This window comes from the organism of the source record quoted next, unplaced genomic scaffold (assembly GCF_019419815.1).
Source record: "Pyrus x bretschneideri cultivar Hongxiangsu unplaced genomic scaffold, Pyrus_bretschneideri_v1 Contig31, whole genome shotgun sequence".
Lineage (NCBI taxonomy): Eukaryota > Viridiplantae > Streptophyta > Magnoliopsida > Rosales > Rosaceae > Pyrus > Pyrus x bretschneideri.
The window spans coordinates 5,335,177-5,406,081 of record NW_025999624.1 but is presented as its reverse complement, the minus strand read 5'-3'; the positions used below and the strand labels follow the sequence as shown (position 1 = coordinate 5,406,081).

Genomic DNA, 70,905 nt, shown 5'->3' with positions numbered 1-70,905 from the left:
TAAAGATACTACCAGTTCTTGGATTGAAAGGCAAATTAGGCCCATCATATATTTTTGCGCGAGCCCTTCTTGACCTATTTAGATCTTCTTGGTCGTCATCAAACTCTCCATCAATATACCCATCTCGCTCATCCTCCACTATCATATTGTGTAATATGATGCAAGACATCATGATGGAGTCCAAATTTTCTCGACCCCACCCTCTTGCTGATTCGCTAATGATCTTCCACCATACTTGTAGAATACCGAAGGCTCTCTCAACATCTTTCTGGTATGCCTCTAGTGTAAGGTAAACAACTTTTCTGCGTCATTCCTAGGGTTTGGAATTGCTTGGACAAGTGTCGCCCACTTTGGGTAAATACCATCTGCCAAGTAACACCCCATATTGTATTGACGGTTGTTGATGTAGTAGTCAAGTTGAGGTGCTTTACCTTCCGTCAAGTTATTGAAGAGGGGTGAATGCATAAGAACCACAATGTCATTTTGGGATCCAGGGACTCCAAAGAAAGCATGCCAGTTCCATATGTCATATAAGGTAACCGCCTCTAACACAACATTTGGCTTTCTCGACCTTCCGCTAAAGCCTCATTGCCATCCGGTGGGACAGTTCTTCCAATCCCAATGCATGCAGTCTAATGACCTTATCATGCCCAGAAACCCACGGTCTTCAGCTTTGCGAATGAGCCGATTCAAATCTTCTTGATTTGGCTCGCAGAGGTACTCGTCTTTGTAAACCTGAACAATTGTGTCACATAATTGTTCAAGAGTATCAAGGCATGTAGACTTAGACATACCATGGGTTTCATTCATCAAATCAGCTGAGGAGTCATAGGCCATCATTCGGAGTACAACAGTAACCTTCTGATGAGGTGAGAAACCAGGGCGGCTTGCTCTGTCCTGCTTCTGTCGAAAGTATGGATTGACCTGCTGGACATCATGAAGTAAATGCTCGAAGACATAGCGCTTCATCCGGAAGCGACGTTTGAAATCCTCTTCTGTGTACACCGAGTTGGGGTTGAAGTAGTTGTTCATCAGATTGGCATGCGACATCACTCTGTTTCGTGGTTTGTAAGAGCGATCAACAATAGAGCCACCCCATTGAGGTTGTTCCTCAGTATTTGCCCCCATTTTGCTTCCAATTTGGAATTGGATGAGGATCTCCAGTTGGAATCCAAAGAGGATCCAAAGTTGGAATTCATTACAAACTTGAATTGTAAAAGATTGAATTGAAAGAGATTGAATTGAAATAGATTGAATTCAAAGTTGTGTGAATTATAGCCCAATATCCACCCAATTTATGGCAAAAGAAAAATTCAAATCCAACAGCTAGCTGACATCAGCATGATGTCATCTACCAACGGCTAGCTGACATCATGCTGACGTCATTTAGCCGTTGGATTTGAATTTAAGTTGTAGTTTTTAAATAATAAATTATGTTTGGCCCTATGGCCCTTTGGCCCTCTATTGGAGACGGTTTTTTGTAACAGGTTTTTATGACAAGGCTAAAACAAGCCCTACGACCCTTTGGCCATCAGTTGGAGACGGAGGCAAATATGGCATGGTATTGTTCATTAAAATATTAATTTCTTGGAGGGCCAGAAGGTTAAAACAAGCCCTCTAGCCATCCCTCGGTTGGAGATGGCCTAACGACAAATGTGATTTTATGCTTTGAAGTAATATTTATGTGGCAATGTGGTATGTGCAAATTTAAGAAGAAATTTTTTTTCTGAACAGGTTGAGTCATTTTACCTATTGGGTAAAGTGACCTAACTTGTTAAGGACCCGTTAAGATAACGGATATAACACAACACGGCTTTTTAAGATAACAAGTATTATACGAACATAACACGAAACACAAGGCCTAACGTGTACATGTTGTATGTATATTAAAAAAATTCTATTTTTATAACAGAATTAAGAAATTGTCTCATTTTGAGATATTTTCCTTTTATTTATTTATTTATTTATTATTATTTTTATTTTTTTATGCAGCATAGGGTAGCGATCGGTCGGTAAAACACCAAGGACTCAAACAACACGCGCTCTCCCTCTCCGCCCCAAGCACTGTATATAAAATCCCATCTTTTGGGTTTCTTAATCATGCGACATATAATCCAGTCAATTTTCCGGGAAAATTTGAGTGAGAAGGTATGAAAAGCGTGTTTTATTTTGTTTAATTTTGGTAGTTTCGGTTTAAGAGTGTTGGTGGGGTCGGATTGGTTTTTGCTTTGGAGGGTGTAACAATGGCGGGAATAGCAATAATCCTAGATCTGTTGCGGAAAAAACCAAGTCCCAGTACAGTCCAAGCATTACACTCTGCTGGGTATTTTTCGGCCAAAGCCGCCGCTTCTGCCGCTGCTGCGTCTGTCGCCGCCGGTGCTCCTTATGCTTATAAGGCATTATTCGGGTACTCTCTCTCTCTCTCTCAATTGTGTTTTCTTTTACATATCTGTGTGTGTTTTTGTTATGATGAATTCGGTTTCGATGATATGGAGGAGATTTTGTATTGTATAATGCTATTCGGATTTGAATTCTTTGATATGAATTTTAGATACGATTTGGGTAAGTGTTATAGCTCGTTGGTGCATTTGTATTTGGGAATCGGAAATCAGTGATCTCAATTTTTTTTCTTATTTCGCCATTAGTCTTCATGGTGGTTATTGTATGGTGAGTCTGGGGATTTGATCATACCCTGAAACTTGATTTCGGGTCGCTTTCACATTGATTGATGACAAACTATAGGATGTGAACAAGTTTGAGTGCGGATAAAGGTTCAGTCGGCTAATTTTTCAATCGAACAATTCAGGGAAGTTCTAAACTTTTCGAAGCTGTAGAGTTGCCCTCTGTGATTATGGTTGGTTGTGTTTGATTAATAACCTTCTGGGGTACAGTTCATTATTGGTATTTTATATGGTTGAAGCTGGAGAAATATATTCGGGATTGTTCTTCTGGTGTAGGTAGTACAAAATGTTGATATCAGGACGCTAAAACTTTTGCGCTATTGGTTTTCGTTTTCAGTTGATTCTGTCCTCATATCCTTTCTTGAGCTTGCTGCGTAAATTTAAAATCAACAGCTCATATTATACTTTCCTTTTCTTACTTTCCCATGTCAATGTTATTTCATTAGTACTTTGAGGATTGTTGTCGGCTGAAGTTTGACTGTGTACTAACTCTTTAGTATGCAACAGTAATTTCAGGGTGCCGGTTGCCCATTGTGATGCTGGAACAGCATGGTCTGAAGATTATGTTTCTAATATACGAAGTTCATCTCAACGAATCTTTCAGAGTGACTCTCATAATTACAGTACCAAGGAATACAAAATTGAGTTAAAGCCTCTATTCTCGGCTTTTGAATTGAGGACTCTAACTATGACAACCTTGAGGTCATTTTTAATGTTCTTTTTACCTCTTTTGGAGCCTCGAACAAACTTGGAAGAGGATGATGATAAATTCCTGCCGGACACTGAAGAAAAGCAACCTATAGATTATGTTGTTCCTCTAAAAAAATCAGTAGTGCAGATTATTCGTGAGGTCAGTTGTTTTTTCCTACATTCTTGTTTCTGTTTTGAATTTAGTTTAAGAAGTTCCATCCATACACGTCGTCTTTAAATTATTTCCATTGGTTCCATGGTGTCTCTGAACAGTGGTTTTCGGAATTAGAAACCGTACTGATTATTTTTTATACTTTGTTGGTCATAACACCAGACATAATATGCCTCAGATAGTTTGACTCAACCCTCTGTGAAGGACTCATTGTAAAATGAAGATACCTTATTGGAAATTTTATCCGGTGAAGATAGCATTAATTTTGAGGAACGCCTTGCTGAAATTATGATACTTTTAAATCCGTATGCACTAAAGCATCATAAATATCCATAACAGTTATTAGCAATTGATGGATCTTTGAAGGAGGATTCCACGTTAACAGTTAGTGCTTATTTTCATTCTTTTTTTTTATACTTTTAAATCAGTATGCGCTGCTTGTACATCATAAGTAGCTTGACAGTTATTTGAATTCAATGGATCTTTAAAGGTGGATAAATTTAAACAGAATTAGGTGCTCGGATGTTTTTGTCTTGTTTGTCAACGTGTATAGTTCTGCTGGTTTATAGACCAGATGCAAGTGTGTACCACTAATCATGTTTATTTTGAAAATCAATTTGATCACGAAACAAGTTATTTCTGTAATGTGATGGAAATGTTCATTAGTTGTTGAATCAGCAACCAGTTGATTTACCTCTTTGCATTCACCTTTCAATTTTTTTCTTCTTTATTTACATTTTAGCACAGGAAATTTCTTCTCTCTCTCCCTGCCACCCCCCACAACACACAATACAGCTTTCACCTGAAGCAGTTCTAGGGTTTTCTCTTTCCCAAATATAACCACTTAATTAAACAGCATACAAAATTTTGCACTTCTATTATTGAACTCAACAAAGTTTTGCATCTTCCAATTGAGTTACGTTTTGCATCCATTGCAGACTTCTGTTGTAACCACTAGACGGATTCTGGAACGAATTTGTGTCCATTATGTATCGGAGAGAATGGCATGGAAACTTCTCAAAGGTAATTTCTTTCCACAGTAATCCCAAATCTACTTTTATTTGAGAAGATTAAGCTCAAAAAACAAGCGTGTAAATATGATTAATTAATTAGTTATATGTTTTGCTTCTTCAAATACGCAAACAAAATCTACAGATGTTCCTAAGTCCGCCATGCGGAAAGCTGGAAGAAGATTGCCTACTTTACTTTTCTTCTGTAGTGTTAGCAAAACAACTTTCAGAGGTAATATTCTATTCATGTATTCTGTCACATATGCAAGAAAAAATGTCATGGTCACTGTTGTTGGTTGATTGAGCTTTCATTCTCACTGTGCTGTCCATGTTTACTCAGGGCACTTTCTAGGTGTGGCAGCGTCATGGCTCATCCAAGTTGGCATTGATGTCTACCGATATATTTCTTATACAATAAAGTCTAGAGAAGAGGTTGATGACATCGATACGGCAGAACAAGTTAAGATTCTTGGGAAGAAGGTTACAGTTACTACTATCAGGTGTGGTGCATCACTAGTTTTTGCTTCCATTGGGGCCGGTATTGGTGCCTCCCTTATCCGCCCTTCATCTGGCCAGTGGATTGGTAAGTGAATTACCTAATCGGGGTGTATCCATTAGTAAGTGAATCATCTGTAAGTGCACATGTAATTTTTCTTTCTTTTTTCGCAGGCTGTCTTTTGGGGGATTTGGCAGGGCCTTTTATTGTAACAGCTTGCCTTGGGAGAGTTTACCATGGAGAACTTTGAGTCCTGGGGATGACTTGTCTGACGTATTGTTTGCACATGGGCAAATTTAAGTGGCTTAAACGAGACAATTCTTAACTATACGATGATGGGGTTCTTGACAGCAATACCACCTGCATGAAATCAGTTAAAGCAGGTGTTGAAGGAGAAGTTTCACAACCGTAGGAGTTTCTCCTTTCTGAAATTATGCCTTTCCATTCTGAAACTCTGCTTTTGTGGGAACCTTTTAAAGTACACAGTTTGGTCCCTGAATTTAGTCATGAATCAAGGTGAACAAGATTATCAATATTTAGCATTATTTTTATTTTTACAATTTTACAAGCGATATTGAGGATAGAATCAAATAGACATCGAGTATAGGGTAAATGCAGTTAACTACTTGAACAACAAGCTCCTAACTTGGCACGATTATATCAAGTGTCCCAGATCGTGACAACGTATACTACTACAATTCCAAACAGCACAGCCAGAAACTTGGAATGGGGTGTGTCAACAGAGACTGCCTTGTGAGCTGTGTAACCCCTTGATAGCAGATGGTTTATGGATGCTGTTGGAGCGAAATTTCTTACGAGAAGAAATGCCTCCACAAATTCGTTGACTGAAATCCTCACGCTCACCTTCGCCAAATCCCTTGCAAGAGGCATCCCCGAACTATCTTCCTCCGTAGCTTGTGCGGGCGGGGTACCTGCAAAAGATACTCCGACATTCAAGTCAGTCAATTAATTTTTGTTCTCTGGTTTCTCTCCGAGACTCCTTTCTTTCTTTTTTTCCCGGCTATTTGGCTCCTCTCCATATTTATAGGATTGCATTCTTAGCAAACAAGTGCCACGACCTTTCTCCCTCTCCCACTTCCTTAGTGGTCCTCCGTAATATAACTTCATGCTTCGGGAACAAGTACCATGTCATGTCTTCCTTACCCACTTCCTCAATGGTCTTCCATAGTGGAGGCAGTTATCTAGACACATGCATCTGTATACTCCTTATAGGCCTTCCTCACAGTTTATCTTGCACAACACCATCTTTGGGTGATTGGTATTGGCCCATGAGTTGAAACCGGATTTTATCCTCCACAGATACGTATATGAACATACCACATGACAGACCTATCGAAATGGCGGAGGTCCATTCCGCCTTCTATCTTGAGTTGTGCCCAACTCCGATACCAGTCGGACTAGAAATGAAAGCAGAAAACCATATGCCGGGCATGATATGGAAGGACGGTCCGGAATCATTGAACTTGAGGGTCACTGTCCTGCTTAGTATACACATACAAAACCACAAAAAGTTTTGTTTGAATCACTCTGAAAGTGCATGAGAGCTGTTCCCAGAAATATACCACCAGCAAACTGTGTGCCTAGAACCAGAAACCCCTCATTCCACTTTAAGAAGTAGGGCGACATTCCAGCTGAAAATGTCCCCAAAAAGAAAACTGTGCATGAAATCTTTACGAGTAATAGGGGCTTGGTGCGAAGGCTGCGAATGCCAGTTGTTCTTTTTGGTTTCACTTTGATCATCGTCATGGCTGCTGTAGGCCAATGTGGAGAGGGTGAGGAAGAGAAAGAGAAAGAGAGCTTGAGAAGATTGTAGCAAGCCATGTTATAGTGGTGCATGATAAAAAGTTGAAGGTTTGGATTGTAAGCATATAATAACATAGAATAGGATCATAGTTATTGACATGCATCAAGAAGTGAATGAAGACAATACTTGCAAATAAACCAGAAAAGAAAGCAAAGAAGTCAAGTTCATTGGGCCGAGTCGAAGTCTTCCTCCTCACGCTTTCTACTAGGTTAACAGCCAGTGCCAGTCCTTGGAGTAGCCCGAGTAGGTGGGCACCTAGGGCCCCCACTTCGGGCGCGGGGGGGGGGGGCAATTTTTTTTATATATATAGAGAAGTGTTATTAACACTTTAAAATTTTTGTCCTACACTTTTTACAAATATATATATTTTTTTCCAAATATAAAACGTTTGGAACGTACTCCACTAGAATTTTGGAACACCAATAACAATTATATATTTATATATATATATATATATATATAATTTTGTAGTTTGAGTAAAATATCTCAATATGAAATTATAAAAAAAAAAATTTGGAACTTGCTGTGCAGCTTTAGGCCTCGGGAAGGGCCAGAAGGCCCAAAATATTTCTTAAGTATGTGTGCGTGTGTGCGTGTGTGTGTGTGTGTGTGTATATGGTTTTGTAGTAGTTTATTAATTTGAAGAAGTTAAAAGATGTAGACAATGATAGCTTGAAGAGTTTTTGTATTAATCTTGAAGGATTATTGAAACATGGTGAGCATTTTGATATTTATAGAAATGACTCATTTATAGAGCTAATAATCTTGAGAGCAACTTTGCCAAAGGAAATAAATCGGGCAATGGAAGTGCTGAAATATATAAGACAAATGGATTGTTGTTTCCCGAATGCATGGGTTGCTTATCGTATTTTGTTAACTATACCAGTTACAGTTGCCTCTACTGAAAGAAGTTTCTCAAAATTAAAGTTGATCAAATCGTATCTTCGATCAACTATGTCACAAGAAAGATTAAATGGGTTAGCTATTTTGTCAATTGAAAAAGAATTGGTTGAAAAGTTAGATTATGTAAACTTACTTACTACATTTGCGTCTAAAAACGCGAGACATGTAATATTTAAGTAATATTTGCATATCTTTCTTCTTTGGATATGAATTCTAATGATTTTTTATGTAGAAATGAGCTTTTTCACGTATTTAGCGAAACATTTTCTTATACATATAAATATACAACGAGTCGAGTGTCAAAGAACTTTAGGGCCCCCATTTGAAGGCTTGCCTAGGGCCCCCAATTTCTCAGGGCCTTCCTGTTAACAGCTTCTGCAGCAACACCAAAAGCCGGAAATGCTATATCCCTTTGATCATGGTACTATTACAAAGGTGCAACCTCCACGCCTATTCAGAGGTAGACATGATCTTAGAGATTAGAGCAGTGAATCTTGTCTGAATCAAACAGAAGAAATAAAATACACAAGATGATGGCATTTGGCTGTAGTTCAATGGCATTAGGATACGCTGCTTGACCTGGAAAGCCTGAGGGACTTGTCTAAAGTGGTCAAGGATATTTACTCCTGTACCCGAGGTACTGAGTTCGATCCTCTTCCCCAAATATTGCTTGAATATATAAACCGCAAAGCAATCCTGTTTATATCTGTATCGATACGCATACAATTTTATATATTTGTATGTAAGATGATCATCATCCAGATGATTGCCAAGCCACACAAGCAATAAAAACATTCTTGGAGATCATTACAACACTGCTCTCTATCCTGAACTAATAACATATGATAGCAAAAATCTAAATAAAACCAAAATCACATCTACCAATCGATTGCCTTGCTACTTACAAATCTATACTTCCAAACGCAATCTTCCACAAACAAATCGTGCTCGAACAACGACTTCAAGTGTCCCAAATCATCACAACAGCTATTACCCCAATACCCAACAAAACTGCCAGAAACTTGTACTGGGGTTTGTCGACTGAAACTGCTTTGTTGGGTGCATAACCCTTTGCCAATAAATGGTTTATTGCTATGTAGATGAAAACTCCACATGCTAGAGCCATTGAAATTGCGAATATCCAATCAGCCACAGCTCCTTGGGTTGTTGCGTCTATTAGGATTCCAATTGCCACACCAATAGGACTTGAAATAGCAAATGCAAAAGCACAGGCAGCGCATGACAAGAAGGGACGGTTAGGCATCATTCGAAGGAGAGCAATGCCCATGGCAATGGCAGCAAATACCTTGTGAAGAGAAATTGTCCATAAGGCTTTCCAAGCATCGGCTTTAGTCTCAGCGATTCCAATTGCAATGCCCTCAAACACGGAGTGGAAACACAAGGCTACTATCAACAAGATGCTGTCCCCAAGTGAAGTAGCGCTTGCAACCACCACGTTTTGGTTATGGCCCTGTCAGGTCAATCAAAAATAAGTTTTGAGTCAGTGTCAGAACCACCACCGAGTAATCCCCCAATACGTATGGAAATCCTGATACGATTACAACCAGAAGATTATGAATTTAGCAAGTATATATCTTACCTGAGTGCCATATTGACCACCCTTTCCCTGCTCAGTATTACCTGCAGTGAAAAATAAACTATCACTTGATTGTCCTAGTTTTACAGTCAACCTCAAGCCTAGTTTTGCTTAATAAATTATGGTCGCAATCACAATTCTCAGCAAAAACCCACACACAGTTCGTTTAGTGGCACCCCCGTCTCCACTTTGTTAAGTTTGAAAAGGTCGGAGTTCAAATTTCATAAATGACAATTGTTACTAAAGAAACAAAAATCCAACACCAAACAGTTGTTTATTCAAGGACAGTGATTTTCAACACACTTTTAGTCCCCTTATATTTTTATATTTCTGGTCATCGAACCGAATAAATCAAATGGAAACAAGAAGGAATATGATTTTCACACACCCTTTTAGCTACTCACACAAACCTGTAAATTTCTTTATTTTTAGCTATCGAATTGTGTAAATCATATAAAGGCCTACTGACACTCCAGTTAGAAGATGCGATTACATGACAGAGTTTCAGAGCCAAAGGGGTAGAGAGGAAGACCTAGAAAGACTTTGGAAGAGACTCTAAGAAAAGACTTAGAGTACTTGGATCCAATGGAAAACGTGACACAGAACCGCGCGCAATGGTGTTCTAGGATTTATATAGCTGACCTCACTTAGTGAGAAAAAGGTTTTGTTGTTGTTGTTGGATTGAGTAAATCAAACAGAATGAATGAAAATGATTAAAAAGAAGTGTGTGAGGCTAAAAAGCGTGTGTCTTTGTCATTTCCCGTTCAAGGAATTTCATTGACTCAGCAAACAAAGAGAACAAAGTCTAGAAGACCAAAAGCACTTACCCTGAACCTGAAGATCAGCAGCAGACACAACACTCTTGTTCTTGAGGAACACGTAGGAAATAACACAATCAGCAAGCATTGTAAGCAAGAAGCCACCACAAGCCAACATAAACGCGAAAGGGTATTCTTCTTGGGTCAAGTCCTTGAAAGTCTCATTGGAATCGCTCAGAAAGTGCATCATAGCCGTACCTAAAAACACACCCCCAGCAAACTGGATACCCAAAACCAAAAACCCTTCATTCCACTTGAGAAATAAGGCGAAACTCCGGGTAAGAACGTCCCAAAAAATATTATGATGAGGCACCAAATCTTGACTAGTATTAGAGGCCTCGAACGGAGGTTATGCGGGGTTTCACTGTCGTTGGAGTCGGGTTCGTTTCGTCGTCTTCATGGTGGCCGCTGTGGGCTAAGGCGGGGATGGTGAGGCAGAGAAGGAGGAGAGAAGAGAGGAGGAGTAAGCGAGGGAGAGGTGGAGCCATCGTTGTTGACTTGTAGGTTTGGAGAGGAGGGAGAGAGGGGCATGGGTTTTAACGGGTTTGGTTGTAGTACGTACTTTTTGGGGGGAAGAAAAACAGAGAGTTTAATATGGGAATAGGATTGGTACTACAATTTACAATACAGTTGTATGATATTGACAGGATTTAATATGGTTATCTGAATTGTCGGATACTTCCAACTTTTTAAACGCTAAGTTTTCAGTTAGAATGTAAAAAAATAAAGATTTAACGACTATATTTCGGAGGACTATTAGAATATTTGATGACATAGAAGAAGAGAAAATGGGTGGTGGATTTTGGTTTTCAAACATCCGTCGACGACTTGACTTGGAGTAAATGTACGCAATCGCTTTCTGTATTTTGTGTGGGGTTGTATATTTGCCATGAATTATTTATTTTTAATTTTTTGGTTTTCTTGAAGAATATTCCACAAACCCCATTTCTTACTATTTTTATAAGAATATATCACCAGGTAGAATCTGACACGCCCAACTCTAATATTCATCCAAATATCAGGGTAAGCATGTGCTGGCAAACACCCAAAGGTGACGAAGTCATATTAGAAAGAATGAGAACAATGAATATGAATAAAATAATATAAATTTAATTATAATGACTATGCATTTAAGGAACGCGTTCAGAAGAAAGTGTTCTGAAGGAAGAGTTTTATATGCCTTCGGGCGATACCGATACCACTAGTTAGCACATTATATACGAGATATGTTTTATGAAAGGTTTTATGGCATGCTAGGGTTTTTGGAAAACTCATTCAATTTTATATTATTTCTTTTTAGTGTTCTAAATTAGTTGTATACTTTGAACACATTACTCATTTGCATATTAATTACAATTAAATTTATAAGTCTTATTTATATTCGTTGTTGTCATGCATCCTAATATGGCTTCGTCACCTTCGGATATCGGTCAGCACGTGCCTACAGGATGAATTCATTTAACTACTTGAACGACAAGCTCCTTGCTTGGCCGATTATATCAGGTGTCCCAGATCGGGACAACCGAAATTACTACTACAATCCCAAACAATACAACCAGAAACTTGTAATGGGGTGTGTCAACGGAGACTGCCATGTGAGCTGTATAGCCTTTTGAAAGCAGATGGTTTATGGATACGTATATGAACACGCCGCATGCCAGACCTATCGAAACGGCGGAGATCCAATCCGACTTCTACCTTGAGTTGTGCCCAACTCCGATACCAGTTGGACTGGAAATGAAGGCAGAAAACCATATTCCGGGCATGATAAGAAGGGACGGTCCGGAATCATTGAACTTGAGGGTCACTGTCCTGCTTAGTATACACACACGAAACCACAGACAGTGTTGTTTGAATCAATCTGAAAAGTGCATGAGAGCTGTTCCCAGAAAAATACCACCAGCAAACTGTGAGCCTAGAACCAGAAACCCCTCGTTCCACTTTAAGAAGTAGGGCTACATTCGGGCTGCAAATGTCTCCAAAAAGAAAACCGTGCATGAAATCATTAAGAGAATTAGAGGCTTGGTGCGAAGGCTGCGAATGCCATTGTTCTTGTTGGTTTCACTTTGATCATCATCGTGGCTGCTCTATGCCAATGTGGAGAGGGTGAGGAAGAGGAAGAGGAAGAGAGAGAGAGCTTGAGAAGATTGTAGCAAGCCATGTTCTAGTGGTGCATGAGAAAAAGTTGAAGGTTTGGATTATAAGCATATAATAACATAGTATAGGATCACAGTTATTGACATGCATCAAGAAGCGAATGAACACAATACTTAACTTGCAAATAAACCAGAAAAGAACGCAAAGAAGTCAAGTTCATTGCACAGCAACACCAAAAGCCGGAAATGCTATATCCCTTTGATCATGGTACTATTACAAAGGTGCAACCTCCGAGCCCATTCAGAGGTAGACATGATGTTAGAGATTAGAGAAGGCAGTCTTCTCCACACACAACTAATATATTCTTACTAGTGAATAGGGTTTTAGCACACAAAGAGACTGAATGTCGTGAGTGCAGGGACAACCTTCATATAGTGCTAGGTTCCCTACGAATCCGCCTATTACAGAGACCCAAGTTGAAATCTTCTTGTCGCAATATATTTTCAGTGGCCTTTCAATAGAATCAACAATCCTTAGACATTTGGTGAAATTATTGATCCAAAAGGCTTGCTTAGTGGAAAGTCTTGTTTGAATCGTTCAGAAAGTGCATGAGAACTGTTCCGAAAAATACACCCCCGGGGCAAGCTACGTGCCAAGAACCAAGAACTCCTCGTTATTTAAAGAAGTAGGGCGACATTCTCGCTACAAATGTCCAAACAAACACCAAAATCAAGCACCAAATCTTTAACAGTATCAGAATCTTAGAGGAAAGGGTGTGAACGTTGTCGTTCTTGTTGCTTTCATCGTCGTCTTGGGCACTGTTGGCTCAGGATGAGGCAGAGGAGGAGAGAGAGATTGAGCAGATTGTAGCAAGCCTTTCTGCAGTGGTGCATGAAAAAATTGAAGGGTTCAGGGTGTTATCATATACAGCTTGTTTTTTGGACAGAATCCTAGGAATGAATCTAAAGATTCTAACAAATGAATCTGCATAAAGATTCTGAGAAGTGAATCTTGTGCGAATCAAACAGAAGAAATAAAATACACAAGACGATGGCATTTGGCTGTGGTTCAATGGCATTAGGATACGCTGCTTGACCTGGAAAGCCCGAGGGACTTGTCTTAAGTGGTTAAGGATGCTAACTCCTGCATCCGAGGTACTGAGTTCGATCCTCTTCCCCAAATATTGCTTGTATATATAAACCGCAAAGCGATCTGTTTATAACTGTATCAATACACATACAATTTTATATATTTTTATGTAAAATGATCATCATCCAGATGATTGCCAAGCCACATAAGCTATAAAAACATTCTTGGAGATCATTACAACACTGCTCTCTATCCTGAACTAATAACATATGGTAGCAAAAATCTAAACAAAACCAAAATCACATCTATCAATCCATTGCCTTGCTACTTACAAATCTATACTTCCGATTGCTTAAAAATCTAAATAATAACATTCTCTGGACGTGTTTAATTTGTGATTAAACAATCAATCACTTGGACACATATCCAGCTGTGATTGATTAGCAGCAGAAGCTGCTGCTGATTTTTCAGCGGCCAAGTCCCGTTCAGAGTTTAATATGGGAATAGGATTGGTACTACAATTTACTATATAGTTGTATGATATTGACAGGATTTATTATGGTTCTCTGAATTGTCGGATAGTCCTAACTTTTTAAAAGTTTTTAGTTAGAACGTAAAAAAATTAAAATTTAACGGTTAATTTATACCTATATTTCGGAGGACTATAGAATACTTGCGGACATAGAAGAAGAGAAAATCGGTGGTGGATTTTGGTTTTCAAACTTCCATCGACGACTTGACTCCGAGTAAACGTACGCAATCGCTTTCTGTATTTTGTGTGGGGTTGTAGATTTGCCATGAATTATTTATTTTTAATATTTTGGTTTTCTTGAAGAATATTCCACAAACCCCATTTATTGTTAAGCATCAGTCATTAATCAAGAAATGATGAAATTTAGAGAGAGAAAGAGAGAGCTCGGAGAGAGAAATGAAAGGTTTCTGTAAATTGTATTAGTATTACTTAACTAAGAAGTTATTGCATCACAACTGTTATTTGTAGTAAAGCCATACATCATAATCACTTTACCAACAATCGTAACTAACTACTCATACATTGAGTTGACAAGTGGCACTATATCTACAATTGATCTACCATTATTATACTCTAACATCCTCCCGCAATCTCATGTTTGGATAAGCCAAGCATGAGATTGTTACAATGAGTTTGAAATAAAGGTGCACTGAGACCCTTAATGAAGATATCTGCAAATTGTTCTCGAGAAGACACAAACTAAACTCCAAGCTGCTTCTTTGCAATCCTCTCCCTAACAAAGTGAACACCCACCTCGATATGTTTTGTCTTTTGATGCTAGACATGATTAAAAGATAATGCTATAGCAGGCAAGTTGTCACAAAAGAGAACATGATGATAAGGTATTTTAACCTACAGAAATGCAAGAAGTTGTAATATTCCATCAATCTCAGCAGATGTAGTCGACATAGCCCTATACTCAACCTCTGTGGAAGAACGAGAGAAAGTTTTCTGTTTCTTGGAAGACCAAGAGATAGGATTTGAATCGAGAAACACCACCAATACAGTGGTTGACCTTCGATCATTTGGATCGCCTGCCCAATTAGCATCACTAAAAGCACTTATGGTCAGATCATTCTTGGGATAAGTAAGTCCAAGCTGCATTGTGCCTTTCAAATACCTTAATATTCTTTTCACTACAATAAAATGAGACACCATAGGATTCTACATAAATTTGCAAACTTGGTGCATAGAAAATGAGATATCTGGACGAGTGAATGTAAGGTATTATAAGGCACTCACAATATTTCAATAGGCAGTAAGATTGTTGAATGGAATGCCATCATCCTTCAAAAGTCTATTATAAGGTAAGCAAGGAGAGTCACAAGGCTTGGATTCAAGCATTTCTGTTTTCTGCAACAAGTCCTGAATATACTTGGACTGTGAGAGAAACAATCTAGAAGCTGTTCTAGTGATTTGTATGCCAAGGAAATAATGCAAATCCCCAAGATCCTTAGGTCAAACTCAGAAGTAAGAGAACATATAACATGTTGAATCACAGCCATTGAACTTCCAGTAATGATAATATCATCAACATATAATAATAGAATCACAACATCATTGCCAATTGTAGGTATGAATAGAGTAGAGTCAGAATATGTTGATTTGAACCCAAGTTTTAGAAGAAATGCAGTGAACTATTCATTCCATGCTCAAGGGACCTGTTTCAAGCCATAGAGAAACTTATGAAGTTTACAAAGAACAAGTGGATGATTAGAGTCTTCAAACCCCAAAGGCTGTGACATATAAACCTCTTCTTGCAAAAAAAAAAAAAACCATGTAAAATGGCATTCTCCATATCTAATTGCCTAAGAGGCAAGCCAAAATGAGCAATAAGGGACAAAACTAATCGCATTGTTCTTGGCTTGACCACAGGGCTAAAGGTCTCACCAAAGTCTAAACCAGGTTCTTGACTAAAACCTTTTGCAACCAAACGAGCCTTATGTCTTGCAATTGAGCCATCAGAGTTCCTCTTGAGTTTAAAAACACACTTGCAACCTAAAGGTTCTTCTGAGATGGTAATGATACTAAAGACTAAGTCCCTTGAGAATGAAGAGCATCTATTTCCTCCTGCATAGCCTTGTACAAATTGGAACCTTAAGAGCATTTTTATAAGATGTAGGTTCAATAACTGGTGAATCTTCTTCACTAGGTTCAGCCAAAGTAGTAAGTAATGCTTTCTTTTGATAATACCACTTTTGCTCCTAGTTTGCATAGGATGCAAATTAATGGGAGCAAAAGGAAGAACCACTTGCAGATTCTCAGGACTAAATGATGAGCTCACATAATCCTTAGGACTATGTATGGAATCCATAGGGAGTGTAGAAGGAAGAACTGTTACCAGCAGTAATGGACTGTGGTTGTGACTGTAGCTGAGAAACAAAGGGACTTTGAAGAGAATGTGAAGAGGGAACTACAGGAGAAATGGGGACAAGTGGCAAGGACTGTTGAGTTATAGAGACATGATTTGTATGGTGTGAAATGGAGCCTCCAGATGATGACGAAACCAAAATATTATCAAATGTGGGAATTAATGTGGGGAAATTGTTGTTGTTAGAGGGCACATGTATAGAAGAATGACGACCCTGAGAAACCAAATCTTTATATGGAAAATCCAAGTCATTGAATACCACATGCCTAGATATGTGATATTTGTTTTTAGGGACATCAAAACAAATATAACCCTTGTACTGAAAGGCATATCCAAGAAAGACACATTTGGTGGCCTTTGGTTGTAATTTAGATGCATTGTAAGGTTTGTGAAAAGGAAAGCATGAATAGCCAAATATCTTAAGATGTGAAATGACAGGGCGCTTTCCATACAAAGCTTCAAAAAGGGATATATTTTGTAAAATGGGAGTAGGCATTCTGTTTATGAGATAAACAGCAATTTGACAACCAAAAGACCAAAAATTGGATGGTAGAGAAGCATGTTCAAGTAATGTGATTGTGGTTTCAATAATATGCCTATGTTTGTGCTCAGCCAAACCATTTTGTTGAGGTGTATATGAGCAGGATTTGTGGTGTATAATTCATTGTTGTTGTCAAAAAGATTGCAATTTGTGACAGACATACTCACCACCACCATCAATTTGTAGTATTTTGACAATAGTAGAAAATTGAGTATGTAAATATGAACAGAAACTCACAAAAGTGGCAAAGAAATTTGATTTATTTATGAGAGGGAATATCCAACAAAATTAAGTACACTCATCAATAAGGGTGACATAGTTTTTGAAATCATCTCTGGAAGTACAAGGCGCAGGACCCCAAAGGTCATTGTGTACAATTTCAAATGGAGTAGAAGATTGATGAGTTCTTGATGGAAAAGGTAACCTAGTAAATTTTCCCTTTAAACAGCTTTGACACATAGTAGGAACAACATCTTTATCACAAGCAAGGTCTAAAATATCGATATTATCGGCGATATAATATCGTTTTTTTTAGAAGGTGATATTTTCACTTATCCACTTAATTATCGTCAATATATCGATATTTTTGTTGACATTATCGCGATAATATCAGAGACAATATTTTCAACATTTTAATGCATATATTTGGGCAATATATGGCTATATTATTGACAATATCACGAGATGAAAACCAAATATACTTGAAAAATGCTAACAAATCTCAATCTTGAGCATAGAGGGATTCAAACCCCTCCCTTTGTCAACCATGCACTTGGGCCTTATCCAACTTGCTACAGATGTGTTTGTTATTACATATCAGCCTGTAATATTTATATGGTCGTTAAGATGTCTGCAAGGCTTGCAAGCTAATATTTATTATCTAGGATAAATTTCTATATTTAAAAAAACACCAAGGGGATTCGAACCTCTCCCATTTTACTCCTTCAACACCTTGACCACCATATCACTTATGCTTTTGTGAAAATATGCTAAAATATTTATAGATATGGTTTTGTTTTAAATTCTTTTTGCAAGAAACAAATTTGGACATGACAATGAATCTTTGACAATTTCTTTTCAAGTATCTACTTTTGACACATAGAGATGATGAAGATAGTGAAAATTTTGAACCTCATAAGAACTCTATGTGGTACTAAGTCACTCATGTATCTTACCATGCAATGTATAAAGTGTAAAATATTGTACTAATTCATTATATATAAATGATTATGGTGTGTTTAAATTTCTTTCATTAATTACTACATATTTTCTACACTCACAATGTTTGCCAGCTCGCTATATAATCAACTTAAATCAATTAAATCCATCATGCAATGCATTTCCTTCCAATTTTTTGTGATAAACTAATAGATAATTGACTAAATAAACATCCTGCAAAGTTTCAATAAAAATTTCCAAGTTTTTCTTACAATTTCCGTGGTTTTTATTCAATTTTTATCGATATTGATAATATCCCGATATTTCCATCGAAATTTCCGTGTTTTTGGACTACCGATATTTCCAATATCATTGATATTTTAGACCTTGATCACAAGTAATACTAGCATTGTTCAGCATCAATGCGGTGGTAGTATTAGAAAGATGACCTAAACGTTTGTGCCAAACACTGGAGTTGACAAGTTGTCCAAGACAAGCAATAAGCTGATGAATGTGAGACTGAGATTAAGCAAGAGTTGGTATGCAATAGAGTCCATTACTGCAAAGGCCTTTGTATAGTATCCTCCATGTGGCTTTGTCTTGGATCCAAAAACAATAGGCATAAAAAATGAGCCAAAAATTGTTATCAAGACATATTTTGTGAACTGATAACAGATTATGAGTCGACTTAGGCACATATAAGATGGAATTCAACACAATGGGATAAGCAGAAGGCTTTATAATACTGATGCCAATATGGGACACAATCAAACCTTCACCATTAGCAGTTTGAACAAGCTCAGTGGTTAGATATGGAGAAGCCAAAGACAGGATTTTGAAGATCAGCTATCATATGGTTTGAGGCCCCTGAATTCGCAAGCCAAAACTGAGGAGAATTCTATAGAGAAGAACTTTGTTGTTGATGAGAGACCATAGTATTCATAGCATGCATTTGAGATTGATTTGGAGATTGAGAATGAGGCATTGGTACTTAAGAGTGATATCAAGAAGGTCCATAAGAAGTAGTGGATTGAGGAAACTGAGAAGCACCAATGTAATTCGGCCCTTTGTCATTATGAAAGCAAAACCAAGTAGAATGGTTAGTCTTCCCACAAATATGACAGCCCTGTTTTGATGGAGGCCTTGATCCACAAAAAGAAGCAAAATGACCATATGTGTTGCACAACTGACAAATGACTGGAAGAAAGCCACCATTATATGCAATTGGAGGGGATCCAAGAACTCCTGAGGTGGAATTAGGATACACATTGTAAGACTATTTGTTAAACTTTGCTCCTTGATTAAACTTGCCCCTGCCCTTTTGCTTGTTGTAATTAAATTGTATGTTCCCTCTTGAGAAAAAACTGGATTGACTAGAAGATTGACCATAATTGGTATGTAACTGAGAGTTTGAATCTTTGGTAGCTGAGAAATTATATGCAACCATAGCAAACAAAAGTGGAGTGTGAACATTGTTTTCAACAATAAGTTCCTCAGCAAGAAGTTGGGATCTGAACTCCTTAAGAGAGATAACATTCTCACGGCCCTTAATCACACATCGACATGTATTATACTCGGGAGGTAATCCATTTAATGCAAGAATCATAATATCCTCATTTGCAAAATGTACCCCAGCAACAGAAAGATAATCTCGAGCTTCTTAATCTTTGTAAGTATTGAGACACATTATTAGACCCTTTCTTGATTGTTTGCAAATTAGACTTCATTTGAAGGATACTAGTCCGAGAAACAGTGGAAAATTGTTCCTTTAGTCTGGTCCACAAATCTTGAGAGCTAACATTGCCAATAACACAGGAAATAGTTACTGGAGATAGAATTGCAGTAAGTAGCTGCATTAAAGCACGATCATGCATTTTCCAAACAATATTCCTCATTTTCAACAGCAGATGAACAATCCACATTGCTATTATCAACACTAGAGGTTGCAGAATGTTGAACAAAATGAGCAAGGCAAGGGGTAGATAGCATGAAAACTTCCCAGCGGTTCACCCATCCTAGGATTGCTCTCGCCTAAACTCACTTAACTTCGGAGTTCCGATGGAACCTGAAGCCAGTGAGCTCCCAAAAGGCCTTGTGCTATATGAAGGTGGGCATGTAAATATAAGGTATAGAGGATCCTCTCCCTTGAGCGATGTGGGATCTAAAACAATTTCACATGAACAAAGGTAGAAACAGTGGAAATAAGAGAGGTTATGGGAGATTGAACAATCTGGACTTGGGAAAGAGTCACCATAATTGTGTATAGCAATTGAGAGAATGACATAAGCAAGCAACAATATCACAAACACCTTGCATGCAGAAAATACCAATCTTTGAGAGAATCGAAGATTACCGTCCCATAAACCCTAGAAATCGAATTAGAAAATATCAATCTTTGAAGAAGCACAGCACCAATAGCAGGAATCACTGTGAGAAGAAGACGAAGTACTCTGCGAGCGAAGAGTAGCGGAAGCAATTATAGGATCGAAGATGCACGAGCAACACTGGCGATGGATACCATGTTAAGCATCAACCATTAATCAAGAAATGATGAAATTTAGAGAGAGAAAGAGAGAGCTCGGAGAGAGAAATGAAAGGTTTCTGTAAATTGTATTACTATTGCTTAACTAAGAAGTTATTACATCACAACTGTTATTTATAGTAAAGCCATACATCATAACCGCTTTACCAACTATCGTAACTAACTACTCCTACATTGAGATCACAAGTGGCACTATATCTACCATTGATCTACCATTGATTATACTCTAACCTTTCTTACTATTTTTATAAGAATATATCACAAGGTAGAATCTCTCATTCGGAACGTCATTCTTTTGAATGACTAAACGAGACAGTTTGTACAATACGATGATAGAGTTCTTAACAGCAATGCCACCTGCTTGAAATCAGTTAAAACAGGTGTTGAAGGAGAAGTTTCGCAACCGTTGGGATTTTCTCCTTTCTAAAATTATGTATTTCCATTTGTTTACGGTGAAGCTTTTCAAATAAACTGTTTCACTTTGGTGTTAATAATCATGATTTGTGTGATTGGTTGAAGAACAGACTGCATTGATTGTCTGTACTGCATATATATCCCAATTTTTCCATTCTGAATCTGTGTTTTTGTGGGAACCTTTTAAATTACACGGTTTGGTCCCTGAATCTAGTCATGAATCAAGGTGAACAGGATTATCAATATTTAGCATTATTTTTATTCATTTTACAAGCGATATCGAGGATAGAATCAAATAGACATCGAGTACAGGGTTAATGCAGTTAACTACTTAAACGACAAGCTCCTTGCTTGGCACGACTATATCAAGTGTCCCAGATTGTGACAACCGATACTACTACTACAATCCCAAACAACACAACCAAAAACTTGTAATAGGGTGTGTCAACGGAGACTGCCATGTAAGCTGTATAGCCCTTTGAAAGCAGATGGTTTATGGATACGTATATGAACATGCCGCATGCCAGACCTATCGAAACGGCGGAGATCCAATCCGCTTCTACCTTGAGTTGTGCCCAACTCCGATACCAGTTGGACTGGAAATGGAGGCAGAAAACCATATTTCGGGCATGATAAGAAGGGACGATCTGGAATCATTAAACTTGAGGGTCACTGTCCTGCTTAGTATACACATACGAAACCACAAAAAGTGTTGTTTGAATCAATCTGAAAAGTGCATTAGAGCTGTTCCCAGAAATATACCACCAGCAAACTGTGAGCCTAGAACCAGAAACCCCTCGTTCCACTTTAAGAAGTAGGATGACATTCTGGCTGCAAATGTCCCAAAAACAAAAACCATGCACTAATCTTTACGAGTATTAGAGGCTTGGTATGAAAGCTGCGAATGTCGTTGTTCTTATTGGTTTCACTTTCAACATCACCATGGCTGCTATAGGCGAATGTGGAGAGGGTGAGGAAGAGGAAGAGGAAGAGGAAGAGGAAGAGGAAGAGAGAGAAAGAGAGCTTGAGGAAATTGTAGCAAGCCATGTTCTACTGGTGCATGAGAAAAAGTTGAAGGTTTGGATTGTAAGCATAATAACATAGCATAGAATCACAGTTATTGACATGCATCAAGAAGTGAATGAACACAATACACCCCCGGCAAACTGCGTGCCAAGAACCAGGAACCCTTGGTTCCATTTAAAGAAGTAGAGCGACATTCTGGCTCCGAATGTTCTAACAAACTGCAAAACCAAGCACCAAATCTTCACCAGTATTAGAGGCTTGTAGGGAAGGGTGTGAACGCTGTTGCTCTTGTTGCATCATCATCTTGCCCACTGTTGGCCCAGGATGAGGCAGAGGAGGAGAGAGAGCTTAAGAAGATTGTAGCAAGCCATTCTGCAGTGGTGCATGAAAAAAAATGAACGGTTCAGTGTGTTATTATACAGCTTGTGTTTTGGACAGAACCTTAGGAATGAATCAATACCATCTAAAGATTCTAATCAAAGGATTTTGAGAAGTGAATCTCTTGCGAATCAAACAGAAGAAATGAATACACAAGACGATGGCATTAGGCTGTAGTTCAATGGCATTAGGATACGCTGCTTTACCTATAAAGGCCAAGGGACTTGTCATAAATGGTTAAGGATGTTTACTCATGCACCTGAGGTACTGAGCTCGAATCCTCTTCCCCAAATATTGCTTATAGATATAAACCCAGAAAGCATCTGTTTATAATGTATTGATATGCATACAAATTAAAAACATTTGGAGATCATTACAACACTGCTCTCTATCCTGAACTAATAACTTATGATAGCAAAAATCTAAATAAAATCAAAATCACATCTATCAACCCTTTGCCTTGCTACTAACAAATCTATACTTCCGAACACAATCTTCCACAAACAAATTGTGCACGAACAATGACTTCAAGTGTCCCAAATCATCACAACAACTATTACCCCAATACCCAACAAAACTGCCAGAAACTTGTACTGGGGTTTGTCGACTGAAACAGCTATTAAGAGGACGATGCATGGTGGAAATCTCTTCACCAGTCAAGAAGTAAAACTTGATTCATGCAGCTTTGAGTACTTTTGGACATTGACAGAAGGATCAGAATAGCGACTAAGGGCTCTAAGTTTTTGATGACTCTAACAATTAAAGGGGTTTGAACTCGTTAAAATGTTTAGCTTTAGAAAGGGGGTTTTATAGCGAATGGGCGAGTGACAGTTGGAATTCGTGGGTTAGTGCAAGGGTCTCAGTTGCTTTTGAAACGGTGCAAGTCCCGAGAAGAGGGCGTGCAATGGTGGTTAATAGAAGACGGTTGTTCAATCATTATTAGCGCCTTGGTTGGCAGGCTTAACAACCATTGAAGGGGGCATTGTTTGGGCTAATATTTAACTTTGGGCTTAGAGGAGAGAAAGCCCAAAAAAGTTCAATGAGAAGAGGTTTTGCCCAGAGCCCAACACCAAGCCCAGACCGTCCATATCAAGACCAATTGGCGATCCCCCATTAATGCAAAGGCTAGGAGCTTAAGAGAGAAGTGACAACTGATGGAAATCAACCTACTCTCAGCCCAAAAGTACTTTTCAGTGGCAATACAAGTAAAATACTGATGAGTCAATACCCTTCAATTGCTTTCGGGCAAGAACAAAGCTACAAGCAGTCGGGCTAATTCATCTATAAAAGGAGGAAGAGGGCCGAAAGACAAAAACACTCAACCAATCAAACAAACAAATATACAACTTGTCTCTCATTCAAGCAAATACCCAGAAAGCCGTGTTTTGTCTAGACTCTACACCCTTTTAACTTTAGATTTCCTTAGAAAAACATCTTTTGCCTATGTAAAAGCTCTACTACCTTTTCCTAAATGTTGTGGTATCGATCTCCTATGCATAAACTCTTTTCTAGTCATCCCTTTTAACATACAATCCTTTCATAATTTGCCAAGAGAAAAGATCGCAAGACGTTTAACCTTGCCCGACAAGGTGAAATCTTGCCTGACTCTCTTCGTTTTGTCTTTCACTTAATAGATCTAGTGTTATAATGCATTTCCCAGTTTATATTCAAGTTGTTTCTGTTGGAAATGTGCCCTAAAACCAATCATATGATGATACTTTACGGACATTTCAAACTAATGTAGTTTAAATGCAAAGGGCAAAGATTATTGTTTGAGCCATCTCATATAAATGTTATATGCTTAAACGATAAGTCCAAGGAATATGTGATTGGAAGAATGCGATCTAAAGAAGTTAGATTCATGAGACCATTCTTTCGTTGACACATCCTAAACGTTCCTGATCATAGGATTATCAATTGGGCATTGACAGTCCGTTAAGATTAGTACGTGTTATGTCTTCTCTCAGGGAGAGTGACTAGTCTCGAGTCATTGGTGTGTGTGACATCAAGACAAGTACGTAGGTGCTCAATAGAGAATGAGTTCCCTGAACACGATCAACGAAGAGTTCTCATATTCATGTCACATGAGAACTCATGGTTGGGATAATGCAAATTAGTCTTTTGACCTGAGGCATCACAGTTGTCTTGTGGTTAGGTCCTTAATCTTTGATTATGTCAAAGTCACTCCATCAGGAGGGTGTCCACGGCATCGTTGGGGTTAAGCCACTTAGCCATGGAGGCAAGTGAATGCGCAACAAAGGATCTCTAACCTTCAAACTGTTTCAGGGAGAATACTTTATGATATGATTAAGAATCTTTGGCCAAAGTATGAATGAGATTTAGGAATGTGTTCCAAATCACATTCAAGGTAATCATATAAGCACAAGACTCACATTGGATAGTAGACATGAATAAACTATCAAACCAAACAATGTGGTCAAGAGTATTGTATTAGAGAAAGACCGTATTGCATTTGTAATCCTAAAACTGAATAAGTTCTCCACCTCTTCTGATTAGCTTGGGTAACCATGACATGCTGCTAGGCGTCAACCATGGTTTGTGGAAGCCCTAAAAGTGTATTATCACTAACGGGAGAATTGAAAGTAAGTTTCAATTCACAATCGATTTGAAAGAGTTTGAATCGCCCACTGCCTCGCTAAAAGGAACCTAATGGATCGTACACCGTGTAAAGTAGAGATTGAAGATTCAACGGAGATGAGTAAGAATAATTAAATGGTTTAATTGTTTATGGCAAGGATTAATTAATATGATTATTAATCAAACGAATAAGTTCGTTAAAAGACCTCGGGATAGTTTTGGACCTTAAGGCCCAATGGGCTTCGAACGTCAAGTCCATTGACTTAAGTTGTATGACAACTTAATGAATAATGATTCACAAAGGCCCAAATAGCCCAATAAATCCCATATGGCCGGCCATTTAGAGGAGGGTAGTGAACTTGGCTTAATTGCAAGTTTGCCACTCCATTGTGAGGTGGTATAAAGACATCTTTATAGCCATTTCATCCTTAGGGTTTTCTTAGGAGTAAAGATGAGAACACAAACCTCCCTTTGCTCTAAAAGAGGCCGGCCACCCTTGAGGAAAACATCTAGCAATCTTACTTCCTCATGGTCACTCATTTCTTCTACAATATGCCTTGGTGTGGAGACTTAGAGGTTCTCAATTTTGGGAACTTGGAGAAACCTTTTCATCCATCCAAATCCATGGATCTAAGATGCAAGGAATGAAGGCCCTCTCTTTGGGTGATTAGCCTTTGCTTATGCAAAGAGGAATCTACAAAGGTATTGATTTCTCAACTCACTTTGTTTTGAGTTGAGTCTTGGTTCACCAATCTACTAGGCTTTGAAGTTCATGGGTTAAGTTTTGTTTTTGAGTGCATATAAACATGATTCCGCCTTTTAATTGTTAATTGCATGTTGTTGATGTTGCTCAAATAAACTTGTTTTTCACAAATCTTCCTTCAAGTGTTTCCAGTCTTTTGATGATCCAAAGTTCCATTAACTCTCAGATCTGGTTCACTTAGTACTTTTATTATCATAAAAGTAAATTAAACTGATGACTTAATCAAATCTGGACCTTCACGCTTTAAGCATACAAGATAACGAATTAAAAGTCCTTGGTCTCAAGGCATAGAAAAGAACTTAATGTGGACTTAACCCATCCACGACAATCCTTTGATAACAAAAAGTCAGAATAACTTGGGACACAAGTAATCGGTTTAAATACACTTGTTCTACATCTGTCATATGGAGATGGCAGTGGCATGCCTTCGCACTCAGTTAGTTTTGATTATGAGCCTCAAGGTCTACACCTAAGGCCCCACAAATGCAACCTTTCATAACTAATTGTGTCCTCCTCTTGCAGCATTCCGACAAGCAGGAAGCCAACAAACAACCAAAGTGCCAACTCCTCGGGGAGCTGTGTGCTCGAGCCAGGGACCCTTCCCAGCAAAATTCATGCCCAAACACCTGCAGTGAAAAATAAACTATCACTTGATTGTCCAAGTTTTACAACCAACCTCAAGCCTAATTTTGCTTCATAAATTATGGTCGCAATCACAATTCTCAGCAAAAACACACATACAGTTCGTTTAGTGGCACCCTCTTCTCCACTTTGTTAAGTGTGAAAAGGTCAGAGTTCAAATCTCATAGACGACAATTGTTACTGAAGAAACAAAAATCCAACACCAAATAGTTGTTTATTCAAGGATAGTGATTTTCAACACACTTTTAGTCCCTTTATATTTTTATATTTATGGTCATCAAACCGAATAAATCAAACGGAAACCGGTGGGAATGTGATTTTCACACACCTTTTTAGCTACTCACACAAACCTGTAAATTTCTTTATTTTTAGCTATCAGATTGAGTAAATCAAACAAAGGCATACTGACGCTCCAGTTAGAAGATGCGATTATGGGACAGAGTTTTAGGGCCAAAGGGGTAAAGGAAGACCCAAGAAGACTTTGAAAGAGACTCTAAGAAAATACTTAGAGTAGTTGGATCTAACGAAAGACATGACACAGAACCGAGCCCAATGGCTTTCTAGGATTCATATAGCCAACCCCACTTAGTGAGAAAAGGCTTTGTTGTTATTGTTGTTGTTAGTGGATTGAGTAAATCAAACAGAATGAACAGAAATGATTAAAAAGAAGTGTGTGAGAGGCTAAAAAGCGTGTGTGTTTATCATTTCCCGTTCAAGGAATTTCACTCACTTAGCAAGCAAAGAGAACAAAATCTAGAAGACCAAAAGCACTTACCCTGAACCTGAAGATTAGCAGCAGACACAACACTCTTGTTCTTTAGGAACACATGGGAAATGACACAATCAGCAAGCATTGTAAGCAAGAAGCCCCCACAAGCCAACATAAACACAAAAGGGTATTCTTCTTGGGTCAAGTCCTTGAAAGTCTCATTGGAATCACTCAAAAAGTGCATCATAGCATTACCCAAAAACACACCCCCAGCAAACTGGATACCCAAAACCAAGAACCCTTCATTCCACTTAAAGAAATAAGGCGAAACCCCAGTACGAACGTCCCAAAAAATATTATGATGAGGCACCAATTCTTGACTAGTATTAGAGGCCTAAACGGAGGTCATGTGGGGTTTCGTTGTTGTTGGTGTCGGGTTCAGTTTCATCGTCGTCATGGTGGCCGTTGTGGGCTAAGGCGGGATGGTGAGGTAGAAGAGGAGGAGAGAAGAGAGGAGGAGTAAGCAAGGGAGAGTTGAATGTTAGGAATGTCGGTACTACAAGATAGAGAATGCACAAAGTAAAGTGAAAAATGGACACCAAGAATTTAAGTGGTTCGGCAATTTATGCCTACGTCCACGGAACAACGATCAATCTTCACTATATGAAAATGATGAGTACAACAAGAGTAGTCTTACCAAGCCAAAGACAAGGCTTGATGAATACAAGAAAGTATAACACACACTTTCTATCACTCTAAACTTCACTCACACAATGTGTAGTGGAACACTCTCACTCTCACTCTTGGAGTGGAACTCTAGCTTTGGACTTGATCCTTTGCTACTCACACTTGGTTACTTGATTACAACACTACACCCATATTTATATGTGAGGGCTTGACATTCTACTAGTTTCTAATTCCTTCTACAAACTAGAACTAGTTTCTAGTTTCTAGAATATTCTACCAACCTCTAATTTAGATAATTCTAGACTAGCCACAAAATTGTAGCTTCTAGATCTTTCCATTTGCAACCAAGGAAGCTAGTACTCTCTAGCTTCTTCCATCAACTTAATAACATGCTAGAATTGTCTAGCATGCTCTAGCCACCTCACTTGCTTACTAGAATAATCTAGAACATTCATCATGGGCTGGACCATATACCAACAGTGGAGCCATCGTTGTTGACTTGTAGGTTTGGAGAGGAGGGAGAGAGGGGCATTGGTTTTAACGGGTTTGGTTGTAGTGCGTACTTTATGGGGGGGGAAGAAAAACAGAGAGTTGTACTATGAAGATGAAATTGAATACACTCCCAATACAGTTGTATGATATTGACAGGATTTAATATGGTTATCTGAATTGTCGGATACTTCTAACTTTTTAAACTCGAAGTTTTTAGTTAGAACATAAAAAAATAAAGATTTAACAACTATATTTCGGAGGACTATTAGAATATTTGATGACATAGAAGAAAAGAAAATGGGTGGTGGATTTTGGTTTTCAAACATCCATCGACGACTTGACCTATAGTAAATGTACGCAATCGCTTTCTGTATTTTGTGTGGGGTTGTAGATTTGTCATGAATTATTTATTTGTAATTTTTTGGTTTTCTTGAAGAATATTCCACGAACCCCAAACCCCATTTCTTACTATTTTTATAAGAATATATCAAGAATAGAATCAAATAGACCAGCGATATCGAGGATAGAATCAAATAGTTAGCATTATTTTTATTCATTTTACCAGCGATATCGGGGATAGAATCAAATAGACATCGAGCTTGGCACGATTATATCAAGTGTCCCAGATTGTGACAACCGATACTACTACTACAATCCCAAACAACACAACCAGAAACTTGTAATGGGGTGTGTCAACGGAGACTGCCATGTGAGCTGTATAGCCCTTTGAAAGCAGATGGTTTATGGATACGTATATGAACACGCCGCATGTGACACCTATCGAAATGGCGGAGATCCAATCTGCCTTCTACCTTGAGTTGTGCCCAACTCCGATACCAGTTAGACTGGAAATGGAGGCAGAAAACCATATGCCGGGCATGATAAGAAGGGATGGTCCGGAAACATTAAACTTGAGGGTCACTGTCCTGCTTAGTATACACATACGAAACCACAGAAAGTGTTGTTTGAATCAATCTGAAAAGTGCACGAGAGCTGTTCCCAGAAAAATACCACAAATAAACTGTGAGGCTAGAACCAGAAGCCCCTCGTTCCACTTTAAGAAGTAGGGCGACATTCCGGCTGCAAATGTCCCAAAAAAAAAAAAACAAAAAACCTGTGCACGAATCTTTACGAGTATTAGAGGCTTGGTGCGAAGGCTGCGAATGTCGTTCTTGTTGGTTTCACTTTCAACATCATCGTGGCTGATATAGGCCAATGTGGAGAGGGTGAGGAAGAGGAAGAGAGAGTGAGAGAGAGAGAGAGAGCTTGAGGAAATTGTAGCACGCCATGTTCTACTGGTGCAGGAGAAAAGGTTGAAGGTTTGGTGTAAGCATAAAATAACATAGCATAGGATCACAGTTATTGGCATGCATCAAGAAGTGAATGAACACAATACAGGCCCGGCAAATTGCGTGCGAAGAACCAAGATCCCCTCGTTCCATTTAAAGAAGTAGAGTGATGTTCGGGCTCCAAATGTCCCAACAAACACCAAAACCAAGCACCAAATCTTCACCAGTATTAGAGGCTTGGAGGGAAGGGTGTGAACATTGTCGCTCTTGTTGCTTTCATCGTCATCTTGGCCACTGTTGGCCCAGGATGAGGCAGAGGAGGAGAGAGAGCTTGAGAAAATTGTAGCAAGCCATTCTGCAGTGGTGCATGAAAAAAATGAACGGTTCAGTGTGTCATTATACAGCTTGTTTTGGACTTGAGAAGTGAATCTTGTGCGAATCAAACAGAAGAAATGAATACACAAGACGATGGCAATAGGCTGTAGTTCAATGGCATTAGGATACGCTGCTTGACCTGGAAAGGCCAAGGGACTGGTCATAAGTGGTTAAGGATGTTTACTCCTGCACCTGAGGTACTGAGCTCGAATCCTCTGCCCCAAATATTGCTTATATATATAAACCCGGAAAGCATCTGTTTATAACTGTATCAATATGCATACGAATTAAAAACATTTGGCGATCATTACAACACTGCTCTCCATCCTGAACTAATAACTTATGATTGCAAAAATCAAAATAAAACCAAAATCACATATATCAACCCTTTGCCTTGCTACTAACGAATCTATACTTCCGAACGCAATCTTCCACAAACAAATCATGCACGAACAATGACTTCAAGTGTCCCAAATCATCACAACAGCTATTACCCCAATGCCCAACAAAACTGCCAGAAACTTGTACTGGGGCTTGTCAACTGAAACTGCTCTGTCGGGTGTATAGCCCTTTGCCAATAAATGGTTTATTGCTACGTATATGAACACTCCACATGCTAGAGCCATTGAAATCGCAAATATCCAATCAGCCACAGCTCCTTGGGTTGTCGCATCTATTAGGATTCCGATTGCCACACCAATAGGACTTGAAATAGCAAATGCAAAAGCGTAGGCAGCGCATGATAAGAAGGGACGGTTAGGCATCATTCGAAGGAGAGCAATGCCCATGGCAATGGCCGCAAATACCTTGTGAAGAGAAATTGTCCATAAGGCTTTCCAAGCATCGGATTTAGTCTCAGCAACTCCAATTGCAATGCCCTCAAACACAGAGTGGAAACACAAGGCTACTATCAACAAGATGCTGTCCCCAAGTGAAGTAGCGCTTGCAACCACTGCATTTGCAAAGTGGTTATGGCTCTGCCGGGTCAATCAAAAACAAATTTCGAGTTAGTCTCAGAACGGCCACCAAGTAATCCCCCAATACGTATGGAAATCCTGATACGATTACCACCAGAAGATATATGAAATTAGCAAGTATATATCTTACCTGAGTGCCATATTGACCACCCTTTCCCTGCTCAATATTACCTGTAGTGAAAAATAAACTATCACGACTGTCTTAGTTTTATAGTCAACCTCAAGCCTAGTTTTGCTTCATAAATTATTGTCGCAATCACAATTCTCAGCAAAAACACACATACGGTTCGTTTAGTGGCACCCCCGTCTCCACTTTGTTAAGTTTGAGGAGGTCGGAGTTCAAATCTCATAGACTACAGTTGTTACCAAAAAACAAAAATCCAACATCAAACAGTTGTTTATTCAAGGACTGATTTTCAACACACTTTTAGTCCCTTTATAATTTTATATTTCTGGTCATCGAACTGAATAATTCAAAGGAAAACAGGCGGAAAGTATATTTCTATGCTTCTAGCCATCTGATTTGAAAGAATCAAACAAAATCGACGGAAATGATTAAAGAGGGCGTGTGAAAGGCTGAAAAGTGTGCGTCTTAATCATTTCCCGTTCAAGAAATTTCACTCACTAAGCAAGCAAAGAGAACAAAATCTAAAACACCAAAAGCACTTACCCTGAACCTGAAGATCAGCAGCAGACACACCGCTCTTATTCTTGAGGAACACATAGGAAATGACACAATCAGCAAGCATTGTAAGCAAGAATCCCCCACAAGCCAACATAAATGCAAAAGGGTATTCTTTTTTGGTCAAGTCCTTGAAAGTCTCATTGGAATCACTCAGAAAGTGCATCATCGCCGTACCAAAAAACACACCTCCAGCAAACTGCGTACCCAAAACCAAGAACCCTTCATTCCACTTGAAGAAATAAGGCGAAACTCCGGGTACGAACGTCCCAAAAAATATTATGATGAGGCACCAAATCTTGACTAGTATTAGAGGCCTCGAACGGAGGTCATGCGGGGTTTCGCTGTCGTTGGTGGCGGGTTCAGTTTCGTCGTCGTCGTCGTGGCCGCTGTGGGCTAAAGCGGGGATGGTGAGGCAAAGGAGGAGGAGAGAACAGAAGAGGAGTAAGCGAGGGAGAGGTGGAGCCATCGTTGTTGACTTTTGGGTTTGGAGAGGAGGGAGAGAGGGGCATTGGGTTAAACGGATTTAGTTGTGGGTGTGGTTATAAATGGTGGGGGTTGAAGTTTGAAGGTTTGGTTGTAGTACATACTTATTGGGTGAAAAAAAAAGAGAGTTGTACGAAGAAGATGAAAGTGGAAAATATGGGAAGAGGGGTTTGTACTACAATCTATGCAATACAGTTGTTGTATGATAACGACTCAACAGTTGTTATATTCCGGAGAATTTTTTGTGTCATAGGATTTGAGAAGGGAAATGTTATTAGCACTTCAAAAATCTCATTCTACACTTCTCATCAATATATTTTTTTTTCCAAATATAGAAAGTTTGGAATGTAAAATGAGATTTTTAGAATGCTAATAACAATTCCCTTTAAGAAATGGGTGGTGGATTTTGGTTTTCAAATATCTATCCACAACTTGACTTGGAGTAAACGGACGCAATCGCTTTCTGTTTCTTGTGTGGGGTTGGAGATTTTCATGAATTACTTATTTTATTTTATTTTTTTGTTTTGTTGGGGAAGATTCCACGAACCCTATTTTGTAAAACAAAAATGCTATTTTAACCATCAAATTATATAATTATTTGTACCATCTCTAATAGAAAGGAGACTCATATGCGTTGATGAGCTCTATCTCGATGAGAGAGAGAGTACAATTGAAAGTATAACCAGATAGTTAGTATAGCATTACTCTTTATAAAATGACAAATATCTCGTCACACACACAGAAATTCACAAGAGCATCAAACAAAAAAAAAATCACAAGAACCAGCCTTGTTTTCTATAATTCGATGGAACATTTCTTACCACTTCTATAAGAATATTATCATAAGGTAACATCTTTATGGAAAGCGTCATTTTTTTCAAGTTCTTTAGAAAGTGATGTAAGTTTTGTCTTTATGGGCGTTATTTTTTGGTTGCTTGGATGTTATGTAGTTAGGTTTGTATTGTTTTTATGTTGCATTTGTTATAATGGACTTGTATTCTTTATCGATGATGTTCACTGTTTTTTTTAATTAATCAAATGTTTTTTACCTTTGAGAAAACTAGTTGACAAACCCAATCTCCTTTATTTATTTATTTTTACGTACAACGATATATATTATTTATTCAATGAAGTGGAGTATAAATTGCAATCTATTATATTAAAACATAATATCTACCACATTTACAAATTACGTTGAATATCACAGCTACACCTATAAACTATGGGATGAACCGCAAGAAATATCACAGGGTTTGAACCTATTGCCTGGCTCAAACCACACCGACAATGTTTATAATATTTTCTTTTTTCAATTTAATAATGGTTTATTTTTCTAAGAATGTAGACACACACCCGACTTTTTCTTGGGGTCGGGACACAACACACAATTTCTATAATTTTTTGGTCATTTTTGTCCGAACATGTGCCCCTTATCTATGATTTTCGTATGTTTAATCATTGTCGAATACACACTTGGTTGTTTGACGTTTAATATATATATCACTAATAACGTTAAGATGGCAATTGAAAAGTATGTATCATGTCAATGTCCAAAAAACTGATGGAGTACCAATTGGACGTTGGCTCAACGGCACAACTGTGCAAATGCATTGCTTGACGGCAAAGCTAATTCCCTGTGTGGAATTCTTCAATAAACAAATCGACAAGAACAAACTCTACCATTAAATATGGTTCCATGTATTTGTTTTTAAGAATAAACGCGTTTTTAGTTTTGGTTTCTGTATAAATAGTCTGAACTAATGGATGCAAAAAACTGACCTTGTGTTTCTATGCTTAGTTTCATGCCCTGAATTCAATTCTGTTGTCCGTTTGGCATGATTCTGTTGTTTGATCATAGTTTCGTAAATGGCCGCCACTTGACCTTTGTAGTAGACGAGGATCCGACTGTTGGATCATTATGAAATTATAGTATGTTGTTATATGTATTATGTGAGGACCTTAGAAATTTACGGATCATAAATCCGATGTACATATCTTCCGGATTGAATAATCTTAGATTATTAACCTTTGTAGTAGACGAGGATCTGACAGTTGGGTCATTATGAAATTATAGTATGTTGCTATACGCATTATATGAGGTCCTTAGAAATTTACATAACGGAAATTTGACATACGAATTTTCCGGATTGGATTACTAGGGTTGTTGACCATACCATTGACCCCGTTGACTGAGGGTTGACTTCTAGTCAAAATGTTCTGAATCATTCTTAAGTACTGAAATTAACCTTACTAGATATCTCATAGAGCCTAGTGGGTCTACCTTGGCCAGCGAGCCATCCTGAGGGATGTATGCTTCCGTTTGCATGCGATTGGCACCTTACTGAAATTTATGTGATTATTGAACTTCTAGATGATATAACGATATGTGTGATTGCTAGTATGAAAGACGAGCATGAAACCATATTAGAAGTATTATGTAGAACTTATATGTTTGTATGACAATATATTTTGTTAGTCACGTGGGATTGATAGTGTATTTACTCACGTGTAAATCATAGGTGTTGAGTTAAAGTAAGAGGTGTGATGTGTGATGATGTGACTGCACCATGTAGCAGTGTAGTACATGGATGGTCTTTCTTGGTATATTCGCAACGAGGGACTATACGTTCTTTAAGGATCATCATGATTGGTATATCTGCAATAAGCGATCACTACCTACGCTATTAGACTATGCCTATGGTTCTGCTTCCACTGGCAAAGCTACAGAGGAGCAAGGAGGATGGCCACCCCTCTTCTCGTCCGGAAATCAAGCCTAGGAGTGGTGGTTTCTGCCCCTCTGGTCCTGTTAGAAGTGATAGCTGCTCAGCCCGCTCTCTGGTTTTCTGCTGCTGCAACAGAGTGCGTTAATTTTTTATTTTTTTAAATCATTAAGCAAAACGACGCCGTTTCGTTTTGTGATCTAAAAAAAGTTAAGTGGTACGACGTGTGAGCCTTTAGCCCGTTACCTTTTCACCTCGTTCCCCTATTTCCAGAACAAATCAAAGCACATAACGCTCAGAGGTTCGTTCTTTTCGGGCCCCACCCCCCCCCCCCCCCCCCACCGCATTAATCAGGCTTTGAAGGTCACACAAGAAGGCTATTTGACCGACAAAACGTAGGAATTAGTGCGTGCCCCCAACCCCAAAAGCTCAATGGTTCATTCTTTTCTAATTCAATTAGTTTTTGCACAAATGGGTTTCTAGGTATTTGAATTTTGTGTTTCATAAGAAATTTCGAGTTGAAAGATTTTTTTTTTTTTTTTTCATTTGGGGATTGCCAATTGCTTAATTGATCAGTTAATATTGAAACTTTAGGCGTCTGATGCTTCGTCGTCGAACAACAGAATTAGGAGTGGGTCGCCGACAGAGTTTGATAGTCTTCATCCACCTATCTCCAGGTGTTTGATAGACTTCCTCCATCTATCTCTCGTACTACTTTTTGGTAGTCTTTATACACACTTCATGTGTTTGATTTAATGCCTCAAAGAATTATCTAACGAATCAGTTTCCGGGCAATGTGAATCAAAATGGGAATGAAAATGGTGGTAATTCTGAGTATACTGTTGTTAATGTTGAGGTAGTGAACGAGGAAAGTGACGGTAATAGAGATGAAAAGAAGGTAGCAAAATGTTCAATACAAAGGTATTAAACTTGGTCTAGGGGATTTCGTTTTCTACAGTGTTATCTTGCCATTATTTCGGGACTCAAGTGCACTCTTATTTTGTGGTCAATGTAACATCAAGCTTTGCCAGCTCTACCCATATCTATAATCTTGGGTGTCGTTTTTTACTTCTCGACTCAGTTATTAAGGGAGCCTTAGCTACAACTTGTTGATATTTTGATAGTCCATTTGTTTTTGGTAAGAGAGAGATTATATTTGAGCGGAAGTTGATATCCTAGCTAATTTTTGTTGCTACTGAATTCTCAATTAAATGGGTTTTGAAATTATAAGTTCATCAATAATGTCTGTTGGTTTGTAATGGTGGATCAGAGTATACAAAAATGATTCGATTGTCTAAATTTGTGTTGAACGAAATTAATATTGTCCATTATCTAAAAGGATTTAGTTGTTTAAATTTTTTTTGTAACGAACCGTCCCCAAAGATTACGGTTTTTATAATTTTAATATGTAAATTTACGAAAATGCCCTCCGAGGTAAAACGTTGACTTTTGTTGACCGCCTTGTTGTGCCATGTAAGATCTATTTTCTTGGCGTATCCTCATAGTACTCATCACTACGAACGCGAGAGCGTAAACGAAACAGAATTTGGAGTTATAACGAAGGAGTTATTAACGAACGAAGTCGAGGGCAAAATGGTCATTTGACCATAAATCTGGAAGGCTCCAGATTTTGTTGGAGCCATGAGATGATGCCACATTTGTGGCTAGGATGGAAAGGAAAGAAGAGAAAGAAGAGAGATGGACGGATGAGAGAGAAGAGAAATGAGAAAAAAAGATGAGGGTGCTGCCTAATCAGGAAAGAGGAAAAGAGAGGGTGACCAATGAGGAAAGAAAGAAAGAAGGGAAGGGAGAGAGAATGAGAAGCACCGGATCCCCCCACCGGCTCCATGTCACGACTTGGTTCCTGATGACGGTTTCCGTCAATTTTTCCGTCGTTTTTCCGATGATCCAAGGTTTGCCACCACCTGCACTCGACTCCACGACCTTCATTTTTCAAGTTCCACCACAAACCCGACAATTTTTTGTCTTGGTTTCGTGGGGATAGCGCTGGCGGCACCGTGGGGAAATCGGTGAAAATTCGCCATTTCTGCAAGTACCACCACCAACCACCACCCATAAGTTTTAGGGCGTCAGAGTTTGATTTGAAGACGAATTGGAAAGCACCCACTTCTAGGGTTCCGGCAGATCGAGGGTGATTTGAGGTGTTTCCTGACCGAATTGGACTTTGGCCCAGGTATGAAAATTGTGCCTCTCATTAAGATCTACTTGCCTGTAAAATTTGGTAATTTTTAGAGTTAGTCAAAAAATAGGGTTTCCGTTCTCTGGAAACCGTCACATGCGGAGACGCGTGGCCTTCCGGCCACCTCCCCTGGTGGCGTATGGGGGGAACTCAAGGACCCTTCTTAGGTTTCTCGACGTGTCGAGTTCTAATCCGCCATCCGTTTTCCCAAATTCGACCGTTTTAGTAGAGTTTTACTAAATGGTCTTTATGCGCGTTTAGGTGCATCAGTGGAAGGGATCCCATTCATGCTAGTTCGAGCGACTATCGGGCAATAAAATATCTGTGAGTGGTAGCCTAGCATGCATTGCATATTTCATGAATGGAGCATGATTTATAATATGTTTTACGGATTTTCATACTTATAATTTGTTTAGATTGCTTTTACGGAATAATTATGATTTATTGGATTTATATATTACTAAAGGTTATGAATCATTGGATTGTTAGTTATGAAATTCTATGGATTCAAAAATGTCTATTATGGATTTATGATTATGGTTTATCATGGATTTATGAGACCAAGTTTGAGCTTTTGAGCTCTGATGTTTGATACGAGATTTTGAGATATGTTTTTGGTACTTACCTAGTGGGTTATCATACGGCACACCCGCACACCACGGGTATAAATGTCTATGGCCATAGGACACAATTGATGAGGAGGAGAGAGATATGATATATGATATATGATATACCCCCAGCTTCATTACCGAAAGCAGTGTCGGACAGTTTCACTAGCCACAGCTAGTGTCGGTGTGGATGTATGTTATTTTATACAGCTTCACATTCAGGTGATGGACATGTTATTCAGCTTCACCTTGGGTGATGGATAGGTACTGCCTTCGAGTGACTATGATACCCCTAGTTGAGTACATCATCGATGAGATTTACGAATTTGCATTCGGGCAACGTTTTCAGCATTATTAAGCATGATTTTACACGAACATGTTTTACAAATGTTTTGTATGGCATGCTAGGATTTTTCATGAATCTATATGTAGTATTATATATGTGTTTTCAAAACAGGAGGTTACTATGTTCAAAAATAGAAATGGTTTTCCTATTATTAGTATTATTATAAACTTTGGTCCACTCACCTTTTCTGTTTTTGCGCCCCCTCAGGAGTTAGGATCAAGATATATGATCCCGGCGTCAGGACTCTAATAGGTATCCTCGAGTGTCCTCAGTATCGGTATCATTCCTTTGTTCATATCTTTTCCTAGTAATTCTTCCATATTATTTTAGTAGGTGTATACTCTGAACACGTTCCCGCTTTTGCATGATCGTTCTAATTACTTATTCTTTACTTGCATGCATGTTAAAATGGCTTCATCACCCTCGAGTGTCGATTAGCATGTGCTTACCTTGGTATGTAGGGATATCGGGGTTGGGGCATGTCATTTTTGGAATCTTTTACCCTTTTAAATTCCGCCCCTTCTCACGATAATTTATGGCTTCACCACTATCTGCTTGGTATATCCATGATGAGGAACCACACGCATTCTAGGGTGGTCATGCTTAGTATATCCACGATGAGCGATCACGACCTAGTATTATAGATTATGGGCATGCTTGGTATATCCGAGATGGGGGACCACATATATTTTATGGGTGATCATGCTTGATATATCCGCGATGAGGGACTATACGCATTCTAGGGTTGATCATGCTTGGTATATCCGTGATGAGGGACTATATGCATTCTAGGGGTGATCATGCTTAGTATATTTGCGATGGGTGATCACTACCTAGTATTATAAATTATCGTTCTGCTTGGTATATCCACGATGGCGGACCATATGTATTTTAGGGGTGCTCATGCTTGGCATATCTGCAATAGGTAGTCACTACCTACACTATTAAACTATGTATATGGTTCTGCTTGGTCTATCTACGATAAGGGACCATACACATCCTATGCGTGATCATGCTTGGTATATCAGCGATGGGTGATCACTACCTAGTACTATAGGATATGATCTTGCTTGGTTCATCTGCATCAGGGGACCATACACATTCTAGGGGTGACTCTACTTGTTTAATCCGCATTGGGGGCCACTACCTACTTGGTTACATGGTGCTCATGGGTGGTCCTGCTTGGTTCATCGACATTAGGGGCCACACCATTTGATGCATGCCTATGGTTTTGCTTGGTAAATCTGCAATGGACGACAACTTCCTAGTGAGATTTCGTTGAGTGGTCCAAAATCCCAGCTTTTGGTCAATTATGTTGAGTTAGTCTAAAACCCTAGATTAGTGTGAACATAAATTGCTCAGGATAAATATTTGTGTTGGTAAATTAGGGATTACAACATTGCTTGGGATCCAAGTGAAGAAATACAATGATTGGCTTTACTAAATTTTGTGAATTAATACTTGATTTGGTTGGTGGATTAGCATAGCTATATTATTCATCTTTGGGTCATTAAATCGATTAATTGATGTGAGTATGGAATGATGTTGAAAAACATTGTAATGGATGTGGATAGCAAAATGAAAATCCTGGTTGTCATATGGTTTTGTTATGTAGTCTGAAATCTAGTGATTTATGCTCGACGAGTTACATTGAGTGATTCTGGAACTCTATGTTTTCTGCTATAAAGTACCATGACAAATGTCAAAGTTACGAATGGTTTGATCCTGCCTTAGGGTACGTAGGTAGTCTAACACAGAGGTTATATGCAACCATAACATAAAAAGAAAATATTAATGTGTTGTCGAACCACTGATTTGTGTTTGGGTCATGTCTCGAAGGCGGGGCATGAAAGATGAACATGTGTGTGGTGGCGTCACGTGTCAATCCTGAACATATTTTAGGATTAGGGCGTGACAGAAGTTGCTCAAATTTCCACTTGTGGTTGTAACTTAGGGTTACAATGCTGGATATCTGGATTTCAAGTAGAGAAATATGGCAAACATTATGGAGGTTAGCTTTATTAAAACTAGTGAAGTGATATTTAATCTGGTTGGTTGATCAATGTAGTTGTATGTTAATTGTGGACCTTTGAATCAATTATTTATTGTGATTGTAGGATTGTGTTGGAAATCATTATAAGATATGTGGAAGATGAAATAGCCATCCTGGTTGTTAAATGGCTGTTAAATAATCTGGAATCTAATGAGTCATGTTCGATGAGTTTCATTGAGCAATTCTAGAACTCTATGTTTTTTTGCTAGATAATGCCACAAGAAAGTTTGGATGGGTGAATTACGATGGCATGATCCTGTCCGGGGCATGTAGACAATCTAACACAAATGTTAGATGCAACCATAAAATAAGAGGAAACTGTTGAACTGTCAGTTTGTTTTTGGTCATGTCCCAAAGGCGAGACATGATAGCTGGATAAGTACATAGGTAAGTGACGTCACGTGTTGATTCTGAACATATCTTCGGATCCGAGTGTGACAAAGGGTGTTGAAATTTATAAGTTTATTTAAGAATTTAATTAAGGATTTGATTGGATTTTATATCAGGGTATATTTGGAATTTTGCACAGTAGGGTTTCTTAAATTCAAGTCTCTATATATAATGCTTGTAATATAGTTTGAGAAATAACTTAGTTTATAGTTGTCTTTACTCTTGTCCATTTGATTTCAATTGAATGAATAATATCATAATTTTGTATTCGTTATTCGCCAGGCACTCTGATATTACCCAATACCTCAGCTGCTACTGTTGGCTTTACATAAATCATGATTAAGGATCTAAGAACTATGAAAGAAAACTAAAAATGAGTTGAGAGTTTTGATTTACCTAATTATGAAATGAGTTTGGCTAGTTACAGAAATACTGGTCTCTACTGTAGTCATCGTTTAGTAACGTAGGTGAAAAATCAAAAAGATTGCAAAAAGAAAACAAAATGGTGAGGAAGGTGTACCTATTTCTGCCATTAAGCAAATGGAAGACATTTGATGAATAAAATTAAAAATTAAAAATAAAAATACAAAAAAACTGAAAAAGGGAGGAGCAGCAGAAGAATAAAATATGTTTCCAGTTAATCAGTCCATAGACATGTTTATCAACACAGATGCTGGAAACGACGAAAATAAACGAGTTACAAATCCTTTGTTCCCAGGGCATTACAAAATATCAATTGCTGTGAGCCAAAATTCTGCTGTTCATAGAAATTTTCCGCCAAAATATCACACTTTGTAATGTCAAATCCATGCCGCAAAAGAATTATGATCGATTCAAAATTTCATTTCTCCGGAACTTTCTCGATAGCTACTTTGACACTGACTCGAAAATCCGTCAGCCAGTTGTACTTGAAAACATCACCTAGTCTTTACAAATCTCTTGACTCGGCCTCCTGATCTCAACGTCGCCAAAATCGACCCTGCTGCTTCGATTCTTGTATTCGCCTGCAATGTCATAGATTGAGACAGATTCTCACATCACACAATACTAAAATCAGTAGTATAAGAATTAGGGTGAATTGCCAATTTACTCTCTAAATTATCATCTCAACGAAAATTAGGTCCCTAAACTATTTTTTAAGAAAAATTAGTCATTAAATTACAAAAATCTGCCAATTACATCCATAATATTATATTCGAAGCTACTATATTCAATTTTCCGTCAATTTAAGTCACGTTACTTGCATGTGATACACATCAGAGGGTAGATTGGTAGTTTTCCATAAAGAAATAGTGTATGGAGTTAATTTTGGAGGGTAAATTGGTAGTTTTACATAAGAAGTAGTGTAAGTTAACTTCGGATGATAAATTAGATGTTAGATTCGCAACCTATATGAAATGTGAAGGGCTTATAGGCGAGAAAATGATGGTATTACACTCTAAAGTGTGTCAAGTGACTTAGTTGAAGAAAAATTGGATAAAATAGCTTTGAATATAATAGTAGGGATGAAATTAGCAATTTTTAATGAATTTAGGGACTTATTTTACCAAAAAATAAATTCAGGAACCTAATTTTCATTAAGGTAATAGTTCAGGAACTAAATCGGCACTTCACCCTAAGAATTATACAATGAATCTCAAACATGTCGTATTGAGGATGCTAGGATTTCTATGTACAAATAGGAGAGGATTAACAACAGCTATTGTGTTAGTGACTTGTTAATGTGGCATTAAGTGAATAAACATGAAAATGACACAGTTGACCTTTTTAATCACAAAATTAAAGACAAACACTAAGACTTACTTTTGATGCTCTTTAGATCGCCTAATGAACTCTGCAGGAATATCACGCCCTTCATACGATGCTAGTACTTGCCTAATATCTGCTGGAGGATTGCGGGCAACAACTGCACATAAACCAAGCACAATGAGGCGGTAACGCATTTCTCACAAGCTTCAGGAGTTGATTTAACATAGAAATCATGTGAAGTCCACTGGTGCTACAAGAAATGAAAATCACAGATGACTTACATTCAAGAAATGGTATGAAATCCACAAGAGCTGTGTCATCCAACTCATTCTTATATGGCTTTATTACAGCACCATTTTCAGGCTGAAGACTATTTTCTCGTGCGTGTGCACTCAGATAGATGATCTTTTTTGGATCTCTGTTAAGTTTTGAAAGGTCCTGCCAAGAGGAACTACATCTCATATCTTTACTAATCACATATGTCACAATCAGAATAGAATATGAATTAACCAATAAAGAGATGAAACTGGTTTCGAATGAATGCACATTGGAGTTCATCAATTATTTCATGGTTTGACATGGCATACAAGTAAGCTTATTGGTTGCAGGAGAGAGTAAATAGCAATTTGCTTAGAGATACTGCGTTGGCAAAGGCTAGAGCCACAATACATACAAAATAAATACCATGTTCAAAGCTGTAAATCAACAAAAAGGTACAGAAAAGAGGAAATTGAACATCATGTAATGAAACAAATGCCCAACAAACTTACCCTATAATGTTTTCCATTCTGATACCTAGTGGCAGCCTTTCCCAGCCTATATCGTACACAATGCTTGGTGTCCAGTCTCTCCATTACAGGATCTACATACTACATTTACCAAAAACCAGTACAACTCTGTCAGTAATTTCCAAGAGAACAAAAAGTAACGACAACGTATAAGTGAAATACTGAATACCATATTTGAATAGTCTGAATACACGATGATTTCATAAAACTGAGCAAGATGTTCCAAAAAAGCATCAACTCCAGGTCTTTTGATAGTCTGCCAGCCCTTTTCTCGCTTTATATGCCAAAAAGAAACATGAGTGTCATTTAGCACACCAAAACGAAAAGAAAAAAACACCCTTCAAGGCTCTGAACTGTAATGCAGAACACTTTAAGAAGACATGAACAAATGTGGAAAAAAATCGTTCTTAGAAATCACAAGATCGCATAAACATGAACATAAGACTACCAAACTGCACTGCAGAACACTTTACGAAGACATGAACAAATGTGGAAAAAATTCATTGCTTAGAAATCATGAGATTGCATAAAAATGTACATAAGACTACCAAATAAATCTTCTAAGAACATGCCAAATCTTGCCAGCATAAGAGTGCAATGTCTTATGTTGGGGATAAAAATGCCTCAACCAGCCTTACCGTCCAATAAGAGTATAGTAATGTCTCCTGGAGATCCAGAACAAGGGTAAAAACATGTTTCTCCATGGGATGCAAATCTGGAAGAAGCTTCTCCGCATATGGTTCAGTATAGCCCTATATGAGAGTAAGAAACATTTGAGTCAAACAACCGTAAGCTCTTTAGACAAGAGTTACAATCAAAATCACAACGCGGAAGCAGAGAAAAAAGGTTAAAAAAAAATTAAAACTTACTCGAATTTGTTCTTCAATCGTCCTCCTTGCATCAATGTAAGCTTCAACTGCTTTAGCAGGAACTGAAATATAAAACAAAAAACAATCATCATACTCTGAACAACAATATGAGAATTAATTCGTCCGCTTCTAAACGTCAGGCTCATCCTGTGAGAAGTTAAACCAAATGAGCTCTGTCAAATTTTATAGCGTGGAGTAGGCACTAAAGAATGTGTACAATCAATATACTTTTTTGAAAATATATCATCAAAATATATAAACATATTATATTATGCTTCGGTAAACAATTCACTACTCTGTGATAAAGAGTTGGATCAAAAGATTAATGACTAGTTCTGTCATTCATTTTCTAATGTTGGTCATAATGAAATAGGTAACTATATGCTCAGGAGATAACATATCTATACTAGAATACAAAAGTAAAAGAAAAAGAGGTTGCGGTTAACTCAATGCATCATCTACATAACAGGACCCAGAATAACGAAAATTAACAAAAGTCAATCATTGATAAAAAAGACTGGAAAAGGTTCTCAGACTGCATGGTTAAGGACCCCACCTGTAACTGCAGAAGAGTATACCCGACTTTTAAATTTCTGCAGAAGAAATATATCGCTAAATGTTAGTCTATTGAAGACTCATCAAATTGTGGAGGTAATAATGATAATATAATGTATAATAAAAAGCAAGGCCCAACAACCTATACAACGCAAACTAAATGCAACCTACTACTTATCTGTCTTCTGTAGCAGACAGATTAGAACACATAAACTAAATGCAACCCAGTTCATGCAAACTACAGCATAGAATAGGTGTACATAGAGTTACCAAAACTGGATAGGCAGATTTGAATCCTTGAAAAACAGTCCTAAATAAAGGCTTGGACCATTTTTTAACAAAATACTTTCCTTCATGGATCAAGCCCTCCCACTGGACTGACCAAAGTTAGCTCAGATGACCGGGCCAAAGGCAGTTGACCAAACACTAATACCAGTTGAAAGACATCCTCTGTACAGGTCAAGAATTTTCAAGTCCTATGTGTCTGACAATCACATGATGCACATTAAACCCACTGGAATGGATTCAATATTAAGAAAATGACGGGATATTGTTTCCAAACCATGTCAATCAAATGCTTTAGACTATTTTCACTCTTCTCAGAAACTCATCTCAAACATGTTTTAAATTTATCTAAGTTTGCAGGCAATTTTCCATTTTCATATCAAACATGTTTTGAAGTATTAATAATTGTAAAAACTACAACCAAAGTAATCATCTAAAAACTTGTTCCGCATCACGATACAAATGAATCCTTACTTTCTTTCTCATCCTCATCTCTTTTTCAGGTTAAGTTACTTGAATAAAATTGTTATTTTGCACTATTAAGTCATGCGGACAGCTAAGTAATTGCGTTCCTAAAACAAAGTTCTATGTCATACTTACTTCAAGAGCAGACGCATCATCTGCCACCTTGATAGTTGAAGGTGCTGCTCGGAGAGCCTTGGTCTTTTGGTCGATTTCATCCAAAGAGTATGCTGCAAAATGAATGCAAATCCAAGATTCACTCTATCTTTCACCAAGAAACATAAGACCCACCACATTAACCCAATATTACAAACACAGAGAATACCTGTTTATCAGAAACCAACATCAAATTTCTCTTCCACAAACCAAAAGGTAAAAGAATAAAAATGAGAAACCCAAATATCACGACCAAATCAAATCCCAAATCTTGCAATTCAACATTGTTCAATCAATTCGCCGATATATACAAATTCCTTATCACGAATTAATCTAAAACACCAAAAACCGAGCCTTTCTTAATCTTTGCAGCCAAAACCCACATCAAGTTTCACTTCAAAACCCTTAAAAAACACCAAGCAGACAAAAATGAACCAAAATTTCCAGACCAGCATAGCTCATACCATACGAGACATAACCAACAGCAGCAGTGGCTCCAGTGATCGCGCCAATGAGGGAGTACTTGAGGAAGTTCCAAGATTTGCTACTTGAAGCGTTCGCAGCCGGAGCGCTTGGTGGCGGCGGTGGAGGCGGAGGTGGAGATGTGGGATTGGAGATTAGGGATTGGGTTTCGACGAGTGGTTCTTTGGGAGGCGTTGAAGACACATCGGAGCTCAATAGGCGTCCATTGGCCTTTAATAGCCGAGAGAGTGAACGGGAACGAAGCATTATCGAGGACATTGCTAGGGTTTTAGAGAGGTTTTGGTTGTGATCGCTGTGTGGGGGTTTGGGATTGGAGTAGGGTTTTGAGGGGAGAGAGAGAGACTGAAAGTGAAAGAGAGAGAAAGAAGGGGCTGTTTGGGTATTGGAATGGAATTTGCTATGAACATTTCCAGGGGTATTTGTACGTCGGTTATCCTCCAGTTGTTTCTAGTTTCGTCAAGAGACTCTCTGTTTGGTTCCCGACTTGTAGAGTTTTTCAATGTGTTCAAAATACGGTCCAGTATGCTAAATATAATAATATAAATAGTTGAATATTTAAAAAAATTTCCAATTCTACAAAAATGTTAGGACTGAGAGGAAGTAATTCATCTTTAAGAAATGCTAGCAGGACTCGTCTAAAAAACGAGTCTACTAGTAGAGGTGGGCCTAAAAACCGTGGAAGTGCTAAACCAAATCAAATTGAGACAAAATAATCTTGGGGCTTTTAGATACAGGTCCAAAAATGTAGAGTGTTTTTAGGAGTGAGTCCAGTTATCTAATTATTTGTTTTTTATTTCTTTTATACTCATTTTATATTTTCTAAAAATATTAAAAATCAATTAAAATCTTCTAATATTATGCATTTTCCAACTCCAAAAGAATATATTTAATATCTTATAACCAAAAAACTAATATACTAACATGAATTTATCTACAAAACATTCTACCCTAACTCAAGTAACAAATATATGAATGTATATAATACCTATACGTGAGATATGAAACCTAATTAAAATGTAGAAAAAACATAACATACCTACAAGTAAGACACATTAATATGTGACAGGTTGATTATAAAAAAAGAATCTGTCATATAGGTAGATAAATATAATTAACCTGTGATATAGGTTGATTATAAAAATTAAAAATAAAATCTATAAATGGGGTTTAAAGTAGGAGGAAGAACGAGAAATAACAAAAAGATAAATAAAAAGAAATAAGCAAAGAGATAATTGGGAAGAAATTTGATTTTTATAATAAATCTTATCATTGAACAGATAACTATTGATAATTAAATAATTAAATATAACAAATTGGACTTATTTTAATAAACTGGACTATTCCTACAATTGGCTCAAAAAATTGGACTTATATCAAGTTTCCCCAATAATCTTTAAAATCCCTTGTTGACAAAAGAAAGTCAACTTAGGTTCAAGAACCAAATCAAACCGTTCATATCGGTTTTGATTTTCATATTGGCAGAACCACTTAGAACCGGACCAAACAGTAAATATAAATAATTAATTAAATTAAATAGTTGAATTGGGTGTTTATCGTTTCATGTAGTTTATGTTAGCTCAAATTTGTTGAATTTTGGTTTACTTTGTGTGTTTAGGAAGGTTTGGGTTCTCTCTTATTGTCGCAAAGACTCATTGATCTTAGGATTTGGGCCTTTTGGGTTTGCTTGATCTTTGAATGGTTAATGTATTTTTACTTAAAAGCTCGGTACCTAAAAAGATAAACAAGGGGAAGGAACAAATAGAGTAGGCATCACACCAAGGGACTACATATTTTTAAGATATTTGCTACAAAACAATAGCATGTTTCAATTTATTAAACTGTAAACCGTATTTTATAAATCGTATTTGAATGCAAGCATGCAAAACAAGAAGAAAAAAACAAGTAAACTTTGAATACCAATTTGATTTGGTAGTCAAATGATTTAGTATTCGGAACCTTAAACTGACAAGAACCGAACCGGAATTGGTGTAAACCAAATCGTACGATTCTAGTAATAAATTTAAGCAGAACCACACCAAACGAAACCGTTGATATTTCTCGGTTCCAGTTCCAGTTTGAGAATGAAACCACATCAAACTGCACCGTACCCATCTCTGCTAGGACCTGCTACCCACATTGACTTCGAGCTTAAATAATGCACAAGAGACTCTGGCATTATTGTAATTAAATTAAAATTTGTTTGCATCGATAACCATTTCTTAAGACACTACTAATTGTCCTTATGAAACAATTGATTACGAAGAAATAGATGGGCCCAAACTTAAACTTATTTACGATACTGTCTAAACTTCAACTCATTTACGATACTACCACATCCTCCAAACTTTAACTTATTCACAATATTGCAACCAAACTTCAACTTATTTATAATAGTTCTACTTTTAACTTATTTACAATATTGTCATGGCCTCTTGTTTTTGTTCTTATTATTAACAAAAAAAATTATCAAGTGTTTTTTATTAAAAATATGTTGTGGAAAACCATTTTCATGAGAAGTTCCAATTAATATATAGATAATTCCAAGCCCAAATACATTGAACTCAACATTTTAAATTGCCAAATAATAAAAATCATACTACAAAATTATCAGTCAAAACATCCAACTAGAAAAGAATAAAAGGAATTTTAACGAAAAGCTCCCGGTACTGTTCACTTTAACGAAAAATCATATTTTTACATTAAAAAGTTAATCTTGATACTATTTATTTTACCCTTTATTTTGTCTTTATCGTTAAAACTCAAGATTTTCAAGTCATTTTCATTAGTTTTCCAAAATAATAAATTGTTCTGCAATAATCTTCCCCAACAAAGCATGTGCAACATGTAACTTTAATTGGGACTTATAAGTTATAACTAAGTTTTTTTTTTAGGAAAACTAATGAAAATTGCTTGAAAATTTTGGGAGCGTTTGTTGTAGCGGACTGTCTCGGACTGGACTAGCTGCAGGGACTAAGCTGGATTGGCTTAGACTAGACTAATCTGGACTAGCTTAGTGAAGCGTTTGGTGCAGTGTCGAACTAAAAAGAAGAAGGATAATAACAAACTATAATATTATATTTTTTAATTCATATCTAATAATATTATATTAATTAATTCTACCTTTTTTATTCTAATAATACTCTCCCTCTCTCTGAAAGCCTCCATCTTTTTCTCCCTCTTTATCTCCTTTGCTCTCTTCGTCCCACGCTTTCCACCACGTACGAAACCTCTCAATCTAGATCCCATCGGATGATCTCAGGTTTGGGAGGGAGCGAAAATCGGCGAAGCTGTGCAGATCAGAGACAGAGGCATCGAGATAGAGAGAGAGAGAGAGAGAGACGGGGGGACAAAGATCGAAAGGGAAGAGGTTGAGAATCGACAGATCCAAAAGGTGTGAGAAATTGGAGATAGAGGCGTCGGGAGAGAGAGAGATTAAGAGGGAAGAGACTGAGGAGAAGAGAGTCTTCGAGAAGGTGTGAGACACTGTGGTGGAGGTCGCGATGGGGTGTGGGTGTGGATGTGGTGTGTTTGCTCCGGGAAAGAGATTTGCAGAGATGGGGGAGAAGAAACAAGGAGAGGAATGATGGAGAAGGTTCGAGAGATTGGGGAAGGGGGAAACACGAGGAAGTGGTGGAGAGCGCTTTCCAAGGTTTTCTCTCTGTCCCACGCTCTCCTTCTCTCCGTCCCAAGGTTTTCTCTTCGTCCCATGCTCTCCTTCCCTCCCCTATTTTTCAGGTTTTTGTTCGGTGCAAGATTCGAACTGGAGAGATCTTTCCAAGTCTGTGGATTCAATCGGAGCCACAAGTCTGTGGAGTGGCGAAACTGGCCTGCAACAATGCCTGGCGAGCTGACCGGCAACGAGTCGGGGTTTGTGGAGTCAGGGAAGTGAGAGACGGTGATGGCTTGGACTTCTTGGATCCGTTTCTGTCAAACCCAATATTGCAGACTTGGAGATCCTCTGAGATTGAGAAAAGGAGAAGAGGGAAGAGGAGAGAAGCGAAGCAAGAAACACGAGGTGAAGCCTGAGGCGAAGAACAGAAAGGGAGGTAAAGCGAAGAACAGAAATACGAGGTGAAGCAAAGAATAGAAACGGGACTACGAATCCCCTCGTTTTTGGTGGCTCTCGCTAAGCCCACCTAGCGCAGGATTTAGTCGGCACGAGTCCGGCTTAATCCCATTAAACACAATCCTAATTCACACCAAACACTGGACTACTAATCCTAGCTAAGTAGTCCAATCCAGTGAAACTTAATCCGGCCAAACAAACGCTCCCTTTGAGTTTTAAGCAAAATGACAAAAAGATGTTGTAAGTGAATAGTATCAAGAGTGACTTTTTAGAGTAAAAATGTAATTAACGTTAAAAGTGAACAGTATCAGAAATGTTTCGTTAAGATTCCTTTTTTTTTTTTTTTTTCTAGATTTATTGATGTGAAATTAGCATTATTGCAATTGCCGAAGTAAAATTGTACACAAAGATTAAACGCCCTTATAGATCCCTCATACCACCCTTATAAACTCATCATTTTTCTCTTATGGACCCTTTTTATTTAAATAGTTAGTTTAGCACTTAGACCATCTCCAAATGAGATGTCAAATTTTAAACCTAAAATTTAAATTTGAAGGCTTACGTGGCACTTTGGCATCTTTTAAACTTTTGATCTCCAACCGATATATCAAATTTTAAACATAATAATAATTCATATGTATTTTATTTGCATTGGTAATGAAAAGAAGTACAAAAGGATAATGGTTTAAACCAATAAAAAATTAATAAAAAGCATTTAATAATTAATTAAAAAAATCTGAAGGTGCTATCAAATTTGGCAACAATGGGGAGAGATGTCAATCCATGTCATGTCACATCAGATTTGGCTTATCGATTGAAAAGCACTAATGCTGTCTTTTGTTACCGTTATTGCTGATTTGAACATTTTAACATCTCATTTTGGAAATGCTCTTAAATGCTGTAGAATTATTAAGACAACTAATTCTCCAAAATTATAATATGCCAAACACGTACGCGACTCAAACGTGGGCATGGTCAAACTTAAAAAGGAGTAGTGATTTAAGGTAAATCCTAATTTAAAAATGAAAAGATTTGGTTGGGTGTATATTAATGAAGCTTGGAAGCTAAAAAGAGCTTATCTGGAAGATAATAATAGAGAGACTAAATTTATGGATAAAATTTGCAAACTAAATGATGTATCATCAATAAGAAATGAACACGTTTATCAACGCTTAAGCAATAATTCAATCGTTAACTTTCATATTATTTAATTTACAAAATTTTAACTACAAATTATATCTCTTAGCATTTCTGAATGTAAATTGCATGATATTTGCTTAGAGTTGAAGGATTGAACACGATACAAATTCAAAACCAACCACAACTATAACCTGTTAATTCCAACAACCGCAAAAACCAATATTTTTCACCAACTATCACCTTTTGCTCTGGGTCACAGGAATAATGTTATTTGCACCAGTACAAATTGTATGTTGTCAATTATATATTCAAGATAGTAGCTCTTAGCTTAATTGTATTTTTCTTTCCAGTGTTAGAAGAGATTTCGAATCTTTGATTGGAAGAAAGAAAAAATATATATTTCTAATTGAAATGATATCTAAACACATTTTTTCTTCTTGTTAACACTTCTTTATAATCTTGTTCTTATTTTTTCATATTTGCTTTATTTAATATGATGTCAAATATGACAAAATATATATAAGAGGAAAAATTTGTGTGTAATTATCATTTTTTTTACCTTTGAAAATTATATATTTGTAATACATTTGATATTATTTACAATAAGAGTAGGGGAGTGGTTATAAAACTTTACAATGGACTAGTCATAATAATTTAGTTCGAATTTATCTTTCACTAGAATCGAACTTAAGACCTCTAACTTACAAGTGAAGAAGAATATCACTGTATTACTATGTGACGTGACAATGATGTTAATTAGATTATCTTCTGTCAATCTCGTATTAATTAAGCGATGGTGCTATCATGGGTTTGTTATAGAACACTTGATCAATATTTAATTTCTTTCGTGGTCCCAACTCTCTGGTCGTTGCCATCTATCTCAATCAAGTTTTATAAAGCAGTCACACCTCAAATGGTGAACGTGAAGATTACTCTTACCTGATGCCTCAATGGGCTGACAGCTAGAAAGTTCCACATAGTCGAGTAAAAAACATGTCAACATCCCTCCTCCCTCCAAATAGAAGAAAACTTAGTATGCACCCATTGTATAAGATGAAATTGTTTCACAATTGCTACATCATCATGTGAGTACACGAATATGAATGTGAAACAACCGCTTTATCCAACGGTTGCATGCAAGTTTTTATCTTTCAGAGAGAATTCTTGTGCAATGGTTGAGCATTTAAAGAGAATGATTTATATGAAACGAATTTACCGCGACGTTTTGTCTCTAAACTTATACATAACAATGAATTATTGTATCATAACACTACGGTAGTGATGAACTTGTTCCATGTAAGTTATCTCATTTATGACTACTCAATATGTGAATTCACCGCTACATATACACGCTGGCTAGGAAAATCTTGAAAGCAAACAAGAACATAGCTAAGTTGATTAGAATAATGTATTATCTTCACCATACCGAAATTTAAATTTCTCCTCCTAATAATTTATATTACATTAATTAAAATATCGCTTGAATCAACAACATCACGTGTTGAAAAACCGCCCACACAACCTAAAATTTCTTTAAGCCTAGACTACTATATATAACTCTCCATATTCCATAACTTCCACATATAGCATATGTTCACCTTTGGAAAGACGACTCCAACAATTGAAAGTTCGAACTCATCTCCACCACCCCATTATCTTTCTCAATTTTCCAAAGACCTCTTTAGCAATTAAAACTAGCTAAAGAGAAAAATGGATGATCAAAACCAACAAACCTTGACAAACTACTACTACAACTCCATAGATAATCAGCTTCTGAAAAAAGTTGCCAAGTTTTTGCTTTCAGCTTCTGTGTTTTCATTCTGCTTTTCCCGCTCATCCATGCTCTCATTCCTCCATTCCTTCAACTTCTACTTCTCAACATTCCCTTACCAACTTTTCACCCACACCATTGACAAGAACTTCATATTCCTCATATGCAACCTGCTCTTCGTTTTCCTTGCAAAACACTCTGGCTTAACCCGATCTCCGGCGCAGTCATCTTATCCTAGCAATGAAGAAACAAGCTTGAAGAATAGAGAAGGTGGTTTGGAATTCGGTTCGCCAATGTTAGAGACAGAAGAGCCAGTTTCGCCAAAGGAAGATGCGAAAGCGGGAAGTATGGACTCGCTAGAAAATGTTGCTGCAGGAGAAGAACATGAAAGTGAGCCTTTGATCAACCAAGTAGAAAGACATGCAGAGAAGGTTATTGAAGATTATGAAGAACAAAAAGAACAAGAACCAGAAAGTATTTTGTTAGTTTCAGAAGAAGAAGAAGAGGAAGAAGAAGATGGAAAACTTGCCGAGGAAGATGAAGAAGGAACAGGAAGGTTTGGTAATAGTACTGAAGAATTGAACAAGAAAGTTGAAGACTTCATTAGAAGAATGAAGGCAGAATTAAGGATTGAAGCACAAAGACAAATAATCATGGTTTAAGTAGTAGTAATTATAGTTTCCAGGGCAGCATATGATGTTTTACATTATGTTTTCTGAAAATTATTCCAGCTTGCTACATAATTAGTTGTGTAAGTTTGGGTGTTAATTAGCAGAGCCTTGATTTTTTTTTTTTTCCTTAATCTTCTACTTAATGTGTCTGGGAGTTGGCTTCGTTTGTAATGAATCTGAATTATTTACATGCTTAGTTGTGTAACATTATGAATTTTGGATGCAATGAATCTGTTCTTTTATTTAAAATAAAAACTAATACGGAGAGAACGAGGAAACAAAGAGAAATTCTTGTGTGGAGTGGTGAATGTTCTTAAACGATGTAATGAAATTGGTGGTGGTCTTCTATATTAAGAATGAACTTCACATTGGAGAATCAAAGGATCTCGCATAAGCTTACAAACAGTAGAATCGCTCCCCTTATTTTCAATTAATTTTTAAGTAGAATCTTAATTTCTTTCACTGTATCAAATGAGGTTACCTCCATATACTGAACCCAATGATCTAGGTGCTCCATGTCTTTAAATATGAGTTGTCCACGCACTCGACTTAAAGCGACTCCTGCGGCTTTTAGAAACATTATATATTATATATATAATGACAATTAACTAATTGTCTTGTACTGTAGTGTTTTAGGTTTCGGTATCGGACTATTCATGTATTGTTGGCCCCAATGACCTAAAATCTTTTCTATTTGGTGCAAATTGACAAAGAAAATAGTTTTCGTACACAAAGGAGTTTAAGTATATGATTATATTAAAAGATTTTACCAAAAAAAAAAATGATTATATTAAAAAAGAACCAACAGAAGCAAACACAACAACTGCAATAAAGGCCAAGTTAAAAACAAAAAATACAGGAAGGTTGAAAACAACAGCAACCAACAATCCAACCTCTAACAACCAGCACCAAGGGGAGAACAACTATATAGGGGTTCTTCGTTCTTGAAAAATAGGCCTATTAATTTGAAGTAGAGTGCGGACTTTACAAAGAACATAACCGAAAGCATATAGAGTTCTTATTGTGGGTTAGTTGGTCGTTATTGAGAAGTGCGAGACTCTGTAGAGACTTCGTGCCATCCCTGAAAGACATTCGCTAGGTTTCAAATGATTTTACTTCAGTTTTCATGGAGTCACGTATTGTAAAACTAATTTTCTAGCTGACACAGTTACTAGGCTAAGCCACAAAGTTCAAGGTAATTCTATACATGTTGAGATAATTGGATTTACCACTTAATCACCTTAAATGAAAAATTAGTGAAAAGGTAAATATAGCACATAAAGGCAGTACTGAAGTGGCCCAAAAGAAAAAGAAAGAATATAGCATATAGAATTTAGGAATGTTGGGTAACCCATGCCGTTAAGAAGTTGTGTTGCAATCTAATATACTCAGAGACATTGAAGTTTCCATCGACAGAATAATTCTTTACACGTGCTATTAACTCATGCAGCCAAACAAAATAAATCATCAAAATACAAGATTCGCTTCTCAAACTTGAATTGTCTGCCATTCTCATTTCATACTCTTCTTATCTTCTTTTATTTTTATGATCACGGTTAAGCTACATCAATATTTTATATTTTCATTACTTTTTGTCTTATTATTTCTATAAAAAATTCATATAAAATATTGACGTAACTTAACTGTGACTACACTATTATAAGAGAGGATAGAAAGAATATGAGATAGGGAGAGTAGACAATCTTAGGTCCAAATTGAATGATTCATTTGAGAACTGTAATCATCTTGCAGGAACTACATGTGGACAAAATGAAGACTAACACATGTCATGCCTATGGACATGGAATCTCTCTCTTGTTTTTTATTTTTTCTTCTTCTTTAAGAAACCTCGGTAATAGCAGAAAATTTTTATTAATATAAAAAAAATTAACCTATTTAGAGGGATATGAAATATTTCATTAAAGTCATTTATATGATGAGAAAGAGAAATAGAAATACAATAAAGGATATGTGAGTATTTACTCGCTAAAAAATGACTAACTTACGTTCCTCGTCAAGCAATGAAAGCAATAACGTAAAAGAGATTATATCACACAACTAAATTACTTTCCCACACTTTTTTTATTTTTTATTTTTATTTTTTGATACTTTACACACCACTAACACTTGATAGAAAATATTAAAAAATTAAAAGAATGTTGGGGAAGTAATTTGAAGTGTGTAAATATAATCTCTCTAACATAATTTTCCATATCCGATCACCGGTTTCTCATAATTTCCCATATTTTTTGATATTTTAAACTTTGTGGGTTTAGATTTAGGTGCCTCAAACGTTTATTTTTTAGATACATTTATGTGTTTTAGAATTTTAATTAAAATGCTTTCTATTATTGTGGTGCCAACCTATAATCTAAGAAATTAATTCATGTCAGGAAAAAATCTTAATTGATGACGCTTAGCTATTTAAGACTGTTCTCTTGCACCTGAGATCTTGTTTTCAAATTCCTTTCTCCGTATTTTAGATAAACTGCTGGGACCTAATCTATACCCGGCCTCAAACCTAGGACCTAATCTACCCCACCCCTTACCCACACCTTAAACACACTAACGTTATAGAAAACTAAACGTACCATATAACCAAATAACTATACAAGCAAACGTACCTCCAAGTGCGTTCATAAAATTACAAACCTATAAATATAAGCCGAAGAAATTATAGGTACAAAAGGATTTTTTTTTTTTTTTTTGTGAATTAATTATTGAAAACTTACCCATATAATTTAGATTGAACGGAATTCCTTAAATATTGAATAGCATTCCTTAAATAAATTAATTAATAATCATGAGGTGTATGTTAGATGTACAATCTAACCAAATCATGAGGTGTATTCTATTCAAATCTAAAATATTGAATAGCACTTAAAATCGAAAATATAATGCTTAATAAGAAATAGAAAACCTACAAATATTTGGTCTAAAAATTAAGAGAACAGAACGGCTAACTATAATTTTTCCTTAAAGTTTCTCAAGTGTCAAAAGACACAAATTTTGTTTTGATTTTTAAAAGGGATTGAATTTGTCTCACACTGTTGAATGGTATTGGTACATAGGTGGATGATGAATACTTGAAGTCTTTACATTTGTGTGGTTGGAAACCTAGAGCTTTCATTTTCACCCCTTATCTGGGAATATTTACATCAGAGCATGCAGTTTGTCCATATATGATGATTGGTCCTCCCCTCCTTCCTTCAAAGTGAAGTTAATTTCCAATGGATTTGACTACTTGGATTGTCAAGTTCCATTTGCCATTCAATGAAGATACCCCTGGTGGGGTGGGGATAACGATAGAATATACAGGAATAAGTGAATTCCAATTCAATTTCCATCTGAGATTGCTTCATATGTTTCTAAAAGCAGTTCGACCCATTTTAGGAGGGCTAGGACAAGGGCATGTAAATTGTTTTTAGGGAATTTTAACGAAAAGTTCTAGTACTGTTCACTTTAACGAAAACCACATTTTTACACTAAAAAGTCAATCTTGGTACTATTCATTTTACCCTTTATTTTGTCATTTTCGTGAAAATTCAAAGTTTTCAAGCCTTTTTCATTAGTTTTCATTTGTTTTGATTGTTTATTTTAAATAATACTTGTTTTTGTCATGCCCTGATTCCAAGATACGTCTAGGATCGACACATACCATATCGAAATGACCACATAAAATTAAGCTAGATTCAATACTTCAGTAAACTACACACATAAAGCACCTATAAACAAATAGTCCCACAAAGTGAAGTACCGAAAACAATCATTAATTCAACAATATAGTAGCTTTTCATCTTATTTTATGGTTGAACCTAGCTTTAGGGTTACACTGCCTACGTATCCTGGGAAGGAATCAAGCCAATCGTAGTTTACAATTTCGTTAAGCTAAAAAACCTTGTATTTGCAATGACTTCCACAATTTCTCATGGAATTATCTAGTAGGAAAACATAGAGTTCCAGAACCACTTAATGGAACTCGACAAGCACGACTCACTAGATTCCAGACTACTTAACTAACCATCTAACAACTAGGATTCCAGGCTAACTCAATGGAATCCCAAGAATATGGGGTTCCATACCACTCAACGGAACCATGCACGAAGTATGATTCCAGACCAACTAAATGGATTCCCTCGAATATAGGGTTCTGAACCAACTCAACGGAACCATAGAGGAAGTTGGATTCTAGACCAACTTAAAGAAATCCATCGGATATAGGATTCCAGACCAACTCAACGAAATCACCATGATAATGTGTATAATCCGCCAATGTGGATTAACCAAGTATGACCAATTCATATAACATTTGGTAGTGATCACCCATCACGGATATATCAAGTACAATTTGACACACCCCGACCCCGATATTCCCTGAACACTAGGGTAGGTACGTGCTAGCCAACATCCGAAGGTGACGCAAGCCATTTAGAATGCATGAGAATAAGAATAAATAAGACTTATCAATTTCCATATAATTAATATACGAATGAGGAACGTGTTCAGCGCATACAACTAACTAGAAATACTAAAAGAAATAACATAAAATTGAATGAATAAAATAATGGGTCCTACACTGAGAGAACTCAAAGATGTCAATGCGGAAGTGCCTTAATGCTAGGATTATACGCCTTAATTCTAAGTCCTGAGGGGGCGCAAAACAACATGAGTGGACTAAGTTGATATATATATATATAATAAAAACAGTTATCAACGTACTAACCCCCAAAGTTTTATGGAAATTCAATAGTATAATATGTAATAGGTTTTCTGAAAACCCTAACATGCAATAAAACCTTTCATAAAACGAATCTCGTATATAGTGTGCTAACTAGTGGTATCATAATCGACCCATAGGCCCCTACATCACCCGACCTGAAGGCCTAATATATGAGTCTTCAATCGACCCGAAGGCCCCCTTACATTACCCGACCCGAATGCCAATATAATATCTCCCAACCCGAAGGCCAATATAATAATCTTCAATCAACCCGAAGGCCCCTACATCACCCTGACTGGAAGGCAATATAAGTATCTCGCTCAAAGGCAGAACAGTGACCAATAGATACGCACAAAAACATTGAATATAGTCTTTCCAAACATAGGTACATATATCTCGAAATCATCTTTATAGAATAAAATTATCCATCATCTATACTATAAATAAGTGTGTGAAAACATGTTCTAAATAGTATATTGTCATCCATCAGATGTCCTACAAAGAACATGGGTTCGATAGAAAATATGGTATTCCAAAATATTCTAAGTAAGCATAATATCTCATACAACATTTCATAAAATGTAATCATTAAATCATGCTTTTCATGTATGCGTTTCTACTATTAAAACATGCATTTTAGAAGGGGTCCACATACTTCGTCGTCTTAGAGCCGCGCAAACTAGCGAAGACGAAAACGCCACAATAAATGCACCTAAGCACATAAAGGGTCCAATTAATAAAACTATATTCAAACGCTTGAATTTGGGAAAATGGACGTCAAAAACGGATTTAGGACGTCAAATTACCCCAAGAAGGGTCCCCGGTAAATATAAAAAATTGAACAAAAGGTCAACAGAAAGAATATTCCTGAGAATATTCCCTGACTGATAAAATAGTTCCTGACGGAATATTCCATCTGGGTCAAAGGGTTGGATCCGTTTAGGGCTTAGGAAAGGTGTTGGGTTAGATTTAGGTGACGTCTGTAATAGCCAGCCAGACCTAGAAAACTTCTCACTTCAGTAACGTTTCTTGATTACTCCCAAATAGACACTGCTGAAATCTTCTGAGGATCCACACTAATTCCCTCAGCAGAGACTACACGTCCAAGAAAACTGACTAGTCCAACCAAAACTGACAGTTACTGAACTTAGCATACAACTGATTACTTCTCAACCTTTCCAACATCAACCTCAAATGCTTCATGTGCTCAGCAACACTCTTGGAATAGATCAAGATGTCATTAATGAACACAATTACAAACCGATCCAGGTACAGTCTGAAGACTCTATTCATTAAACCCATGAATGTTGCAGGTGCATTTGTTAATCCAAAAGGCATGACACGGAATTCATAGTGCCCATACCTAGTGCGAAAGGCAATCTTCGGCACATCTTCTTCATGAATCAGTAACTGATGATAACCCAATCAAAGATCAATCTTAGAAAATACCTGAGCACCCTTCAGTTGGTCAAGCAGGTCATCAATCCGAGGTAGAGGATAACAGTTCTTCACTGTCACCCGATTCAACTGTCTATAGTCGATGCAAAATCTCATCGACCTATCCTTCTTTTTAACAAACAAGATAGGAGCACCCCAAGGAGACATGTTGGGCTGGATGTAACCCTTATCCACTAACTCCTAGAGTTATATCTTCAATTCTCTCAACTCTGCTGGTGTCATTCGATACTGGTGCTAAGGAAATAGAGTTTGTTCCTAGAAGCAAGTCAATGGTGAATTCGATCTCCCTCACTGGTGGCAACCCTGGCAAATCCTCAGGAAATACATCGGTGAAGTTTTTCACCACTTGGCACATCTTCAGGACGCAAAAAAGATTCATCCCTCATCACTACGTGGGCTAAGAATCCCACATATCCCTTATGCAACAACTTAGTCGCCTAGATAGCAAAAATAATACTATTAGGAAGGATTCGTCACTCACCTTGAAATGTGACTGACGATCGTCCAGGCCGATTGAACATCACAAACTTCTCCCTACAACCGACATAAGCATAGTGCCTGGATAACCAATCCATTCCCAATATAACATCAAACTCTGCTGATTTGAAGGGAATTAAATTAGCCTCTATAAGTTCCCCTTCAACTACCACTAGGCAATCCCTATACTCCCACTACGCATAGAAAAGATCTCCATATGCCTCTTTGTAACATCCCACATCGCTCAGGCAAGTGGATCATGTAAGCCATATATGTATATTCTCATCTCTACCTAGCACGATGCCTTTTGGGAGCTCACTGGCTTTAGGTTCCGTAAGAACTCTGAAGTTAAGCGAGTTTGGGCTGGAGCAATCCTAGGATGGGTGACCCACTGGGAAGTTGCTCGTGAGTTCCCAGAAACAAAACATGAGGGCGTGGTCAGGGCCCAAAGCGGACAATATCGTGCTACGGTGGAGTCGAGTCCTTAGATGTGGTAGGAGCCCCAGCCTGGATGTGACAGTTTGGGAGTGGATCATGTAAGCCTTATATGTATATTCCATCTCTACCTAGCACGAGGCCTTTTGGGCGCTCACTGGCTTCGGATTCCATAGGAACTTCGAAGTTAAGCGAGATCGCGCGAGAGCAATCCTAGGATGGGTGACTCACTGGGAAGTTCTCATGTGAGTTCCTAGAAACAAAACCGTGAGGGCATGGTCGGGGCTCAAAGCGAACAATATTGTGCTACGGCAAAGTCAGCCCGGGATGTGGTGGAGGCCTGGGCCAAAATATGACACACTTGTACTAGCATATCAAAACCAAGCGGTGTAGGTTGCAAATTTATAATTCGTGCAAATGATGGAGATACAAGTGAAAATGTAGCACCCGACTTAATCAGAACTCTAGCTGGATTACCACAAATAAGTAACGTACCAGTAATGACTCGGGGATCCTGAGGACAATGTAACCAAGTAGGTAGTGAACCCTAATACGGATTAACCAAGCAAAGTCACCCCTAAAATATGTATGGTCCCCAGTGTGGATTAACCAAGCATGATCATCTATGTACAACATTGCTACATGGTTTAGTCTTATTCTCACACATCCTACATCATACATTATACCATAGCGATGTTTTGTGAGTGGACTACCTATGCATTCTTTTGTTTGCTTTGAGACTCATATTTGTCACTTGTGCTAACTAAACGAGGTGACTTGATCAGCTGGTTCTACATTTGCCGAAAGATCTGATGGACCATCTACTTGAGTATTTACACACGCAAGGGAGAGTGTTGTGATATACATTCTCATACATAGGTGATTGTGTAAATCCTAAGTAGAAATAAGTTAGGAATTCTTCGGGATCAAAAAGATCTTTCCTATTAAACTTTGTATGACTTGGAGAACAAGTTTTCCCTCCTCATTATGACTATAAATAAAGGCACAAGGTATGGAGAATAACACACACATTTCTTCAAGCCTATTTTGCATCTCTCTTTCTCTACATGTCGTGCCTCTTCTATTTCTCTCAGTAAATATAGGCCACAACACACATGCAATTTCTTAAACATTTAGACCAAAATTCTTTCGACATGAAATGTCAAGGGAAGAGAAAAAAATGAGTTCCGACTTTACATGATATAATTATCAGGGAAATCCTTGTATGATGAATGAACAATAAGCCGTCTAGCAATCCTAGACCTATTTCAGCACCTTACATGATACAACACTTAGATTTCTTATCCGATTTGGCCGCTGGTTTCGTTATTGTCTGTGCAGCATTGGCTGCCGGTGGCGGTGGTGGTAGCACCTGATTTGGTGGTGCGGGTGTTTTTGGTGGTTGTGGTGGCACTGATTGTGGTTGTAATTGTAGTGGCAGTGGTGGTTGAGACTGTTGTGGTACCGATGGTGATGACGAAGCTAACGGCACTGGTGGTGGGGGTAGCGCTAGCAATGGCATCATTTTGAGACGACCGGGATCATTCCAGTGATAGTCATACCCTCCATACAGCGGATAGGGATAAAATGGCAGTGGAGCCACTTCATAAGGGTTATAACCATAACCATATCCAGCCTCTCCAAAATAATCGTATCCCCCACCCCAATCGTTCTTGACCTCACCGTCGAACGTAACACTTTTTACTTCTGCATGTTTCCCTGACCCTTCCAACACCATTAGAAGTGTACTTGGATTTACTTTCCCTGAAACTTTTACCGTTCCTCCCTCTGCATCTATGTTAATTTTATACACACCTAAGTTTCACAAAAGCAAAATAAAATAAAATAAATTCATATTAGTGAAAAATAAAAGGGCAAATCAAGGAGGGGGAAAATGAAAAATATATACCATAAATATTCTGCAAGACTTCGTAGATCTTTTTCCTGCATGCTTCACAATTGATGCTTACTTTCAGAACACAACTCTGCAAAAGAACGAATTCATATCAAATTAAGCTAAGATAAAATAAACTAAAAAAATTTACAATTAAAAACAAACGAAGATAACATATACGAGTTAGGTTAGTTGCCCAACAACACTGCCCACTACCAGCACCCAGTTCAAACCTTCGTTTCATAAATTAGAGTAATTCAAAATATCGCCTCGATAACAAAAAATACAAAGACAGAAGTATTAAAGGTGTTATAATCTTACCATTTGTGCAACAGAAGAATCCATCAGAGCTTCTGATAGAATTTCTTGGTAGCTCTTCCGAATGGTGTTTTCTTGCATCAGCTTACTGTTGTCTGAACCGCTTCATACGCACAGTGTGACCTATTTTTATGTCGTTTATATATTATTTTTTAAAAGATAATTACTCATGAATTTCCATGTTTTATAGTTGTATTTTGGCTGTTACATTCTGGATCAATTCCTAAAATCTCTGGTCTCGGATATTTCCATATAAGTTTGATTCGAGCAGGAATATTAGTGTTTCAAGAATTTCACTCTGTAAAACCTTGCAGAAGAGGTAATAAAACCACGTGATATTATTGGATGAATTGCCTAATACAAGTCACGTAATTTTTAATATTCGAATTTACTTCTTAATTCGGATTGAGAGATATAAGTGTGAATGTGGACATTCAGTCGTCATAGTACATTCAAAAAGAAAAAAAATAGATCAAAGTCAAATTGATTAAGAAGAAATTAATATCGACAAGATACCAACAGTTAATTTGATATCTTCTTAGTTGGTTAAAAGAATTTTTTCCAAGGCTCATTAGCTGATATGGAGTTCCTACCAACCGATAACATGACACCTATACATTTTTAACATTATGATTTGGAGAAAAGCTTTTAGGTTCCGGGCTCATTAGCTGACTTGGAGTTCCATCAACCATGACTTGACACGTGTACAATTTTAACACAAACCCACCATTTAAGGAAGGGAGCATTTTTGCTCATCACCATAAACTATAGTATATGTCTATCGTACACCTAATCATCTATCACGTGTTCTTTCACTTAACTTTGATCTTGGTGGTGGCCACTGTTCTAAAATCTTCGCCTAGGCCCAGCCTAGGCAATAGCCACAGGCCCGATTAATCTCTAGACATTTGAAAACTAAGAAAGGACACCTAAACCTGCTTAGGGCGCCACCTAGCCCGTCCAGACTCATCTAGACACTAGCCTAGATCACGACTCTCACTTAGATAGACATTTATTCATTCGATATATAATTTAAAAATATATAATCAGATTCTTATGTATCCCAATGAAATTATTAAGTATAATTAGACAATTATTTATACGCTATATAATATACTTACTTAAATCCGCCTAGGCCTCCACCTAGCCACCAAGGCGCTAGGTCCCAGCCTGCCACTTACTAGCACCTAATGTCTTTTAGAACCTTGGTAGTGACAGTGTCAAACGTTTGGATGAAGGTGGTGGTGACATTTTGATCGAAGATTGCTTCATTGTCAGTGTGGATAGAGACGGTGAAGGGAGAGTGAAGGCAGAAGGCTGGTGTTATATTAATAAAAGGCATCAAGTCATGATGTTAAAAATACACACGTGTCATGTCATAGTTGGTGGAACTCCACATCAACAGTGTGCCTGGAACTTGGAAATATATAAGCAAAAAAGTCTTTTTACTTCTTTTTTTAAAAGCGATATTATAGAATCACAAGGCCTGATCCATATTAGGATGATTGAGTAATACAATTGTATTCACCAGGGTCATCACATTTCACCAAATTAAACACAGTGCCTTGCAATCTGTCAAAATTCTGTTTGTACAGGATCGCGTTCAAAAGCGAAGCACGATTTTAGCCCACCGAGAAACAGAGACTTCGGATGCAAGTAAAAAGGTAAAGACGATAGCGCACCATAATCATAAAGGAATTACATCACTAATTATTGAGGCATTCCAGTCTTGTGTTTTCAGATCATTGTTTGTCCACTTAACAATGGTTTGCAAATGCAAATGTTGATTATGCTTTGCAGAAATCCGATAATTTCGTTTATCCTACAATCTAAGTAATACAGATTTAGATGGTGTTAGATGTGGACTCCACCTTGAAGTTTAGATGGTATGTACACCTCCGACAAATAGTTAAGTTCGTGCACAGACAACGCTTCTAACTCAAACTTCACTCCTCTTTCCAGCATCAACTGTAGCTCCAATCTGTCATCAGAAAGAGTAAAACTATGAAATGTAATTTAATCGATCCAGTCATATGAAGAATGAGATAAGAAACCTACAGAGTCTTACCTCCAGTGTGGCGGCGCTTCTCTCTGTAAGTAGCATCGAAGTAGCATGGCCTCCGTTTTCCTCTTGTCTGGCATCATTATAAGGAACCTCAGGAAGGTTACAAACAAAAAAATGCCATGTAAAGCACCATATCTCTCACCTTCTACCGTCAAAGGAAGGAGACACTGTTGTGGAAGACCGTACTTGTCTGAGTCCGAAGGGAAGGCTCCAAGCCAGAGTACCTCAGGGACGCGTAGAAATTTTGCATCATAGGCCATTTGCTTACATAACAATGGGAGTGCGTTAAATTGATATAAACTTGAGCTTCGTTACAATATAGGAGCAGTCTACAAAACAATTGACTTCTTCAGCACTTCTTAATCTTCAATATGTGCAGTTTTCCTAGGTAGTTCACATGCTAGTCAACTTTGCAAAAAGTAGATAACAATTTAATGGATTAATTAGCAAGCCTAACCATAGAACCAAACCGATATATTGAGAGGATGTCAAAACCGTACGGATCACAATCTACCAAGCAATAGATAGGGAGATGCAGAGTATCAACAAGGAGCCCCAAAAACCTAGCAAATATAACGGAAAATTATAAGAACTAAATAGATAAAAAGGAAACGAACATGCAAACAGCATATAAGGCAAGGCACGCCCTACTCCCATTTTAGTTTGAAGGGGACTCCTTACCTTCTTGTGGGAATATCAGGATAGCCACGCCCCTGTGAAGAAAAACACCCATAAAAATAATAAAAAGCTGTTGCAAGGATCCAAGAGAACTAATATGGACAAAGCAAAAGGTGTATGCTTACAGTGGTAACAATGCAATGGTTTTTGTTGCAAAACTGGTCATTTGCCAATCGTTGAAAAACTGTACAAAATATATAAACAAATGATGGTTTGTTGATAGAAGCACGCATCAAAATCAAGCTCTTTCATGCTAAAGCGTCAGAGTTAAAAAAACTAGTATACCTGATTCTTTCTCCACAACAAGTATGTACCGAGCTACACTGACAATATCTGCATGTTAGAATTAAAGGTTTGAGTTTTCTTTCCTTGGACACTTAGGGTTGGTCTATAAGGATTAGCAATGCGTTTATAACATTTACATTATCAAAATTGAATAACATTGTTTCTAAACACAGAAATTTAATTATTCTTTCTTAACCATCTGGATACCTTTAACCTCTTCAACATGAATAGGGACAGGGAAGGCCTGTATGTGAACCAGATGCAAAGTTTTAAGTTCAAACACAGTCAGGTGACAATGAAGAAGATATCATCAAATCGTTTTAAAAAATCAAATTAGATCCATTCTTACTGTGTTTGGCCTATTTATGCAATCAAATACGTTTCCAGCTTCTGAGAACCTTAACCAGCCCATTACCAACCTATAAAGCATGTCAATTAACATTCTGGTTTGACAATATGTGAATTGTTATCATTGTTATCAACGCAATGAAAATCTAATGCTACCACAGAGAGGAAGTTGATCAACTCAAGATTAACAAAGTATTCAATAAAACCAGGAATGCACACATTTAAATGTGAATAATTATTGGCATTAGTCATTTTCATACAAAATCAAACAGGAAAGTACACCATTATCTTCTTTTCTTTGAAAATCAACCGAAAATTTTTCATACATACCCCTTTCCGACAGACACCTGTCAAAAGGAGGGAACATATCAAAATGCTACCATACTAATCGTACATAACAGGCTCGAGTACAATAATATAAATAAAATAGCAATGTAATTAAATGAGGAAAAAATCGGAGTACCCACGACATTCAAATTGTGGCGACTACAATGCAGAAGGATGCATATGTCATTGATTGCACGGTCTACGACTGACTGATCTGCATTGTAATTTAAGCAGAAAATATTACTACTTACATGGGAGACCGTGAACGTACCTCATCAAGAACTTCAAATTATTAAAGATCATGTCTAAACAGAAATCCTGTGTCCTCCATGATGATATGAAAAATATAAGGCCCAAAATATATTGCATTTATCAAGGTTTACTAAATTTACAAAGAATACAATTTATCATAATCCAAGTTCAAGGTCCCTTAACGAGCTATATCATATAGCAAGGATTATGCTTTGACACTGGAAATGAAAGATAACTCAGATAACCTGAAAATATAGAAGGATGCATGTAATAGATATCCCTCTTAGACCCATGTTTGTTTTCTTGCAGAAGTTGCTGAACAATCAACAAAACCCTGAGAAAAACATCTGAAACAGATTACGCAAACCAGTTAATCATCAATAACAAATGCACTTCATAAATCTCTTAAACATTTCCGATAACGTTCTATTGTCTGTTGCATTGTAAGACTCAGTCATGATCACATATACATTGACAATGATAGTCTGACAAAAATACATGCACGATTCTACGGCGTGCTATGCCTCTGATAAGTTGTTTGCAAATTAATAAAGACAAATAACGAAATGCTTTCAAAGCCAAAAAAATCACGTTCCACAGCAAGCACAACAATCCTACCTAATCTACGCACATGGCTTGCCCTTCGAAGCGTGAGAATCTCCTGCCCTTTCGGTGAATCAAAACTACAATAGCTGCGCAGAGCATAACAATTTCGATAACTAAAATTTAAAACGTAGTAATGATGTATTAATAAGTAGTGAATCATAAACGTAAGAATTCTGTGGCGCGTGTTCGGTTGCTGAGAATATAGAGGAAAATCTGAACAATCAACTAAAATCGAGAAAGAAGGCTTAGGATCTAACCAATTTGAATCGGGATTCGTGCAGTAATTTCTGAAGCGATCGATGAAAATCTCCGGAGACCGTCCATTGCTGAGATCTTCAACCATAGCTCGAGTAAATTCTGGGCACCCAAATAAATTCACAAAAAAAAAGGAAATGGAAAATGAGGAATTAGTGTCTACTCGAAGAAATTGAATTTCAAATTCGAAATTTTGATAAAATTGGGAAAGCTGACCTCTGATTTTTCTTAGCAGATCGCGGGGCCGTGGTTGTGAGTTCCATCTCGAGTGCCTTCCCTCCATAATGCTTGCGTTTTGTGAAATTGAAGTTTTCGAAAATAATGGATTGCTGGACGTATCGGTTGCTGTTGGGCCAGGTCACTTGGGTTCGGTTCAAAGGCCTCGTTTGGTGCACCGTATTAAACTTTAGTAAGATTTTAGCGTGATAATTTCATCATGTGGTGTATATTGAGTTATTAAATTGCATCACAAGTCCATGAAACATTGACTATGTCGTAACTTTTATTATAAAACGTGGTTTAGTACTATCACATATTAGTGTTTTTGTCGAAAAACCCCAAACGACTTCAACAACACGGCAAAAACACAAAAAATTACATCTTCTGCCTCCCCCCCCTCCCATTTTCAGGCCAACCAAACTCCATTCTCTAGTCCCCCCCCCCTCTCTTGGGCCATAGTTTGAGTGTCATATAGAAGAATCTCTCATGTTTATCACATTTAAAGATTTCTCTAAACTTATCCAAAATACCATGTGTTTGACAACAAGACTTGCTTAACGTGTTAGTTGCTTATTTTCTTAATCCTTCAAGTAAAATTTGAGTGTTGTACAGAAGATCTCTTGAATATTGTCATCCAAAACAATAAGGGCTTAGAACTTCACTAAGTTCTCGAATTTGATTCTATCTTGTTGATAGAACAATCAAATCTTGATGAAACACCATCAAGCTTGCCCCATTAGCTCGAATGTCATTCCATTGCCTAAAGCCAATACGAATGCATCTTGAGGCCCAAACCACCATAAAAGGTGTGGGAGACGTGGCAAGGATTCCAACCCCTAACATGCGCCTTAGGGGAGACAAAACAGAGGCCCACTTTAGGGTGGCAATCATCCTTGAAGCATAATTCTCTAGCTTTCAAGGCCTTCAACTTCAAGAATTAGGGCAAAGTCCACGCAAATCAAGATCTTGTAGACCTTGAGACGTACTTCCACCATAATGCAATTGACCATTGGTTCCGCTTCGCTTTGCATTACCTATAGTTGTTGCGGAAATCATTCATGTCGTAAAAGCATCAAAAGTCAAACCTTGCTTAAGAAGGCGATCCTAAAGATACCAAATTGAAGATTTCTAAATTCCAAGAGGCCTCAACACCTAGGGAAGCTTAGAATTGTTAAACATGGGGCCTAAGCTGGCCAAAATTTCCCCCAATATTGGCCGAAATTTTACCCTTCTAATTTAATTTTTGAACAATTTTCTCACGTTTTTCAGAATAAATTTGGTGTTTGTTTTTGTCTATTGGATATTTTCGACATATTCTCGAATTTGAGTTAACTGAATTATATATATATATTCCGTGTGTGTGTGACCGAATTCATTAATTCATAATTAAGTATATGTTGTAGAAAAGTTAGTAGTCTGGTTCTACTTGCTAAATACCTAATCAGCTTTCTAAAAACAGAAAATTAGCATCGATCAAAACTTGAAACATGAATTAAATTGACCTGTAGAATAAAAATAATTTGCAAGTGATATGATACGATATATCATGCTTGAATAATGTCTCTCTGAAACCTTGGAAACTTGATGGAGCCCATTGAAATGTCAATCTCAATCAGATTTTCTTCTTCATTCATCTCACTCATATCTCCCAATACCTCTCTCACACCTTGTCGCAAATTTGACTGCAGCGTAATCTCAATGAGGCTATCTTCTTCTTCATCATCAGAGACTGAACAATCATCAGAAACTTCAAACTTCTTATCCAAATTCTCACTTATTTCTGATGGAGAATCCAAAATTTCAACTTGGTCACTTTGTTGGGCAGTTTCTGCGAGAGTCTCTACCAGTTGATGAAGCCCTTTTACAACATCTTTTTCACTTTCTGCTTCTTGTGTTAGAGAATACAACAATTCCATGTCGACGTTGGAAGAATTAGAAGTGAGATGCTGGTCCGACTTTGAAATCTTGACATCTTTATGAACTAGCAGCTGCTCTCTAACTTGCTCCGCATCCGGCAGGTTTTCTTGGCCTCCGGTGAGATTCCCAGTTCCGACTGGTATCTCATCCAAAATAACCAGCTTTTTATTTGTGTTGGTGAGGAGCAAAATAGTTGAGAGGATAGAAATTGTAACAAGGAAAGCGAAGAACAAGTCAAAGTTCACCAAGAAAATGAGACCTAGGCAAGAAATTAGGACAGCAAAACACAATGAGGAACTGACTAATTTAGTCCTAGCCATTTCACAGAGAGCATCAAAAGCTCACAGAAAGTAAGCAAACGACAAGCGTAAGCGCACAGTTGGGTAAGAGCATTCACTCTTTTTGTATCCCGACACGATTCCGGCAAACAAAGAAAAAGAAGTTAACGTTGAAGATAAATTACAAACTTTCACTTGCTGTAGTGCTGCTGATGTTCTGCAAATTTGAGGAGTTTCAGAAGAGAGTGTGCTCTTATCTGAAGTCGATTCTCTTGAGAACTGCCATTTATATTTTTCACATCGTCAACACTTTGCAATTGACGAATCATATCGTGTGCGACTCAGGTCTGCTCCCCACATGGCGCCTCTCTCAAGTAGAATACAAAACAATGCATGTAAACCCTAGCTAACATCAATATATGCCTAGGCTCGCCGAAGAGACTTTTCACTCCATTTTCTAGGCAACCAAACAAAACCCATCAACAAAAAGTGAGCATACAAAGAAAAGCGTGACTTGAAAGTGTTTCCTAGAAGACCACCCCTTTTTGTTTTTGGTATCAATTTTCACAGTTAACAAATAAACAAATGATCAACTAGCTAGGAATTTTTATAGGTTTCTCTTGTTCGTCTAGTTAATTTACATGAAAAACACTTACACGTAACTGTTTTTATTACTTAGCATTTCTGGGTGACTTAATATTTTATTTGTGTTTTGTAATTTTAAACTGCCTCTCAATACTTGTCACATTATAGAAACAATCTCGTATAATTTAGTTGTAACAATATACCATACTTATATTGAAATGCATAAATTTCTACTTACCTAACTTTCTTCTTCCAAAAAAAAATTTACCCAACAGTTTTGAGGAGAATGAAGGGATTTTCTATGACTCTCCTAATATCAGGCACTCCGAGCTTTTTATTAGATATCTAATTTAAAACAAGAAAAAAAAAATTAACGGTTAAAATTTCGAAATATCCACTATAGAATTTTCGAAGAGTGAAAATATACTTTTTAACG

General features: G+C 37.4%; 7 protein-coding genes and 1 pseudogene across 11 annotated transcripts; 2 read left to right on the top strand and 6 right to left on the bottom strand.

Moving 5' to 3' along the window:
• The first annotated feature begins 2,221 nt into the window (after positions 1–2,221).
• LOC125468150 lies at positions 2,222–5,584 on the top strand. Its single transcript, XM_048590204.1, has 6 exons — positions 2,222–2,407; positions 3,189–3,531; positions 4,482–4,566; positions 4,699–4,785; positions 4,894–5,136; positions 5,223–5,584. The coding sequence occupies exons 1-6, from the start codon at positions 2,244–2,246 to the stop codon at positions 5,297–5,299; spliced, it is 999 nt and encodes a 332-aa protein (XP_048446161.1). The 5' UTR covers positions 2,222–2,243; the 3' UTR covers positions 5,300–5,584.
• Positions 5,585–8,456: 2,872 nt separating this feature from the next.
• On the bottom strand, positions 8,457–10,760 carry LOC103965442 (annotated as a pseudogene).
• Positions 10,761–30,111: 19,351 nt separating this feature from the next.
• Positions 30,112–32,067, bottom strand: LOC103965443 (zinc transporter 11-like). The gene is made up of 3 exons (XM_009378506.3): positions 31,543–32,067; positions 31,003–31,043; positions 30,112–30,872 (listed from the first exon to the last, which is right to left on the bottom strand). Exons 1-3 carry the CDS (start codon positions 32,021–32,023, stop codon positions 30,357–30,359), a joined length of 1,038 nt encoding a protein of 345 aa, XP_009376781.2. The 5' UTR covers positions 32,024–32,067; the 3' UTR covers positions 30,112–30,356.
• An 8,897-nt stretch (positions 32,068–40,964) lies between these two features.
• Positions 40,965–46,120, bottom strand: LOC103941908 (mitochondrial import inner membrane translocase subunit TIM50). The gene is made up of 10 exons (XM_009352107.3): positions 45,686–46,120; positions 45,204–45,295; positions 44,320–44,356; positions 43,764–43,825; positions 43,533–43,646; positions 43,064–43,168; positions 42,877–42,975; positions 42,388–42,544; positions 42,161–42,263; positions 40,965–41,361 (listed from the first exon to the last, which is right to left on the bottom strand). Exons 1-10 carry the CDS (start codon positions 45,960–45,962, stop codon positions 41,316–41,318), a joined length of 1,092 nt encoding a protein of 363 aa, XP_009350382.2. The 5' UTR covers positions 45,963–46,120; the 3' UTR covers positions 40,965–41,315.
• Positions 46,121–52,483: 6,363 nt separating this feature from the next.
• LOC125480063 (retrotransposon-like protein 1) lies at positions 52,484–53,582 on the top strand. The gene has a single exon (XM_048590319.1). The coding sequence runs from the start codon at positions 52,621–52,623 to the stop codon at positions 53,341–53,343; it is 723 nt and encodes a 240-aa protein (XP_048446276.1). The 5' UTR covers positions 52,484–52,620; the 3' UTR covers positions 53,344–53,582.
• A 7,997-nt stretch (positions 53,583–61,579) lies between these two features.
• LOC103941911 (protein cappuccino) lies at positions 61,580–62,847 on the bottom strand. The gene is made up of 3 exons (XM_009352110.2): positions 62,658–62,847; positions 62,352–62,427; positions 61,580–62,257 (listed from the first exon to the last, which is right to left on the bottom strand). The coding sequence occupies exons 1-3, from the start codon at positions 62,733–62,735 to the stop codon at positions 61,719–61,721; spliced, it is 693 nt and encodes a 230-aa protein (XP_009350385.2). The 5' UTR covers positions 62,736–62,847; the 3' UTR covers positions 61,580–61,718.
• A 1,497-nt stretch (positions 62,848–64,344) lies between these two features.
• Positions 64,345–67,804, bottom strand: LOC103965437 (meiotic recombination protein SPO11-1-like). 5 transcript variants are annotated; one of them, XM_009378497.3, is made up of 15 exons: positions 67,687–67,803; positions 67,473–67,572; positions 67,228–67,301; positions 66,855–66,956; positions 66,498–66,571; positions 66,361–66,377; positions 66,032–66,101; positions 65,890–65,926; positions 65,683–65,730; positions 65,523–65,581; positions 65,401–65,432; positions 65,177–65,282; positions 64,862–64,982; positions 64,723–64,789; positions 64,345–64,635 (listed from the first exon to the last, which is right to left on the bottom strand). In XM_009378497.3, the coding sequence occupies exons 1-15, from the start codon at positions 67,751–67,753 to the stop codon at positions 64,509–64,511; spliced, it is 1,101 nt and encodes a 366-aa protein (XP_009376772.1). In that variant the 5' UTR covers positions 67,754–67,803; the 3' UTR covers positions 64,345–64,508. The 5 variants fall into 5 exon arrangements, 4 of the variants coding, with proteins under 4 accessions (XP_009376772.1, XP_009376774.1, XP_048446315.1 ...); XR_007260483.1 differs by having other exon boundaries at positions 64,561–64,635; positions 64,862–65,048; positions 65,220–65,282; positions 67,687–67,804; XM_009378499.3 differs by lacking the exons at positions 66,032–66,101; positions 66,361–66,377.
• Positions 67,805–69,164: 1,360 nt separating this feature from the next.
• On the bottom strand, positions 69,165–70,433 carry LOC125480065. Its single transcript, XM_048590337.1, has one exon. The coding sequence runs from the start codon at positions 69,924–69,926 to the stop codon at positions 69,234–69,236; it is 693 nt and encodes a 230-aa protein (XP_048446294.1). The 5' UTR covers positions 69,927–70,433; the 3' UTR covers positions 69,165–69,233.
• Positions 70,434–70,905: the final 472 nt, after the last annotated feature.

What these genes read in the sequence shown, in the direction of transcription:
- LOC125468150 (XM_048590204.1), top strand. Translation starts at nt 2,244, where the DNA reads ATGGCGGGAATAGCAATAATCCTAGATCTGTTGCGGAAAAAACCAAGT. An exon ending in GCTTATAAGGCATTATTCGG is followed by an intron (nt 2,408 to 3,188) that starts GTACTCTCTCTC and finishes AGTATGCAACAG; the next exon opens with TAATTTCAGGGTGCCGGTTG. An exon ending in TAGCAAAACAACTTTCAGAG is followed by an intron (nt 4,786 to 4,893) that starts GTAATATTCTAT and finishes ATGTTTACTCAG; the next exon opens with GGCACTTTCTAGGTGTGGCA.
- LOC103965443 (XM_009378506.3), bottom strand. Translation starts at nt 32,023, where the DNA reads ATGGCTCCACCTCTCCCTCGCTTACTCCTCTTCTGTTCTCTCCTCCTC. An exon ending in TGCTGATCTTCAGGTTCAGG is followed by an intron (nt 31,044 to 31,542) that starts GTAAGTGCTTTT and finishes TTTTCACTACAG; the next exon opens with GTAATATTGAGCAGGGAAAG. An exon ending in GTGGTCAATATGGCACTCAG is followed by an intron (nt 30,873 to 31,002) that starts GTAAGATATATA and finishes TTGACCCGGCAG; the next exon opens with AGCCATAACCACTTTGCAAA.
- LOC103941908 (XM_009352107.3), bottom strand. Translation starts at nt 45,962, where the DNA reads ATGTCCTCGATAATGCTTCGTTCCCGTTCACTCTCTCGGCTATTAAAG. An exon ending in TGTTGGTTATGTCTCGTATG is followed by an intron (nt 45,296 to 45,685) that starts GTATGAGCTATG and finishes TTCATTTTGCAG; the next exon opens with CATACTCTTTGGATGAAATC. An exon ending in ATACTCTTCTGCAGTTACAG is followed by an intron (nt 43,826 to 44,319) that starts GTGGGGTCCTTA and finishes TTTATATTTCAG; the next exon opens with TTCCTGCTAAAGCAGTTGAA.
- LOC125480063 (XM_048590319.1), top strand. Translation starts at nt 52,621, where the DNA reads ATGGATGATCAAAACCAACAAACCTTGACAAACTACTACTACAACTCC.
- LOC103941911 (XM_009352110.2), bottom strand. Translation starts at nt 62,735, where the DNA reads ATGCAAGAAAACACCATTCGGAAGAGCTACCAAGAAATTCTATCAGAA. An exon ending in ATTCTTCTGTTGCACAAATG is followed by an intron (nt 62,428 to 62,657) that starts GTAAGATTATAA and finishes GTTCTTTTGCAG; the next exon opens with AGTTGTGTTCTGAAAGTAAG. An exon ending in AGTCTTGCAGAATATTTATG is followed by an intron (nt 62,258 to 62,351) that starts GTATATATTTTT and finishes TGTGAAACTTAG; the next exon opens with GTGTGTATAAAATTAACATA.
- LOC103965437 (XM_009378497.3), bottom strand. Translation starts at nt 67,753, where the DNA reads ATGGAGGGAAGGCACTCGAGATGGAACTCACAACCACGGCCCCGCGAT. An exon ending in TGTTGTGGAGAAAGAATCAG is followed by an intron (nt 65,582 to 65,682) that starts GTATACTAGTTT and finishes TATTTTGTACAG; the next exon opens with TTTTTCAACGATTGGCAAAT. An exon ending in TATATCGGTTTGGTTCTATG is followed by an intron (nt 64,983 to 65,176) that starts GTTAGGCTTGCT and finishes TTGTTATGTAAG; the next exon opens with CAAATGGCCTATGATGCAAA.
- LOC125480065 (XM_048590337.1), bottom strand. Translation starts at nt 69,926, where the DNA reads ATGGCTAGGACTAAATTAGTCAGTTCCTCATTGTGTTTTGCTGTCCTA.